The 70,057-nt window shown below is 50.2% G+C and overlaps 2 protein-coding genes across 6 annotated transcripts; both read right to left on the minus strand.

The window, feature by feature from the left end:
- Positions 1–6,719: 6,719 nt before the first annotated feature.
- On the minus strand, positions 6,720–16,493 carry LOC100480277 (RNA-binding protein 4B). The gene is given in 5 exon segments (XM_011235485.3): positions 6,720–8,227; positions 10,018–10,694; positions 15,644–15,734; positions 15,736–16,068; positions 16,474–16,493. Coding segments are annotated over 3 exon segments (1,080 nt in total). The 5' UTR covers positions 16,057–16,068; positions 16,474–16,493; the 3' UTR covers positions 6,720–8,227; positions 10,018–10,026.
- Positions 16,494–22,205: 5,712 nt separating this feature from the next.
- SPTBN2 (spectrin beta, non-erythrocytic 2) lies at positions 22,206–59,728 on the minus strand. 5 transcript variants are annotated; one of them, XM_034645432.1, is made up of 37 exons: positions 59,357–59,728; positions 52,863–53,041; positions 48,262–48,413; positions 47,635–47,808; positions 46,709–46,800; positions 46,470–46,550; positions 46,030–46,145; positions 43,859–43,971; positions 43,539–43,726; positions 42,229–42,346; positions 41,563–41,721; positions 40,936–41,238; positions 39,658–39,814; positions 38,595–39,465; positions 36,918–37,055; positions 35,793–36,549; positions 34,941–35,143; positions 34,473–34,563; positions 34,092–34,238; positions 31,672–31,935; positions 30,227–30,451; positions 29,820–29,909; positions 29,214–29,474; positions 28,998–29,128; positions 28,577–28,781; positions 27,687–28,061; positions 26,746–26,990; positions 26,512–26,650; positions 26,156–26,240; positions 25,680–25,876; positions 25,185–25,327; positions 25,024–25,099; positions 24,894–24,944; positions 24,453–24,673; positions 23,982–24,155; positions 23,397–23,439; positions 22,206–23,066 (listed from the first exon to the last, which is right to left on the minus strand). In XM_034645432.1, exons 2-37 carry the CDS (start codon positions 53,017–53,019, stop codon positions 22,833–22,835), a joined length of 7,176 nt encoding a protein of 2,391 aa, XP_034501323.1. In that variant the 5' UTR covers positions 53,020–53,041; positions 59,357–59,728; the 3' UTR covers positions 22,206–22,832. The 5 variants fall into 5 exon arrangements, with proteins under 5 accessions (XP_034501323.1, XP_034501324.1, XP_019664102.2 ...); XM_034645433.1 differs by lacking the exon at positions 59,357–59,728 and adding an exon at positions 58,888–58,926; XM_034645434.1 differs by lacking the exon at positions 59,357–59,728 and adding an exon at positions 58,888–58,926 and having other exon boundaries at positions 22,833–23,066; positions 39,658–39,811.
- Positions 59,729–70,057: the final 10,329 nt, after the last annotated feature.

Here is a 70,057-nt window from a genome sequence, read left to right on the forward strand (position 1 = left end):
ATATCTTTAAATAGTGTTTCCATCCCTGAAATTGCTCCAGGGAGATTTCTGATATTCATCCTCGATTCGTTTCTCATCAGTTCTTTTTTTTTTTTTTTTTAAGATTTTATTTATTTATTTGACAGAGAGACAGCCAGCGAGAGAGGGAATACAGGCAGGGGGAGTGGGAGAGGAAGAAGCAGGCTCCCAGCGGAGGAGCCTGATGTGGGGCTCGATCTCAGGACTCTGGGATCATGCCCTGAGCTGAAGGCAGACGCTTAAGGACTGAGCCACCCAGGAGCCCCTCTCATCAGTTCTTTAGCACATTTTATATCAAGTGTTGCCACTTGTGTCCATGTCTGTGCCACAGTAATAGTCAAGACCATATACTCCTCTCCCACCAGGACTACTACATACAGTAGCCTTCTCCTGGCCTGTCTTCTGTCTTCCTGTTTTCTTCTTCAATGTAATGTCCATTCAGTAGCTTGGATGATCTTGTTAAATATAAATCTGATTGTTACTCCATAACTTAGAACCTTTCAGCAATTCCCCCCCCCTTTTTTTTTTAGAACAGTGCCAGTCCTCTAGCCTAAAATGCTTTGAAATGTCTGACCTCAACCCCACTCCAATCTCAGGACCTTTCCCCCTCACCCATCTTTTTCTTTTTTTCTTTTCCTAAGATTTATTTTTAGAGAGAGTGTGCGGGGGGAGGGGGCGGGCAGCAGGGGAGAAAAATCTTGCTCAAGCAGACCCCCCACTGAGCATGGAGCCCAGAGAGGACGACAGCTTGATCCCAGGACCCCAAGATCATGACCTGAGCCAAAATCAGGAGCTGGCTGCTCAACTGCCTGAGCCATCCAGGCGCCCCCTTTTTCTAACTATAATGATCTTTCTTTCAGGACCTAGTTCACTAAACACTTTAACTCCCTCAGGGCTTGCTTTCTATCTGGAAGGATTTTCCCCTTGACCACTTTAGGGCTAATTTCTTATCCTTAAGATTTTAGCTTCAGGATCAAGCATCAGAGAGTCCTCCCTGTCTCTAAGTAGACGCTCCCTTCCATTTTCCCTACCATTGTGCCCAGTTTATGTATTTTGTACTTAGCCCACTTTCTTTGTATATTTATTGAACATTTTCCTCACAAAATTATAAGCTAGGGGAACAGGGAATTGCCCCTGTGCTAGGCAACAGTGCCTGATACATAATAGACATTTAATAATGAATGTATGTATGTAAGCTATCATTTGAATTATGTGCTCCTCTTGAGAACATAATACCTTCTGCCCTTGCCCCCATCCATGCCTTAGCAGTCATAATCATTCAAGAAACGAGTGCCAGCATAGAATCAGGCCCTGGGGTAGGTAGGACCAGAGGATTGGTTGGTGGATAGCCACTTTTAGGGCTGGAGTTGTGCCCTATCCCAAAAAAAGTTGTCAGTAAAAAGCAGAGAAGGTAGAACTGTTTGATAACCTAGGCGGGCCCTTTAGCTTTGAGATGTGATGATCCCTAAGGGCTGAACAAGTGAGTGTCTTTAGGTCTCATAGCTGGGTAAGAAATGGAAGGAGGGGGAGCTGGAATCCTTGAAGGACTAAAGAGAGTGTGATGTCACCTCTCCTTCCTCTACCTTTCTGCACGCATAGCCCTCTTGATAGTTGGTCATTATAGATTTTTATCTTTGAGAGTCCACCTACTCCATTAATTGGTGAGCTCCAGAAGGGGTGGAACCTTCTCTTTTACTTGCCCAAATCACAGTTCATTTGTGATAGGAATGGCCAATTGAGTGCTTTACATTTACTCCAAACAGCTTTTTTTTTTTTTTTAATATTTTATTTATTTGACAGAGTGCACAAGCAGAGGGAGTGCCGGGGAGAGGGAGAAGCAGGCTCCCCACTGAGCAGAGAGCTGGACTCCGGGCTCAATCCCAGGACTCCAGGATCATGACCTGAGCCGAAGGCAGACGCTTAACCAACTGAGCCACCCAGGCACCCCCTCCAAACCGCTCTTAACAGGAAGGTTATTATTCCCATTTTATGATGAAACAGGCAAAGAGGGGCACCTGGGTGGCTCAGTCCGTTGAGCATCTGCCTTGGGCTCAGGTCATGATCCCAGGGTCCTGATTGAGCCCCGTGTCAGGCTCCCTGCTCACTGGGGAGCCTGCTTCTCCCTCTCCTCCCCACTCTAGTGCTCTCTCTTGCTATCTCTGTCTCTCTCTCAAATAAAAATCTTTAAAAAAAACCCCAAAAAACAAAACCGGTTCGGAGAGGTTAAGAAACATGCCTAAGTCACAGAAAAGGGTTGTATTTCAGTTCTTGCACTCCAGTTCCAGAGCCTGAATTTCAGCCTTTAGTGAGTATGCTCGTGGCAGTGCAAGCTCTACTCTTGGGTGAGTGAGCTCTATTGTGAGTTGCACCCAGGGTTCTGGCTTCCTTGTGGGGCCCGGGGCTCTGTGCCTGTCTGATGCAAGCCTGGCTCGCCCAGCCCTCTCTAGTGCAGTGATTCCAGGTGGGGACGCATACCAGCACTAGTGTGGTCCCTGGAGTGTTGGCCAGTTGCCCAACTTGGATGATCTTGTCTAAAAGTCTTCATTGTGTCTGTGTGGAGAGGTGGAGTACAGATCACACAGCCACTGAAGCACGCCACACACCAAGATGGAGGGAATATAATGGTACCTTCAGTGGGGAGAACCCTTTCCCTAACCACTCATTTTCCTAATTCTCATAGCCCCTGCCCTGCTTGAGATACCAGAGCCAAGGGCAGTCCAGGGCCACCATCACAGGCAGTCTAGTTCACCTTGTCAAATGAAGAGGCTTAAAAACCTCCCATTGTATCTCCTCCATGTGGCTAGAGTCTACCCCTAAGACTGCTGGGTCCCTTTGTCAGCTGCTCCTCTCCAGTAGCTGCTTACTGTGGCTTTCTGCTAGAGAGCAAACACTAGGAACGAATCAGAAGTCTTTCCCTCAGCGTTGTGTTGGGGGAGGGGAACCAAGTCATTTAGCCTTTTAAACCTCTTGCTTTAATTACCAGGGCAGCAAAGGATGCTACCTCATTGTGTTTTTATGGACTAGCAGAGATGATGGGTAAGTCATCAAATCTGTAGGGCCATTGTGCAGTTTGAATTTGGCTGGGATCTTCAAAGGGCCTGAAAAACTAAGGCACTACTGATTGAAATCATCTCACCAGACCTTGATCTCTTCCCTTGTGGGTTCCTGGGGTTAATCTGTCATTTCTGGTACTTCATTTCTCCTCAGCAGAACATAGCCCAGATCTTAAAGCCCTGAGATGGGTTATTCTGATAAGTTGACAGCTTTTCCTAGGAATGCATTTTGATCTCTGCTTTCCTCCCAAATCTCCTATGGCAGGAGACTCTTCAGGGACCAGATTCGTGAGCCAAATCCTGACAAGCCATGAAGCCAATCTTGGGCAAGTTGCTTCTCTTTTCTGGGCTGTCCTGCAGCCTGCCAACCCTTTTTCCCCTTCAGACAGGCTCTGTGCAGTGCATTGAGTGCTGAGGGCCTGATACCTTTTTGTGCCACATTGTCTAGCTCTACAAGGCTGCTGCTGGCCTAAAAGGTAGAGCAAGGCTTGGGCTACAGTAGGACTTTTGCCAAGTAGAAGCTGTGGCAGGTCTCTCTCTCCCCTACCACCCCAGGGAAGGTGTTGCTGTAGAACTCAGGGAGTTCTCAGACACCACCTAGGGGAATCTGGATGCCTTTCTTCTGGGCAGCAATATTTAAATCAGGCTAGGATTGATTTTGCTTTGTACTTGACATGCCTTAGAGTGCTGCTTCTGTGGCTGGGCTTTGCATGGGTGGACGCTCAGAATCCCAGCTCAAATAGTGGACTGCTGAGGAAGAAATTAATGGAGATGGAAGACCTGGGATATTCTTCATTCCCATCCCCCACCCCCAAGTTGGGCCAGGGATATCCCCTTGGCCTTCATTATCCCTCCATTTTCACTGTCTCTGTAAACTGCTAAGTTTGTTTCGAAGAAGAGAGGTCTTAAGGCACAAAGAATAAGCAATAGAGTTCTGGTAGGATTGCAGAAATAATTGCCTTCTCTAAACTCCACACAATGCTTTTACATTTCTCCTAGCAATTAACATTTTCGTCATACCATTGAGACTTTATCTCATCTCTCCTGCCCCTCGGTGATGCCTTGTGCAAAGCCCTCAGGGCCTGGCCAACAACCAACAATAGGTGCTCAGCAAATGTTAGGGTGGGAGAGGCGCATGGCATTCTGTTATTTATGGGTTAACCTCAGGGATTTAAACCCTACCCATTTGAGTGCCCCTTGAATCATCTGTCCTTATGAATGGTCCTTTTCCTGTCTATAGGGTATTTTTTTTCCCTTTAAAATGTCACCTTTTTTTGGCTTCATGATTAGGGGAGAAACCTTTTATATATCACATAAATTTCACATTTACATTTATAATGCTATTCATTTTTTTTTCCTTTCCAGAGTGATCTTTTAAGAAAAATGAATCTGGTCCTGTTAACCCCCAATTTAAAACCCTTTAATGGCTTCCAGTTAATCTTTGAGGGTGAAGATGAAATTCCTAACAGCCTGTAAGGCTCTAATGAACTGTGCCTGTAACTTACCTTTTCAGATGCCTACTGTAGTTCCTTTTGCCAGAGCTCCCTTTCTGGTTCCTAATGGGTGCCACAGTACTTACCAGAGTTGTAATTAAGGTTTGCCTCTCTGCTAGGAACCACACAGGCCACCTTCATCACCCAAATCCTGACTCATAGTAGGAATTCAATCACTGATAAATGAATTCACAGGAGCTTTTAGTGTGAGAGGCCTCACAGGACTGTGAAATGGTCTATAATGAGAAACCTGGTCTTAGTGAATAAAAGGGATTTATGTCCACAACATGCAATTTCTCATGGTAATAACGGAGATTTAGAAATAAACACATTTGTTCCTACTCAACAATCCTCTTAAAATTGGCTAAAAACTAACAATCCCTTTCCCAGTGTTACCTGTTTTGGGGGGAGTTGAAAGGATTAAAAAAAAAAATACGCAGACAGAGAATGAGCAGGGGGGAGCAGCAAAGGGAGAGGGAGAAGCAGGCTCCTCGCTGAGCAGGGAGCTGGATGCGGGGCTTCATCCCAGGACCCTGGGATTGTGACCTGAGCTGAAGGCAGACGCTTATTAACCAACTGAGCCACCCAGGCATCCCATGAGAGGTTTTTTTTTTAAGGGAAAAATATTTTGTAGGATTCTATAAGGCCTTTTTTCCCCCCTCCTCATACAAGGAACTTATTTTACCATCTAAACTGCTGTCCAGTATAGTAGCCACTCGCCATGTGTGGCTAATTGTAACTAAAATAAAAAACTGAGTTTCTCATCTCCACTAGCCACATTCAAGTACTCAACAGCCACATGTAGCTAACGGCTATAAGTTGAGGATAGCACAAATTGAGAACACTTCCAACACTGCCAAGTTTTATCGGACAGAGGGCATGTAGAACTGTTTTGCAGACTCCGATTTTTTTGTCTTGCCAGCAAGACAGAAATCAAGATATGTTAAACTCTTACATTAAAAGTTAGCGCTCATGCACACATACATACAAAAACCACATAAGAGGTACCTGAGATTTTGATGAGGCCAGCAAAACCCATACACATTTCTCTTTGTTCCGCCTGGTGCCTTATACATCAGTTACAAGGGAATTCCAGTACCTCTGCCTTTTCTTCATGTAAAACAGCCCTGCTCTTTAGGGAATGAAGCTAACATGGACCTTGTGTACTTTTACCACTTGTTGCAATGGTGCATGGACAGGTTAGCCTCTTCAGACTGTTGTATCCTCCGCCCCCCCAAAAACCGGAAAATTTCGCTTCACCTATGTCAAGATTTTTTTTTAAGTAGGTTCCATGCCCAGCATGGAGCCCAGTGCGGGCTTGAACTCTTGACCCTGAGATCAAGACTTGAGCTGAGATCGAGAGTTGGATGCTTAACTGACTGAGCCACCCAGGTGCCTGTATGTCAGGATTATTTCAAGTACAAAATATGTGGGGGGAATGCTATAAAATTAGATTAAAATTCACAGGTAGTCAGAGTTTACACATTAGCACTTACATATAGGTTTCAAATAAATCTTAAGTAGGATCGAGTCCATCACTAAACTTGTTTTCATGGGGACCTAAGCAATGATATAATGTCCATAAAGCTTCAAAAAAATTCTATAGACACATTTAATTGCAGAATGTTGCCACTGCTAATCATTAATACCCTATTTTTCTGCTAAAAATATGTCCAGTTCTCTCTCTGATCTCTCGTAACAATTATTCATTTTAGCCATAGTCTAAACCTAGCAGAATATTACCACCACAGAAGACCTCTTTAAGTAGTTCATAAGTGAATTTAATTGAACATATACTATGAAGTCAAACTGAGCCAACCTGATAGGTCCTTGGCAATATTCTGGCTTAACTTTTTCCTGATAACAGGGGTTCTAACCTGGGTTGCTAGCCTGTAAAGTGGAAAAAGTAGCTCTGGTTATTTTATTTAGAAAGAGGGAACCCAACCACGAGCAGCAGCATACTTATCAATGTCAAAATGCTGGATAACTTTTCTCTACCCGTTATTGAGGTCTATTACTTAGACTGCACTAAATCAATCCTTCTACATCTAAATTTCCGGCACCGACTCATTCAAATTTTAGAGTTTCAGCACAACTAAGAACAAATCAGAAGTTACTAGTGGTAAATAACAGTCAACACAAACACAAAAAGGTACTTAAGTGTTAGAAACGTTTATTTGTCAAAATATTAAAAAAAAAAAAGTGGGAGGAGTGGAGTAAAACAAGGCTAAATTTCAGCTAATGCTGTACCACGATCACAGGTCAGACATAAAAAAACAAAACAAACAAACAAAACAACAACCCCCACCCCCCAAACCCCAATGGTCCTAGCAGTTTCAGAAGATTAGCTTCAATGTTAGAGTCCAGAGCTAACAAAGAAGAGTAAAAGGTTGCTTGCCACTACATGGTCATTTTAAAGGGAAAGGAGATGTTGCGGGTAGACAGGGAGAAGGGTTCAATTCCTAAGGAAAGCAAGATAAGAGGGGTTCCACTGTACAGGAAAAAGGGGATGCCAGCATAATCCTTACCTAGGGCTGCTCAGAGGCTGAGAATATAAGGAATAGAGTGAAAGGCTACAGAGACTAGTATCAGGAGGAAAGAAAAGTCAACTTAGAAGAATTAAATTAAGAAAGAAAACATAGTTGGTCACAAACTCCTTTGTTTACTGAAACATGAAGCAATGGAAACATCCCGGCAAAGGGGGACCGCGCGGAGCAAGTTCTCATATATGACCGCAGCCCGAGGGTTCAGTCCGCAATTATCCTACCTGAAAGAGAGCACAACACAAGAGGCTTACACAATGCCTGGAGAGCAGCTTGGCTCCGAGTACAAGGGCCCCGGTCCCGTCCTGTATTCCAGGGGGAAAAGAACAAAGAACAAAACAAAACCAAGTCAGACCGGATCAAACTTACATCCCGTGTAATTACCAAGGAATCTACTTATAGCTATTTATAGAGTAAGAAGCAATCTATCTGGAAGACTGCTGCGTTAGTGGTAAAATATATCTTTCTCATTTTCTAATCCGTCTTTTAGGCAAGACAACCTCTGTGATACAAGACTACTGTCACTGCAACAAAAAGGGCATCCACAGATACTACCAAAAACCGTAATTTAGTTTTTGTGTCCAGAAGCAGCAGATGATGCCAAGATCTCAAATATGGCCAACTGCACTACTCTAAATTTGTTTCATTTTATTCTTTCAGAGTAAACAAGTTTTCAGAAATGACAATCACAGAGGGTATCAAGGAAGAGTTCATTCACCCTCCAACACACCTACATGTCATAGTGTCACAGATTTAGAGCCATAACTCCAGTAGTTCCCCTACTTGGTCAGATCTCCCTTACCAAATCAAAAGAAGAAATCCTAAAATTCTCTAATTCTTCCATTGATGATGGGAACTCCAGACACCAATGGCTGGGGGAAAAAAGAAGTTAACTCACACCAAGTTCCTCTACTTATTACAGACAAAGGGCCAAATCTTGGTCTTGATCTGTACCAACCGACTTCAAAAGTTGTGACGTTCTTGAATCAGTTCTGCTAGGGTGAGACCCAAATTCAGATCCCCAACAGTTCTGGAGTATTTCATCCTGGCAGCCTCATTAACATCAGGCTCCTGGGACTGCAACCAACTCAGGGTTATTCAGTCCATTTGAGGTTCACACCTGGAAGGTAAGTTTCTTTAAAAGTCATCACTAAAAAGAGGTTAGTTGAACATCCACTGCTTGCAGTCAAAATTCACTTTAAAATACCTTAGCGATATCCTTTTAAAGACTACAATATATTAATTTATAAAACACATTCGAGAAAAACAGAAGTTATCTGATAGATGATACCACCTTTACAGAAATATCCCATTTCGTGGCAGATCCAGCTGCATTAAAAGTAAAAATTAAGGCAAACTACACAAGCTGTAAGATGAGGTACTTTATGCACTCAAAGACACTGCTACACAATGGTCTCAGGAGATCCCAGTCTTGTCATGGTCACACAGGATATAATTTATCAAAGGTTCAAACCACTATTTGCTTCTCACTACATAAAAGGGCAAATTCCTATTGCTTTATTTTCTTCTACACATAATATACCAACAGAATAAGTTAGGAACCCTGGAAATTCCATTTAACTTCTTGAGTAGGCTTCCTATTCAAGTGATGCTCGATTTCAAGGTACAAGGAAAACCAGGAGAACAGAAAGTTGTCACACTGCCATTTCCACTCAGATGAAATTTATCTAGATAATCCTACTAATTATTCTTGCCATTCCAACATCTTTGGTGTACCTTTTCTGAAGTATGAAAAATTAAATTTCTGAGGGTACCACCAGTGGGATTTTATACACATTCAGAAATTACCTGTTTTATCTAGACCCTTATGTGTTCCTCTTGAACAAAAACAAAATTGCTAGAAAAAAATGAGAAGTGTTGGGGCTCTAACTGAGAGAACCAGGCTATGCAGATATATGGCTTCAGGTGCTCATGCAGAATAAGGTTCTCCGGATTACTAATAAGGAAAGGACTCCATAGGACAGTGGCACCAAAACATTTTGCTTTCAAGGGTCTTAGAACTAAACACCTAAAGCTTATAGGACTTTATCTGGCTTACAGATCTAGGATATTAGAAGAGTTTCCTCTGCTAAAAACTAACGACCTAAGTAGTAGTTATATTAGCAAGTGAGAAGTCTAAAGTTGTAGTTAAAATTCTCACTGTGACATTATTAACTCCTGAACCTGTACTCCTCCGCTTACACCGCAGTGACGTTTCTAGTGGGGAGTGCAGTTTTGCAGTCCACCACGGCTAAGTCTGAATTCTGACTACCTCTCAATTATCAGATGACTTCAGGCAAAGTATTTAACCTCTTTGAGCCTTCGTTACCTTCTCTGTAAAAGAGAAAATATCTCAAAGGCTTTTTGTAAAGATTAAATGCTGTACTGTACAAAGAGCGCACTCAGCAAACGCTCTCAATTATGTTTCTGTAACCCAGACTGCTTATACTTGATTAAATACTATTCTCACAAACTGAGTTTGCTGTTGTTCTCTCCGAAGGAACAGCTGGTTGGAGTCATACACTAAAAATCTTCAGGGGCGCCTGGGTGGCATAGCGGTTAAGCGTCTGCCTTCAGCTCAGGGCGTGATCCAGGCGTTATGGGATCGAGCCCCACATCAGGCTCCTCCCCTATGAGCCTGCTTCTTCCTCTCCCACTCCCCCTGCTTGTGTTCCCTCTCTCGCTGGCTGTCTCTATCTCTGTCAAATAAATAAATAAAATCTTTAAAAAAAAAAAAAAATCTTCAACAGGCCAAGTGAACCTCTGGCCTAAGCTAGAGAAGTATTTAAGATTGATACTTGGATACTGTCCTAACAGCAAACCAACAGGTGGCGTTAGCCTCCTCTATGCAGCACAGATCTCTTTCAAGGAAACTATAGTGTCTCTTAACCACACCGACCCCACTCTCACCTCCAGTTTTTAAAAGGCTGAGTACCGCGCTCGGTCCACATACTGCTCCCGCTCATACCGGGCCATGTCATACAGAGAATTCCGTGCAGCTGCTGAAGCCTGAGACAGCTCACTCTCTGGCCCGTAACCGTAGCCCTCTCCAACTGTAGGGAGCACAGCTGCAGCACGACGCAGGGGGCTCCTGTCCCTTCCGTAATAGGAGGAAGTGTTGGCAGCGGCAGCAGCCATAGCAGCCGAAGTGGCAGCAGCACCTGAGTTCGGCAACAGGTGTCTGTCGTAGGGATCAACAGAAGTGGAGTTGAGGTGACTGGTCACAGCTGTGCTCTGGACCTGAGGCAGATGGGACATGGTCTGCTCCGCGTAGTTGTAGGCAGAGGCTGCCGCTGCCGCTGCCACGGCCTCGTAAGAGCGGACCCGGTAACGCTTATAGTAGTCGAGTGCTCCGTATGCGTCGTTGTAATACATGGATTCCCCGTAGCCCATGGTGTAAGGCGTGCGCACTGCTCCATACTGTTCATTATACTGCTCGGTAAAGTCCGCCACACGACCTGTACGATCTACTGGGCACTCTTTGGACCAGTGCCCCTCTTTCCCACACCGATAGCAGCCGCTCTGGTCTCCCATCCCAGGGGCAGTCCGAAGCCTGCTTGTGGACAACTGCACGTGCATTCTTTTGCCTTGAGAAAATAGATGTAAGAAGACTTTATTATAACTCACTGACATTCTTTAATCCTCCCCCAAATGCAAGTAAACTAGTTGGCGTAAGACACACATACATACACACGCTCCTGCAACCCTGTTTCAGCAATCCCCTCCAAAAGAAGTTGAAGTTTTAATACCGATGAGAGCTAGAAAATGTGAGTCCTCAGACACCAAGTCAATACTTTCTACTTATATCAGGTAGCTGGATACCCTACTTCTGTGTCCACAACTTTCCCTTCCTTTCCCCTGGCTCCCAACACAGAAACTGCTAAATTTTCCACTTACCACTGTTAGAACTGTAACGATTCAAGACCTGCCAATTCTTCCATATCAAATAACCAACAAAACCTCAGTTATGCCAGATCTGAAAAGCATCTTACCAACCTCTCACTGATTTACTCAGGGCAATATAAGGCCTCAGCATTTACTGTAGCTTAAAAACCATGGCAATCTTCTGTCCATCTTGTTTCCTCCAGCCATTTTTGCAGGTGTCACCAGAAGGCTATGTTGGATACACAAATCATACCTGCTTCACCTCAGTACCTCTAGGAGTTATGCAACCCTCCAGATTCCAACCCCAGCCCCATGTTTTTCGGCAAGGTAGAATCCATGCCTACTGTGGGAAAGAAAACTTGACCAAGGTGTCTCAACAGCAAGAATTAGATATTGAAGCAATACTGTTTTCTTAGGGACAGTGTGTTCCCATGCAATTCAGCATTTCATCCTGCCAGGTAGCTTACATTTCTTCATAGGGGATATCTACTTGTTAGAAAAATGCAGCATTTGCCTAAAAGCCTCTGGGCACCCATACAAACAAGCAACATCCATTCTTCCAGGAAATGGCCAGCACTACGAACAGCTGAGAGAAAAAACAATCTCTGCCCTGGGCTTGGGTACCACCAAGCCCAGGGACACTTACTGATGAAAGCATCCAAGGTCTTTAAAAGCAGTTTGAGGAAAGGGAAAGGAATATTCTTGGCAGTATTTAGTCCCAAACTGCCTAAGACTTTGGAGATCAAGTCAGTATTTGTCAAATTTAGCCAGAAGGCAGCCACTACAGATGCACAGAACAGGGGTTTCACGTCACTCTTAAGGGCTGCTCAGAACAAATCCCCCCTCCATGATCAGCAAGTCGCTCTCTCTTTAACAGACCTTGTTCTGGATGCAGCTATGCGATAGGAGGCCTCGTGCTCCACCATCCTGTTGGAAACAGCCCGATTCAGGACGGCAGCCAGAACAGCGCCATGCACTGACCCTGAGAGGGGAGCGGGTTAGTGCAGTAATATCACTTTAGTCAAACGCAGTTCTGCCCAATGTCTAAGATTCCTACCACCCCAGTTTCTAGTAGTTGCCACCTCCAACATAAAACCCCTTCTTCAGCAAAAACAAAAGTGCTCAGGTTTTTCCTTCCAGCTGCTAGCAGACAGGCAGCATCCACCATCACCACTGACAGTCAACAGATACCAAATGGCAGTAATTCTCTGTAGCATTTAGCCACCCATTGTTTTCAGAGATTTAAATACTCCCATTCTAATTCTTAGAAGTTATTAAGGGCCACAAGCTAACTATGCTTAGAACAGAAACACAGATTTTTCTACCCCAATTTATATCCCAAATGTAGAGTTCCCTATGATTTAGACTGGAAGACTAAAAGTTACTTAGTTTTCAAACATGCATGATGACATTAACCTGTGTGATAGACACAGACTGTTCCCATTCTGAAGTCAGATAACCATGCCAATAAAAAGCAACCAATTGAGAGACTTAGAAGTACATTAAAAAAAAAATTCAATTTAATTTGCTTTTTACTTTTATAGATTCTGGCCCGGTTTTTGTTTGGTGGTTTTTTTTGTTTTGTTTTGTTTTGAGAAATAAAACCCAGTGATTTTTCCTTGGTATTTGTAACTACATACAATCTTCGTTCCTGTTTTATTGAGAGAACTCATAAGTTTATAAACATCTATGTTTATAATCTACCTCTGTATGTAGCAGCTGTGAGAAGGATTTAGGAAAACAAAATTTTTTAACTAGAACTAAAAAATCGGTAATAGAAGTGGTAATTGTTCCCCCCCCAATCTTTCCAAAAGTTGTAACTAGGCTTTTAATTTAAATCCCCTAAAGTTCTTATAATTGAAAAATACTGTGCTTCTCTATTACCTTATGGATCCAGGGCAAAAAGAAAATTGAAAGATTAAATTCTGCCACTCTGCTGCACTTGGAGAGGCCAAAGGTTTAAAGATTTTCTGAGACCTCCAAAAGTTACTAAAATACGCTGCCAACATTTCCCAGAAAAGGAGCCTAACAGAAGTGTCTTCTTTTGAAAGCTGGCACAGAAAAGATTATTAAAATGCAGAGAGATGGGCAACCCGAGGTCCTAAGTGCTGAACTCCTATCATGTGCCAGGACCCAGAGAAGGCTGGGGGCATCGCTGATCCACAGTAGCACTCCAGTTTAGTGCTCGTTTACATTTGGGGAAAAACAAGACACCAGACCTCTTATACATCATTCCCAATTCAGTTGCTTGAATATTACTTGGGAACAGCTTTTTTAGGTAGGGTCTTCCAATGCAAACTCTGCCAACTCCACGGTGGCTCAGTTCACTGCTGCTTGCGGAGAGGTCTGGAAAGACCCAGGTTAACTCAGGTTCTGCTGCTTCCTTTTATAAGTCATAAATGCAGAAACCTAAACAGCAACTATTAACAAACGTTCAAAAGACGTTCAAAGTGGCATTCTTAAGAGGCCGCCTTCATTAGGAGCTGACCAAAAAGACTTTATAGACAAATGTGACAAACTGGTATCTAGATGATATCTGCTGTAAAACTGCAACATATTATCCCATGCTAAACTCTCTCTGGTCATCTGGAAGAAAACAGAGCTGGTTATAAAAATTTTTGTCTTTATGTAAAACTCCGAGTAGAGTGCTTTCTCCAGAGTGGACAGGCTAGAACATGAAAACCAAATGATTCTTCTTTTCCAGTGATAACATTTTAAAGAATTTCTTGGATCGCTGTTACTCAAACATCCACTTACTAGAGTAATTAAACTTGCTTTATTAAAACACACATCTTACCACGCCAACTCCCCACAATTAACTGACCTCTGTATGCATGCTTTTGCCCTTATCCTTTTATTCAATTGTATGTTAAAAAAGTAAAGACATGCAGTATGACATTACTAGGACATCTTTGCAGAGTTTGGACACGACTTTAATTGCATTCTTTTTACATTTTGTTACCTGTCAAGACAGAACCCCTATTTTCCCCTAACACTGTCCATTCATGATCCCGTTTCAATCAAGTGAAAAATAATTAAGAATATTCTTAAAGCTGTCTGAAGTGCAACAGTCTTCCAAAATAATAAAAGAAAAACAAAAATAAGATAGGTAAGTGAGGAACGCTAACTAACACATTTTAAATAAGCTTCTAACCGTAATGGAAACACACTCATTGCTGCAAACACCACTCACCTCTCATCATACAGTGCTTACTGTCAATACACTTTCACATCTATTACCTCATTCTAGCCTCACTACCATCCTGTGACGGAGGTACTGCAGGGATCATTAATTCTATTTTATAAGTGGGGGAAATGAAACACAGAGAGATTAAAACACTTGTCCAAAGTCACACAACTTGTTAATGGTAGCAAGTTATCTATGACTTTTGCCCTATGCTTTAGAAAGGAGCTAAAGGCCAGGACACCACTGGCGGAGACCAGAGAGATCTGACGCACCATTTGCAATCTACACTATTTGCAAACTTTCTCACCCTTTTCTGGTCAACTTTTCCTCTTCTGCCATTTCTTTTCTCACTATTTTCTAGGTTTAGCAGGACACTTAAGTACTTCTCAACAAACCTTTTAGTGGCACTCAGAAAAAATGGTGTTAACTTATGAACCTGAGAAGTGGCTGTAAATGTGTGGCTCAAGATGACACCGTCAACAAAAATCTTGTAGAACAGCGCTGTCCAACAGAACTTTCTATAATGATGGAAATGTTCTCTATTTACACTAATACGGTCACCAATAGCCTCATCTGTGTGCCTTCTGAGTGCTTTAAATGTGTGCAGAACTAAAGAAACTGAAATTTAAAATTTATTTAATAGCCACATGTGCCTAGGGGCTACCATATTAGACAGCACAGTGGAGAGTCTTCAGACAACCTTGAGGTATTAATGATAACCTATGTATCTTTATAATTTGTAAAATTATACAATATGTTTCATGACACCCTTCTGGAACCTTTCAGAAGCAGGACCATTATCTCATTCAACCTAGTATTTTTAAAATTTTTCTTTTTTTTCCCATTAGGATTAAACAATAGTAGGTGGAAGAGAATAGTCCAGTGGTATGGGTTTGGACCCTGCTTTTATAGTTCACAGACTGAACAAATTTGAGCACTCAAAAGGTACTTCCCCAAATCCAGGTTCACCATCCAGATTTATAATACAGGGGTCCCTCTAGATGTGTCTGTTCCTCTTTCCCACAACAACGTATCACCCCAGGCCGTAAAGAGTATAAATCCTAAGCATTTAAATTCTTAAACATAAGGCTTTCTCATCATAACAAAAGCAGCAGGTAATCCACAGACTTATCCTCCCTTCTCCCATGAGGCACTCATTTGCCCAGGAAGATTAAACTTCCAACAGCACTCAAATGAATGAAGGCTGTGGGACAAAGTAACCCAGTGTGGGACTCTACACAATTGTTGAGGAACATCCTAGCAAATAAATCTGAAAGGGGAGTGTTTGCTTCTCCAAGAGTAAACTGTAGTGAAGAGGGGTAAACGTGCAATCTTTCTAGTATATCCAGCTAAAACAGAATGGAAGACACCACCCTGCCAGCCGCCTGGTCCCATGTTCTTGTCTCTGTCTTGACCTAAGACCCCACTACTCAGTTCTGCCACCCAGACCCCAGAGCAGTTCACCTTGAAACTCTGTGTTGTCAAGGCCCCTGATGGCCTCCACTGCGTCCTCTGCCCGCTCCATGTGTACGAAGGCATAATCTTTCACGATGTCAACATTCGATGACTGGACCATACTCCTCAAACTTGGCCCGAAGCTCCTGGTTGGTACAAGTAGGACTGATGTTGCCCACATGTAACTTGGTTGAGGCTTTGCTCTTATTCTTGCTGGCTTCCACGTTGATGTTCACCCCGTGCAGCTTGTAGTGGTGCAGGTTGCGTATGGCATCCTCGGCCGCCGTCTTGTCCTCTATGTGCACAAAGCCGTAGTTCTTAATGATGTCACATTCCAGCACCTTCCCATACTGCTCAAAGAGTGAGCGGATCTCCTGCTCTGTGGCCTCCCGGGGCAGGTTTCCGATGAACAGCTTCACCATCCTGACAAGAGCCTGGGAGGGAAGAAATAAGATTCCCAAAAGTTAGGGGTGGAGTGGGAAATTTCAGTGCACTGCATTTTGGTTTAATCCTCCAAAGAAATTCTTGGTACCTTTAGATTCAAGACCCTCTCATAAATGTTCCTTATTTTTTTCTTAATGGAGAGGAAAGGTTTGTACTGAGTGTGAGATATGTGTGACACCCCAACAGGTCGGGGTTAGCATGCACTGCACCGTCTATCATCTCCGTGAAATGAGCATTTAAATAACAAGGCTGGCTGTTTTATGTCTCAAAATACTCTTTTTGGGGAGCAGGAGAGAGAAGAGCTCAAGAAGGGGGCAAGAGGGATATATCTCGAGTGTCCCTGTCAACGAGGTTTTGGAGGGAAATCGGTGTACCTCTCCTCCATGCGGTATTACCTTCAAAGATACTCTAAGAATAAAGAGGCTTCCTTGGCCCCAATCCGGGACCCCCAGCGACCCAACCTCCAGCTCTTTCGCCCCAACAAAGACTCGACCCGACCCCTGCCCCGCCCCCTCCGAAGACCCGGCCCCGCCTCCTCCCGTTGTCTTCCCCGGACCTCCCGCAGCAAGAGAAACCCAAACCGTGGGCTGGCACCGTCCACCAGAAGCCCAGCCCGGCCCGCCCTCGACCTCCCCACACACCCAGAAGACCCCCTCGCACCTCCGGGTGGCGGCAGCGGCGACGGCGGCTCCCGCGTCAGAGAGAACCCTACAAAATGGCGACGGCCGCTCGAGCCTCGGCGCGACCGGGCTCTTTCTCGCGCGCCAGCTCACGCACGCGCGAGTGCGCGCTGCCTCCGTCCCCTCCCCCTCGCGGGAGCCGGGCGACCAATCCCGCGGCCGCATACAAATGGTTGCCCCAGGCTAGGCTCCCAGCCGCCCCGACACGGGGGCGGGGCCAGCTGGTGACGACGCTGCGGAGCGGAGGTCAGCCCGCCCCTAGCCCCGGCTAGCCAATCAGCACTCTGGAAGCGGAGGGTTGGCGCTCAAGCGTCAGAAGGGCTCTGGACGCAACCACTACCTTGGTGTAATCAGAAGCCCGGGGAGTAGCTAACCATCACAATGGATCGTGCTATTGGGCCAGTTGGGGCGGGGGGGGGGAGGGTGGCTGATGACAAAGGGTTATACCACTGGGTCCTCTAAACGGGGGCTTTCTTAGCGGGCTCCCGGCCAGCCAGTTTGGTAGCTTGGGTCAACATTTTAGAGACGCAGAAGAGCCACATTTTAAGCAAACGTAGTCAATTTTTGTAGAGCTTTAAATATAACTTAATATTTTTCCTTGCAAGCATCTTATTCACTGGTGAGGAAACAAAACCAAAGATGGCAGAGCTGGGATAGCTCTAAGAGGCACTGTATCCAGGCTCCGTTTATCGGTCACATTTTGTTTGCTCCTGCATGTATGTGGGCTCTTTTTATCTAATTATAGTATTAGCTCTAATTGTGTGTCCTTCACAGTTCCTGGTTCGTGGTGAATACACCAAAGGAATACTTGGTGCAGAGGCCCGGAGAAGTTCCTTGTTTGGGACGGGTCGGAGGTCTGGGGTGAGAAAGCGTCTCCAAGTCCACACCAAGCTGCTGAAGGTCTAGGCAACTGGGACTCCCGGCACTTTCTAGCATTCAAAATTCAGTTGTGGTCAAAGGGCGCCTCCTAGTGGCAAAAGAGAAGCTATTAGGTGGATTGCTCACTGTCACCCTTGAACAAAGAATAGACGTTTATGGAGATTGATGGATCCAGCTTATCTCTGAGTGGAGCATGCCAGGGTGGTTGCAGTCACCATTCTTCACTGTGGTGCCTCCATAGAAGCTTTTCTGATACCATCAGGCACAAATTCCCCAGGTTTCTCTCCTCCTCCCCAGCTACTTTGGTATGTTTCTTTCACTGAATTCTTTTTCCCAGCCGTTTCAGAAGAGGCGCTGTCCTTCCAATTTTAATACAACTCATGATTTCTCCCACCTAATTCTATCTACCTCTCCCCTTCCCTCCTCCTCTTGGTCTTTTCCAGTTTCTCTCTACACTCAGACTTTTAAAACATGTAAAGGGGCCTCCTTACCCATTTCTGAAATAGCTTCCACTCATTTTCACTATGAATGTTTTCTATCTTGGGTTCCTTCCCTGTGTTCCAGACCAGACTGCTTTACAAATGGAGAGTCTGAACCTACTATTGCCCACCTTCATACACTGTGTTTTGGGTTCTGTCCACCTTTTCCAAGTCCCCAAATTTTCTGAGATCACCAAAACTAATGTCCTTTTAAGTTTTCACCCCTCTGAAGTTTTCATTTAGTTCACCATCCTTTTCTCCCCTGTGTTTTTATACTGTTCCTTCTCATAGCTCTGACTGCACCCTTCCACCTGCCTCTCCTCTTCTATTTCCCTACTCTTCTTTATTCCCTTTTATCTCACTTCCCCTTCCCTCATAGGCAACCATTCTAATGAGTTTAATGTGTATTATTTTGTGTTCTTGCCAGACATGTCTTTCCAGTGTGCATTTGCTTTATCCATGTTAAAAAATGTTTTATTGTGGAAATTTTCAAAAAGGCGCAGAGGATATTATAATGAACTCTTATGGGCCCTTTCTTGACCCAGCTTTGATAGTTATCAACATTCTGCCGACCTTATCTATCCCCTGTACTTTTTTTTTTTAAAGATTTTATTTATTTGTCAGAGAGAAAAAGAACACAAACAGGGGAAGCAGCAGGCACAGGGAGAAGCAGGCTCCCTGCTGAGCAAGGAGCCAATGTGGAACTCGATCCCAGGACCCTGAGATCATGACCTGAGCCAAAGGCAAACGCTTAACCGACTGAGCCACCCAAGCATCCCTGTACCTTTATTTTGTTCTGGAGTTTTTAAAAGCAAATCCCAGACATGTCATTTTGCCTATAAGGACTTCACTATCTACCTCTAATTAAAACATTAAGACTATGCTAATGTTATCTAATCTTTATATTAAAATTTCCCATAGGTTGTTGCAAATGTCTTTTTGCAGTTGGTTTCTTCTAACGTGGATCTTAACAAGGTCCATCGATTGTGCATTTGGGTAAATTATGTAAATGTTTATGTAAATTGTGTTGCATGGCTCATTGTTTTAGTTTTTTCACCAAGCACCTGCGTTGCCATGCACTGTCTAACCAGTGGGTAATACGCCATAGTGTGCAACCACCGTATTTTACCTATCTGTCTCTACGTGTAGGACATTCATGTTGCCTTCAACTCCCCACCATTATAAACAAGGTTACAATTAACATCATTATGGTAATTATGTGTGCCCTACTGGATCCCTGTGAGAATTTGGGGGGCTGTAAACCCAGGGTGGAATTGCTAGGTTGCTGGGTCATAGGGTATACGTGGTACTAACTTGTCTAAGTAGTGCCAGGTTGTTCTCTGGAGAAACCATACCAGTCTACCCTCCCACCTGCAGCATATGAGTGGCCCTGTATATCAATGACTGCAAAGGTCGGACATTGTCCAGTTTTCTAATTTCTGCTAGTCTAATAGAAATAAAGTGATATAGCACTGTTGTTTTAATTTGCATTTTTCTGATTACTAGTGATTTTAAGAAGCTCCTCTTATTAGTTTTTTTGGGTTTGTTCTTCTTTAAATTTCCTGTTCATATCTTTTACCCAACTTTCTTAGTGGTTGCAATCTCCTCTTTGTTGTTGATTTGCAGGATTTTCTCATACATTCTAGACATTGATCTCTTTATATATTTTCCGTTGTTCCACTAAATTATTAACTTTGCCCATAGTGCTCTTCATTGAACAGAAATTCTTAATTTTTTATGGAATCTAATTTTTGTTTTAAAGTTTGTGCTTTTGCAGTTTTGTATAAGCTGTCCTTTTCTACCCCCCTGAGTCACAAATATATTCTCCTACATTTTCCTCTATTAACAGTAATGTTTTTTACTATTCACATTTAGTTCTGTAGCCAGTTTAAAGCAGTGCCATATCCTGGGGCACCTGGCTGGCTCAGTAGGTGGAACGTGTGACTCTTGATCTCAGGGTCGTGAGTTCAAGCCCCACATTGGGTGTAGAGATGACTTAAAAATAAAATGTTAAAAGAAAAAAGCAGGGCTGTCCAAACAGAAATATAAGGTCAGCCATCTATGTAATTTAAAATTTTCCAGTAAAGACATTTAAAAAGTGAAATGAAACAGATGAAGTTCATTTTAATACTTTGGAAACCCAGTAAAGCTAAAATATTTCAACATATAATCAATATAAAATGTATTAATGAAATGTTTTAAATTCTTTTTTTCCTCTTCAGTTTTTGAAGTTGGCATTTTACACTGATAGCACATTTCACTTTGGACTAGCCACATTTCAAGTGGTCAGTTGCCACATGTGGCTCATGGCTACTGTCTTGGACAGTGTAGATCTAGAGTTCGCCCTCGGAGGCTGTGTTTGGTGAGAAGTCAAATTCATTTTTCTCCAAATAATCCATGTTTAGCTGTCCGTATTTCTTGTGACTTGTGTTGCCTGCACGTACTGTATTTTTGTGCTCTAATCTATCTCGTAGACCTCCTGGCTCCATTTCATTTGGTCTCTTTCTGGAACTTTCCTTTTCTTCCACTCATATCTGAAGGTCTCTCTCAAGACTTACTGCCTGACCTTTTATTTATCCTCTTCTATGTCCTGCCACCTAGATGATGCTCAGAGCACATCTTCATGACTTCTGCGTTCAGTGACCACATCCTGCAAGACTGCTGTACTTGGCTGCCCTATTTCCATTCACATTTGACATGCTAAAATGAGCATTTCTTCATTAATTTCTCACTCCCATGTACATTTCCTTCTAAAATTTTCCGTTATTGTGTCCCCTCCTAACTCCCAGGCTTGCCACATTGCAATGGAAATACCGTTTCCCTGAGCACTCTACAACGTATGACTTTTTCTTCCTTCGCACAGCTGTCCCTGAAGAGCAAGAGAAGGTTGGAGTGCTGACGTATTATTCCATTTAGTCCCACGACAATTGTTCCAGTTACATTTATCCAACATGTTGACTGAGGAATACTTCTGAATCTGCTTTTCTTAAGAGAAAGGGAGAATTATTTTGTGGGCTGTCTGGTCTACCAGATCTCATGTTCGGAGACCATTCTGGGGCTGTGTTGTGCGAGTCCTGGGCCTGCACATGCCTGACCCTTAGTCATGGCTGATGATGGTCAGGGCTCTACTCAGCCAAGGCCCTCGGCCAATTATGCTAAAGACAGGGCTGCTTAGGGGAGGGGGTGGGGGGTGAGTGAAATAGGTGATGGGGATTAAGGTGTGCATCTGTTGTGAGGAGCACTGGGTGATGATTGGAAGTGTTGAATCACTAGATTCTATGCCCAAAACTAATATAACACTGTGTTAACTATACTGGAATTTAAAATTAAAAAAAAAATTTTAGATAGGGCTGCTTGAGCCCCCAAAAGAAATGGTTGTGTGTTTATGGGAAACAATGAAAGAACAAAGCTTTTCCTGTAGGAGACCACCAAAGTAATACTGTTGCCCTGAAACTTCCAATTGCCAAGCCACAGACAAGGGAGAAAGCCACCTACTCCTTTTTTCTTATACTTCACCAGATGTAGAGTATATTCTGTTTGTGTGTTTACACACTTGGATGTACCTTGTGGCTTCCCAGAGTGATGTCATCCTATTGGTCAGAGGATTGGGAACTTCCCACTTTTCTGACCCCTGTCTGAGCTCCCTTGGTCCTCTCTATTGGGGAGGAGACAAAAGATGGGGTCAGTAACCACCCCCACGCGCTCCACTCTCTACTGTCGGGCTGAGCAGTGGCTGAGACTTACTTGGGCAATTCAGTCTTTCATTTTTGAAAACAGCTGAGAGAGTCATGAGTAAAGAAAGTTGTGTACCAGGGAAGGAGTTGTTCACTGCCTTTTAACATTAATAGTGCTTGTTAACATCACTCTGACCCACTGTGAACTTCTTTGGTCTAAAAAGAGGCTTGTCACTGGTCAGCCCAGCAAACAGGAGGTCATTATCATGGGGAAATGAGACCAGGGTAGGGAGGCTCTCAAAACTATGTGGTTCTTTGAGGGCTGGGAGGCTGGGGGCAGCGTGGAAACCTGACATACAGGGAACCAGAGGCAAAGGCAGGGAGGCTTGTGGTCAGGAAAGCAAAGACACCCAGAAGCAGTAAGAGAAGCTGAGCTGTTTAATCACCTCCTTGGCCAGACTCAAGGCTGTGGCTGCCCCGAACCACTCACACCTGGAAGCCACTGAGCGTCGCTGGAGATGGAGCGGCCGATCGAGTCAGAGGATGTTAGGATGGGAAAGGGGAGCTTCGCGTCTCTGACTCAGTCATCTGGCAATCTTGCCCCCAGGTCCTGCTTCAGCTCTGAGAGGTTCCTGGCTGGTCCCCAGGGGCAAGGAACTGAGGGGCATGTCCTAGCTGCGGTGGGAGAACGACCTGAGGCAGGGGCAGCCATTCCCACATGGCCTATGTGGAGGGAGCAGTGCTGTCTGCACCTGGGTCAGGGTTGGGGTGTAGGGCTGGGATAGAGGGAAGAAGTTGGGAGGTGGGAGTGGAATTGGGGGTCGCCCGGGTCCCACCACCAGTCTGGAATTAAATAGCAGAAGAGGAGCGTTGCCCTTGGGAACACTGACTTGTCCTCCGAGACAGTTCCTGGTGATGGGCTGACCTTGGCAACAGACCCTAGCAGCAGGCAGTTGTCCTGACAAGAGGGTGGTCCCTGTTGACAGTCCCTGGCAGTTTCCTGAACAGACGGAAGAAGCTGGCCTGGGAGTCTTGCCCCCCACTACTTGCTCTTCTTGAAGAAGCTGAAGCGTTTTTCTCTCTCTCGTTCTCTGCCGTCCTTGCTGCGAAGTACGACAGGCCCCTCGGCCCCGACTGGTGACACGGGGGGCATGGTCATGGCCCGGGTCATGCCCCGGGCGGCACTGGGCACCGCTGGCTCTTCAGGCTCTCCGGAGGCAGAGGACGCGGTGGCAATGGCGGCATTCACCACCCGCAGCCATGAGCTCATCTCTGCCTGCAGGGGGCACAGAGAGACAGGTGGTCAGCTACAGGGCCGCTGTGAAGCTGGGGCCCGCAGACAGCTGGGACGCCTCCGAGGAGCAGGCAGAAAAGCGACGGGACTATTCCATCTCACTGGAGAAAAAGACCCCTTTAAGACGGGGAACGGGTTTTTGGGCGCCTCTCACCAACATCCAGGTGGCACAGGGTGAGCTATCGATCACGAAGAACGAGACACTTACTCAAGGAAAAAGAGATGAGAGGGAAGAGAGGGGAATCTGCAACCGGAATGTTCTGAGAATGGCGCAGAGAGATGGGAGCGCGGGAGGAGCAGGGGCCAGCTCACCTCATCCTTAGCCTGGAATAAATATTCTTTTCCATCCTGTAAGCTGTTGGGAGAAAGAGAAATGTCAGGGCAGAGCTGAGAAGGTGGAATGGCCACCTGAGAGCTAGGGAGAGCTCTGTTGCCAGCCCGAGAGCGGCCTGGGGAACACGCGGCTACAGCCCTCGGCGCCAGACCGGACACGTTCTGCACATTCGTCAGATTCCCAGGACCGTGCAGAAGCAAACCCTTCCCATTTGGCTGCTGAGGCTCCCGGTGAGCTCACCTGCACCCCAGGCCAGGCCTCCTGCTCTGGCTGCTTGCTGGCAGGCAGGGGCAGGCCCCGGGAGGCCCCTGGTGCAGGTGAGTGCCAGCACCCTGCCTTCAGATTTCCCATCCTGGATTGTTTTTTTGTTTGCCATCGTCGGCAGTCAGGCCTGCATCTTGGGGCTCCTGTTCCCCTTAGTGTGGAATACAACCAGAACCCCCCTTTCCCTCATCTACATCGCTGGCCTCAAACACCGGGCCCTATAACTCTATTCCCTCTGCTCCTAGCTTGTGGCTCGCCCCCACCTCCCCGCCCATCCTGAGGGCACCTCCCACTCCTACCCCAGCTTGAAGACGTGTTTGCGCTTTCGGTAATCAAAGGCGACGCTGCCCTGGGCCCTGGCCAGGCTGACAGGCACTTCTCCGTGGTATGGCACTCCCGTGCTGGCTGCCTTTGCGTCCTTGTAAAAGCCGAGGCTCCCACGCCGCAGGACGCAGTACACATTTTGCCATGACCTGGGAGGGACCGTGGTGTAGGTGAGACGGGTGACCGGTCTCTGCGGGGCCTAGAACCCTGGGACTAGCTCGGGTGTCCGAGGACTGCCAGTGCCACTCCTGTCTTTGGGCTCCTTGTCTTTCCCCGCTCCTGCCCCTCCCCTGAGGCCCTACTCTTCTCTGGGTCTTCCCCTGTCCCAGAGGACCCTCCTCCTACAGGGCCCCTCTTCCTCGTCCTTCCAGGAGGGAATTGCAGGAAAGCCTCTTCAGAAGGCGGGAGCGGCAGAGGCCACCATGCTGGCCGTGCAGGCCCGGTACCTGTTGGCGGCCTTCTTGCCAAAGGCCTCCATCTCCTGTTTGCGACACAGCATCCCCTCCATCTGCTCCTGGGCAGAGAGCTCAGGGCCTCGAGGGGGCAGAGTGGCAACCCGGGCTGACTCGGATGACCTGCTCTGGGGCATCACAGGAGGGGCTGGGCCCCGCGTCCGGGGCTGCTTCTCTCCCCGTGGCCCATTGGCTTCGTCCCCAGTGCCGGACCCCTGTGGGGAAAATGGAAAACGATGTCAGCGTCAAAGGAGAAAATGGGAAATACCTCGCCTGAATGTCTTGAAGTCCAAGAGCTGGTCTTCCCGCCCCGTGTCCTTTGTCCTTTGGGCCCCCACCCCCTCCTATGCCCAGCATCACCACCACCTGACTCGCACCCCTCTGTACCCCTTCATCTCCCGGTTATTAACACCCACACCTGTGGGAGCAACTCACAGGTCCTTCTGGGAAGCTGCCCTGCTCAAGTCTCTGTTGTTCCAACAGGGGCTACAAGGACAAGAAGCTATAAGAAGATGTGCAAGGCGGGGGGGGGGGTGATGGGGGCGCACAGGGCAGCGGGGGTCACCTGCTGGGACTCTGCGTCTGTGCAGACTCCATTAACGCTGGCCTGCTGTGTGGATGCCGGTAGCCGGGGGTGGGTTCTGGAACAGCGGAAGGCAACAGAACAGTAAGCCTTCGGGTTGCTCAGACTCAGCCTCCTCTTTGCCCAAGTGTCCCAGCTCTCACCCGTCCCAGGCGGCGTCGGGAGCTGTCCGGCTGTCCGCCAGGTCTCCTTCAGGCCGACTGGCTGTGGGCTCTGGAGCAGGGGGCTGTTTCCTCCGTTCCTCCTCCTCCCTCTTTCTTTTCCGTTCCTTCTCCTGCTCCTCCAGCTGTCAAAACATTCTGGGATCAGAGCATAGAAGGTCTCATTTAAGAGGACCAGGGCACAAGGGAAAGCTGGCATGCCTCAGCTCTAGCCTGATGAAACAGAAAGGGTGGAAAATGTAATTCCAAGAGAAGGTGGGGATTAGAAGCCATGGAGGAGATGGTGTCTCAGTGTCACCCGGTGGGGGGGGTGGGACACTGATGGCTCCTAAAGCTGGGGTGACAACCAGCATTCTTGGCTCACATCTGGGAGAGGCTGGCGCAGTGGGAAGAGAAGACACGTCTTCTTCAAGCAGGAGAGCACAGGCCTGGGGCAGTGGGAGAGGGTGGGCATTCCTGGGGTCCCCCAGCCCTCACCGCGGTGAGCTTCTCCAGCGCGCTGAAACGCTCCTCCCAGGCCACCGCTGACTTCTGGAAGGCCTCGTGCCGCTTGATGAGGCTCTCAACTTCGTCAACTGTGCGACCCAGCTCAGCACTTCGCACCAATGGCTCTTGGCTACACAGCCAGGCCTCCGCCATACCCGCGTCTCTCCCAAATACGAGCACCTCCAGAACTGCAGGGGTTGGGAGGGGGTCACAGGGAGATGGCAGGTTAGAGCACCGGCAGGGCACTGTAGCCACAGCCCTTCGAGAACAGGGACACGGAGGAAGCTAGTGTCCCAGGGCAGGAGCACAGGGCAGAGCCAGGCAGTGCCAACGGTGGGCACCTTGAGTTCCAGGCCCAGGCCTCTTGGTCTCACATACGCTGGAAACTACAGGGTATGAGACCCCCAGCCCCTTCTCCTGAGGCCTGGGGCCCACAGCCAAGCTCCCTGGCCCCCATCGCAGCTCACCAAGCTGGAGCCAGTCCATCTTCTCCTGCCACTTGTCTGCTGTCTCCTGGCGCCGTGCCTGCAGCTGAGACAGCTTCTCTGAGATCTGGGGGGGCAGAGACGTGAGTTAGCCCCCAGTGGGACCTTTCCAGGGTCCCTGGAGGACTCACATAGGGAACTAGTAACTTCTGATGTCAGGAGGCAGACAGTTCTGGGAGAAAGTTGGAATGGGGAAGTCCCTGAACAGTACTGAGGGGAGAGAGAGAGATTTCTATGAAGGAAGAATGAAAGGAAGAAGGGAGACTCAGAGGAGAAATGAGCATTCAGGCCTCCCCGCCCCCGTGAGGACGGCCTGACGGCGCCCACCCCTCCCCCACCTCCTCGGCTGCACAGTGGCTCCTGGCAAGCAGCTCCTGCCCCGTGTCCACGCACGAGGAGAAGCGGTCGGCCCGGGCCTCAATTTCTGCCTTGATGCCCTGATGGTTCTTGATGACCAGGTCTGCGGAGGACACATCCCTGGGGGCAAAGAGACCATGTTACTGCTGTGCCCACGACCCTATCCGGCCACCAGTCCACAACCCTTGGAGGCCGCGGGGCCCCAGGGGCCTCACCGGGGCCGCTCCTGGGCATCCATCTGCAGGTTCACCCCATCCATCCACAGCATCAGCTCCCGGACGGCCTTGAAGAAGCGGAACTTGTCTGTAGTGTCCAGCAGCAGCTGGCGGCGGGCAGCAGAGCTTCCCTGAAGCTGGGTCCAGGCCTCGGCCACAGCCTGCATGTGGCGGCCGATCTCCTCGGCCTTGTCTCCGGCATAGGCCTTCTGGAGCCGGTGGCCATCGTCCTGTACCTGCTGGACCTGCAGGGCCCCGGCTCAGAGTGAGGCAGAGCTGGGGAGGACTCCGAGGAGCTGGGGTCTCCCAAGTCCTGGCCTCTGTCCTCCGCCTCCTGTCCATTTTACCAGCCCGAGAAGCAGGAGGCAGAGTGGGGGTGGCCGGCAGGGGGTGGGGGTTGCAGGGAAAAATGAAGGCTGGTGCCCAGCGTAAGCCTTGTCACACCCTGTCCTGCTGGGTCTCAACACAGGGCCTGGGGAGTGTGAGGGAGCAAGCCTTTAACAGGACCACTGGCCGGTTGAGCTTTTAGGGGCCTGGCCAGGACATGTAGGACCTCAAAGATTGCTAGAATGAGATCGTCAGCCAAGAAGGGACGTGGGTAGTGGCTGATTGGGTTTGAACGATTGGAGGAAGAAGCTCTGCTTATTTGGAGGTCCACAGCTCTAAGCTGGGTGGGACCAACAGGTGGATTTCAGTACAATATGAAGAATCTAGCCATTGGGACCATCTGAAAAGGTCATAGGCCCTCAAGAAGGCTTGTTTGTGGACGCCGTGGCTAGGTATCCCCTGACCAGAGAGGTTTTCCTGGAAGCGTTCTAACCTTGTCCGTAAGTGTCCCTCTAGAGGATACCATCCTCCTCACATTTCTGTGACCACCCCCCAACCGTTTCCCACCAAGTCTCCCCGGAGCCAGCCCCCAACTCGCCGCGCTGGGGGCGGACCTGGGCACTGAGGGCCTGGATGTCGTGCTCGAAGGCGCAGTGCCGGCGCTGCAGGGCCTCGGCCCCGTTGAGGTCGCGGCCGGTCCCATCGGGAAGCTGCTGCTGCTTGTGCTGCACCCGCGCCAGGGCCTGGCGGGCGCCATGCAGGAAGCGCTGCAGCTCGTGGGCTGCGGCCAGCACCTGACCCCGCGTGTCCAGCAGCTCGAGCAGGTCAGCCCAGGCCTCGTTGAGACTGTCTTTCCACTCGGCCACGGTAGCCCGGGCGGCATGGCCCCCAGCGATGAGCCCGTTGGCCAGTGTGTTGGCACCGTCCACACGCTCCTGCCCGATGGTACTCGTGTCCCGGGAAAACTCTCGGAATTTGTCCCGGAGCATCTGGAGGAGACACGGACAGTGCCGTCACGCTGGTGGACACAGTCCCCGCCTAACGGGTGAGTCTCCTCAGCCCAAACCGAGAACCCATTTCTCTCCCTACGTGACACGGGCCAAAACAGGTTTCTTCCACAGGGTGACTGGTTTCCATTTATCCCAGATGTGACTGATGCCCCCGGCCCTCAGCAAAAGCATTGGGGGTGCTTGGAACCTTTGGCCTTCAGACAAGGATATCCTAACTATGGTCCATATATCTGCCCTCATGAGGGTCCAAGCCCCCAAACTGCAGAGGAACCTCAAGTCCCCCATGCTATTGAGTTCTGTTGGGAAAGAATGATTGGAAATTTCCTTTTTGTCCACATCTACGTGCAGCCCCATGACCTCCATTCTGCACACTTCTTCAAATACCCAAGGACAGCTGCTCAGCCTGCTCTCGTGCACCCTGCCCCTGGACCCTCCTGGTGGGTTCTCTACTCCTCCCACGGCTCTTCTGCGGCTGGCGTCCACCCTGCACTCACAGTCACGTGCTCGTAGTCCTGGCCCAGCTCGTGGGAGGCTGCCACCACCTCGCGCTCCTGGATCCACTGCTCCAGGTCATCCAGCTCGCGGCGGAGCTGGCAAAGCCGCAGGTGCTCCTGCAGGCGCTCCCGCCGCTCTCCGGCCAGCTCCTTGAGGCTGGCATACAGCTTGTCCACCTGGGCTTGGCGAATCGATATCCGCGTGCTGCAGGAGCGGGGCAAGCACCGCGGGACTCAGGGCGCTGGGCTCTGATCCCTAGCCTGTCCCATAGAGTCCTGAGCCCTCTGGCCCCCCCAGCTACCTGCCAGGTCTCTGCTCGTCCAGCTCTCTAGACAGTTCTGTACGCGTGTAGTACCGAAGGCTCTGCACTCCCCGCACCACCCCGGAACCGGCTCCCGTCCCCGCAGGGACTGCGCTCACCTCTCTGGGTGGTCGTGGTCAATCATGTCTTGGCTGCTGGCTGCCAGCTGGTGGACGGTCTGAGCGTAGTCGGCCAGGGCTTGCTCCAGCCCCTGATGCTTCTTCACCTCTGCCTGGGCGCTGAGCTCGTCCTGGGGATGACAGCGGGCATCAGGGAGGAGGGTCTGTGGGGAGAGAGCGGCAGCCCCGCAGCCTGAGCTCTGCCCTGCCTCTCACCTTGGCTTTCTCCTGGCCCATCATGTGCAACTCCTGCTCCCCCATCCAGGCCTCCGCCTCGGCGGCATCACGGTAGAACTGCTGCGCGCACAGGGCCGCCTCCAGCCGCTTTCCTCGCAGCTGCAGCTCACGGCCGAGGCGTTTCCACATTTCCTGCAGCTCGGCCAGCTCAGGACCTGCCGCCACCGCGCCCAGAGCACGCTGCCGCTCCGTGAGGTCCGCGATCCGGGGCTCATGGCCCTGTATCTCCTTCTGCAGGGTCTGTCCACGGTGGCAGAAGAGGACACTTTGACGGGGACCCCTCATCCTCCCGTCCCCCTTACACCTGCTCCACGCCCTCACTCCCAGTGCTCTTTCTCCCTGCGTCCTCCTCACTTGCCCCCTTCTCTGGTCTCAGATTGTGTTGGTAGCACCCCTTCAATCCACCAGATCTGCTACGGAGGGAACCACCCTCCTGCGGTGAGGGAAGGCCCACCACTGAAGTGTAGGATTACACATAGCCTCAAGGGGAGCCAGAGAAACCCCAAGGTTTTTTTAAGAAAAGACAAACTTCTGAGTCTGGGAGGCTCTTGGGACCTTTTCTTTTGCCTGTAGACTTGGCCTCACCTGGTTTTTCTTCATGAGAAGCTGGACACTGGGCAGGTCCTTGCCATGTTCCATGGAGCTAGCCATGGGCAGCCGCTCTGTCACCCACAACTGCATGAGAAAGAGGGGGTCAGCGGAGGTCCAGAGGGCAAAGCAAGAGTAGGGGTTGGACAGTGGGGAGACCTGGGGGGAGGTTTTCTAGGGCTCCTGGTAAGTGTGTGCTGGGAACAGTCATCTCTAAGTCTGGGGTAAAGAGACCTAGGAGACAACCCAAGAGTCCCTGGAGGGTCTGTGTTCAATGGCAGAAGGAAGAGAAAACAGCACTGCTGGCATCTCCCCAGCATCCAGGAAGGAGACTAGAAAGCGAATGGCAGGGAGCAATTTGCCATGATGACAACTCTTATCCCATCCCAGACTCAGTGACTCACAATCTCGTCCTCCACGTCCCGGTGGAACTGGTGCTGCTCACGAGAGGCTTGCAGGCGCCGGCAGCGCTCCTTCATGGGCTGGCACAGGGCCCGGAACTTCTCCTCCACGGCCCTCGAGGTCCTCTCCACCTCCCCCGCGCCCTGGTCCTCCTGGGCCAGTGCCGTCGCCTGGGCCTGGATGGCTTCCACCTCCTTCTCTCGCACAGCCATCTCTCGTTCCAGCATCTGCAACCCAGGGAGGAGGGGAGGGTGTCAGCGCACGTCTGCCTCCAGACTCAGAGGAGATGCCAGTCTCTGTGTCGCCAATCAAGATTTCTTACCCCCGGGGTTCACCCTAGGGAGAGCGTCTCCTCATGGCCTAGCTTGGTGGATCTCAAGCTTTAATATATAAGAGTCCAGGGGGCGGGGCTGTGAGGACTGGGCCAATTATCAGCTTACTGCCTGTCAGGCCCAAATTCACCTCGGTTCCAGGTACATCTTACCCAGTTTTGAGACGTTGCCACTGAACCCTGTCAACATTTCCCATCGCCCGCTGGTGCAAAGCTCGGCCTTGTGAGGGGGCGCTAGAGGGACGCCACGAGGCGCAGGAGGGGAAGGTGCTATCACGGTTCCAGTGTGCCTTTCTTTCTGCTCCTGGGGCACAACTGCCCGTGGTGTGCAGGAAATCCAGGGCTCTCGCCCTCCAGCAAGTTCTGCTGGCATCCCAGGGGCAACTTCCTGCTGGCCAGTCTTGGCCTGCCAGCTTTAGACCTGCTTGGTCCCTTGATACCCTGGCAAAGTTCTACAACATCCCTCGGGCCTCGGCCCTCTCCACTGAGGTCTGAAACTCAGCTTTGGGGTGGTGGTGGCGGGGGGAGGGCATCTTGTTCCTCCTCGGGTACCCCTCCTCAGCCCTGGAAGCAGTAGCTGCTCCCTACCTCTGCTATTCTGTACTCTCTACAGCAGGGATCAACAAATCTGGCCCCCTGCCTGTTTTTGTAAATAAAGTTTTATTGGCACACAGCCACACCCATTACACATATAATTTTACATATTGCCTATGGTGGCTTTTGCCCTACAAGAACACAGTTCTTGTGACAGAGATTGTATGACCTACAAAGGCCAAAATGTTACTGTCTGGCCCTTTATAGAAAAATGTTTTCTGATTCCTGCTTTTGATTTCTCTTTACCCTTTTTGGTAGTTAAACACCTTTTACTAATTGATACTTCTTTTTAACCAAGTTTCCTTGTTCAAGTTAGAGTATGGGTTCTGTCTCCTGACTTTACTCTGACGGATACACGCTCCTAGAGATTCTCATACGGTGGCCCATGGACCTCGCTTTGAGAACTGCTGGGAAAGATGTTGCCTGTGAGGCCTGAGAATGGCCGCCTAAGTCTCAAGAGATACAGACTCCCTCCTCCTTTCTGCTGCGGTCCACCAATCCCATCACAGGCCTGCAGAGCACCTGCTGCTTCTTGAGCAGGATGTTGACGCTGGTGAGGTCCTTGCCATAGTCATCGGAGTGCAGCTGGGCCTGCAGGCTCTCCAGCCAGCTCTCCAGCGCAGAGCAGCTCTGGGCAAACAGCTCGGCTCGGTTGGCATCGAAGAGGCTGCGGGCCTTGGCCTGGGTGGTGCTCTCCAGCCTGTCCCAGCGCTTGTGCAGGTCCTCCAGCTTCTCGGACACCAAAGCTTTCAGCTCTGGCTTCTCGAGGGTCAGCTCCCGCCCTTCCTAGGAGGTGAGACACAGAAGGGGTCAGTGTCAGAATTAGATACCACTGAACTTCATGGGTCAGTAGCAGACCAGGGAGCTAAAGGGCAGTAGGAAACTGAGGTGTAGGCAGTAATTCCAAGTTCTTGGGTATTCTCCACAACACACTCATCTCAAAGGTTTCAAACCCCTACTAAACTGCAACCCACGCCCCCCCTCCGCCCCCCTCCGCCGGCACTACTGACCACGCCCTACTTGTTCAAGGTCCAGCTCAAACCTCATTTCAACGAAGAAACCACAGAGACCTTTCCTATGTTGAGCTCCCTCGTGCTTATGGCTTCTGGGGTTGGGCACACATGGTCTTGTGGATTTGCCATCCTCTCCTGTTTCTCAGCGAGTCACCCCTCACCTGAGTTATGTACACACGACCCCTCCCAGCCTTTCTGCTTGAGGACTTTGGTGGCTGGGGAGGTGAGGGAAGCATGGTCTCTTGACCTGCACGCGAGGCAGACCAGAAGTGCCTGAGAATTACTGCCCTAGGAAGCAGCCCTCCACCAGTGACAGACCGGGAGCTGGCGGACAAGTACTCAGCGTCCTCGTGCCTTGGCCTTGACCGGGGTAACGGTGACGCACGTTCTATGCTGTCTCCCCAGGTGCCTCATTTGGACTGAGTGCCAGTTGCCCACCGGGGTGACTGTCACGGCAGGGGACCCATTGTCGAATGCCTTTCCTTTTCCAGCCCAGCTCCCCACTCCCCTACTGGTGTTTTCTGTGCTCATCTCTCATATCAGTGGGCCGCACTAGAAGCCTGTTTCAGGGTCCGCTTCCAGGAGAACACAAACCACGGTGCTGCCTTGAGGCCATTTTATGCACGGCTGCCAGGATGAAGGGTCAGAGCCTAGCGGTGCTTTGCTAACTTCAGGGATCTTCAGCACAAGCCACATGTTGACAAGTGATCAAGGCTTTTCATGACCTGGCCGACCAGGCTTTTCCCAGCTTTTCTTCCAGGGGACCCCTTTCCACATTCTGTGTTCCTGCCAGACTGACTTACCCCTTGTTCCCCTACAGGCACCCCACTTCCATGCCTCGGGCTTCCTGTTTGCACTGTTTTCTCTACCTAAAAACATCCTTCCTCCGGTATCTCTGCTTGTCCAAATTCTACTCATCCTTCGGGGACTGCCCTGGAGGCTCCTGCCTCTAGGATTCCTGTACCTCCTCTCTCCTCGTAAACAAATATTTATTGGCACGTAGCTTTATGGGCACACACAGAGGGCCCAGGCTTTCTCAGGCCTTCTCTTACTGCGTTTGCCATATTTAACAGAGGTGTTTGTGGCTCTGTCTCATAACCTGGCTGTCGTGTCATTCCTCAAGGGTGGAGCCAGCAGCGGAATTGCCTTCCTTCCCCCTCTGAGTGCCCAATACGATGCTCTGCATATAGTAGCCCCAAGTAAATATTTGCTGAACAAACGGAAACACTGGATACACACTGGTCTCCTCCTCTCCCCAACCATCATGCCCTTGAGGGAAGGAAAGTGTCTTTTTATATACCTTGCAGGGCGCTAAGCTCACATAACGTCACCGGGGGAAACTTGCTGAGTTGAAATAGTTTGGCCTATGCTCAGCTCTAGAGGAAGTGGTGGGTTTGGAGACCAAGAACCAGGAACAATAAGACTCAAAAGCAAAAGCAAGGGCTGGCAAACTGTGCTCCGTGGGCCAAATGCGGCACCCACCTGTTTTTATAAATAAAGTTTTATTGGAACACAGCTACACTCAGTCACCATGTATTCTCTATGGCTGCTCTTGGGGAGAGTTGAGTAGTCATGGCAGAAACCGTGTGGCCCGCAAAGCCGAAAATATTTACCATCTGGCCCTTGGCAGAAGTCTGCTGACCCCCACTGAAGAGTGACAATACATTCTGCTCCCGGCCCAGGGGTAGTTACTCCATCGACCCAAAGTGGCAGTTTGGCTCCCTACGAATTTGTGCTTTCCCAAAGTTCTGGAGTCGCTGTCTCACAGACCTCAGACTTTTGTTCCCCAGACCACAGGTTTCCATCTTGGAGGTTTGGCACCAGAGACCCCATGACCTCTAACCCCGGAAGAACCACAGCCTGAAGCCAGGATCCTGTCCGAAGGCGGCCCCGGGGCTCTCTTCTTGCTGTTGCTGTCACACCACTCACCTTGTCGACCTTGTCCAGCCAGTCTTTGTTGGCAGCCAGCTCGGCCATGAACGCCTGGTGCTTCTGCCACTTGGTGTGCAGGTTGCGGGCCTCGTCATAGGACACGTCCTGGGCTGTCAGCATCTTCTCGTCAATCCACAGCTTCAGCTGGACCGAGCACAGAGCAGGGGTGAGGGAGGGCAGAGCGTATTTTAGAGGCAGTGAGGCACAGGGGGTGGAGGTGAGCTGGGAGAAGCGGTGTGTGTGGGGAGAAGCTGCGCACGGGTCCGCTTACGCAGGGATCCCGCGATGGATGTATTCTAGGCTCAGAAAGCCGGGGCATGTTAGCAAAGGGATGGCTGGGGAATGTCGGAGGGGACATGGGGGAACAGAGAGCCTCACCTCGTGACAGTCCTGTAGGAAGTGCTGCTGCTCTCGGTTGTCCCGAAGACGGCCCAAAAGCTGCTGCACCACTTCCTGATTCTTCTTGTGTCTGTAATGACAGTCCCTCGTGAGGCCCTCGAACTTGCTGTTAAAGGGTTATGACCCTCTACCTAACCTAGAAGCTTCCGGTCCTCTTGCTACAGGGCAATGCCTTCCGGGAGTGCTGCAAGACAAGCCGGGATTACTGATGTCCGGCCTCCAGCTAGGCCAGTGGACTTCATCTCCCCTGGTGCGGGAGAGCAGAGCTTTCCAGCTCGTGGCTTAGTCCCTCTCTGACCATTAAGTTCTTCCTCCCCTACTTTTCGTCAGCCCCCACCGCCATCTGTCTGCCTGTCTGCATTCTCCAGCTTCATCAGTGAAACAGGCCAGGCTGTTCTCGCTCACTTCCCCCCCGGGGCTCCCATTTACCCACCGTCTTCATCCTACCTCCTCTCGATGGAGTCGGCCTTCTCCTGGATCTTCTCCGCGTGGATGTTGCCTGCAGACACCAGCTGGCGCCCAGCCTCCAGCAGCCCGCGGATCCGCTCTCCGTTGGCATCCATGGTGCTCATGAAATCTTCCAGTTTTTTTATGGCAGCATCAGCAGCTTGGAGCGTCCCCGGCATCTCCGTGTGGGACAACACGTATTCCTGTGTGGGAGGAGAGGTACGCAGCTCACTTCTCAAAGGCACTTGTCGACCTTTTGGAAGGGACCTACCAAAAGGATGTGTCAGACATGGAGGCCAACTGGGGAAGGGAGGGTGGATGGTCTGGCTCTAAAGACAGTGCGGGGCGGGGGGGGGGGGTTNAAAGACAGTGCGGGGCGGGGGGGGGGGTTCCTGATTAGGCCATACGCTCACAGAGTGACAAGGGAGCTAGGCAGGGGGACCTTAACAGCCCAAATCCTGCTCCAAATTATTTCTGGCCACCGATTTGATTTCACAGTTACACAACTCAGGTTTTCTATTTCTTCTTAAGTCAGTTTGGTAAGTTATAGTTACATTTTTTTTTTAAATTGTAAATTTTTTTTTTTTTTTTTTAAGGTAAGCTGTACGCCCAATGTGGGCCTTGAACTCACGACCCTAAGATCAAGAGTCACACACTCTACTGACTGAGCCAGCCAGGCAACTACATTTTTTTTTTTTTACTCCTATATTTTTCTCGCATATTTTGTCTATCTTGGTTCCTCAATTACTCCACCCGCTGCCATTTCCTCCTCACCCACCTCTCTTGTCCACATTTCCCTGTCCCCGGTCCCCTCATCTTCCTGGGCGGGACTGTGTGTCCCCGGGCTCTCACCTGGCTGCTGAGCACACCCTCGGCCTGGCGAGCATCCCGCAGGAAGCCTTGGAAGCCATGGGCCTGGGCTAGGCGGCCTTGCCGGCTCTCCCACATGCGGCCCAGCTCCTCCCAGCCGGTGCCCAGGGCTTCCAGTCGCTGCCGTAGGAAGAGGCACTGCGGATCAGCCTGGTCCCGGGTCACCTCCTCACCCAGTGCCCGGAGCCGGCTGTATTCGCCGCGGGCCCGCTCCACCTCTCCCCGCAGGGCTGCATGTTGAGCCAGGAGGGCCTCTGCCTCAGGCAGGGTGGCTGGCCCTTCTTCAGAGGCCACCGAGGTCTGCGTGCGACCGAGCCACGCCTGGAAGTCATCTAAGCTGCGCAGGAAGTCCTGCAGCCGCCGTGCCTCACCCAGTGACTCTTCTCGGCGTCGCATGGTGGCCCTCAGGTCTTCCCAGCCAGCTTGGACCTCTCCAAGCCGGGCGTTGATGGCAGGGGCTTGGGCGGGGTGGCCAGCGGCCAGGGCATTTGCCTCTCGAGTCAGTTCGCCCACCCGGGCGGCGATGGCCTCCAGGTCCCGCTCGGTGCCGGCCAGCTTCCGCTGCAGTGCCAGCACCCCGGCCAGGTCATTGCCCAGACCCTGGGTGGACTCGATGACCTTGGTCTTTTCTCTCATCCAGGCCTGGGTCTCTGTGCACTCTAGGTGGTAGTTCTGAATGCTCAGGGCTGACGTCAGAGCTTCCTTCTTGCCGTCAGCCAGGGTCCGAAACTGCTGCCACCTGAGAGCGGAGGGAGGGTCTGCTGTCTGGAGCGGCTCCGCTTCCCTGGGCTGTCCGGGTATATCTGGAAGCTTCTTCCCTGCCTCCCTCTCCTTTGGGATATTCTACCACCTGCTTCTGCTGTGTTAAAGAGGCTGCTCCTGGCTCATCCTCCCTTGACTTCTTGATTGCTCCCTGTCCAGGCACAAGCCTTTTTGGACTATCTTCACCCCTTTCATTTCTTTCCTCATTTCCCACCTCTGCCCCACAACATATTCCAGATGGCCTTCCTTCCTCCTTTTTAGCCTCTGTACCATGCCCTATAGGACTCCCTTCTGGCTGCCATCCCCATCTGCCGGACCCTTCTTGGTTCCCCTCCCCAAGCCCACCTGTGGTTGAGCTGCTTCTGGGTATCGACAATGCTGTCCTTGCTTGGGGGTTTGGCCTTCAGCAACTGCTCTGCAATGTCATTCACGGCAGTAATCCGGGCTGCGAGGGCGTTCATCTCAGGCTCCAGGGTCTCAAACCTGAGCAGGTGGAAGAGGGTGGAAGAGGTGGCCACAGGTCATGGAAGCGGTGATGCACCAGCCCACCTCCCCTAAATGCCCAGGAAAATGCCTCTCTGTCAACGTGCTGCTGATTTATAGAGCCGCGGCAAATCTTAACCTATGAGGTCTGCAGTATCTGTGGGTCGAGTGGGGAGCCCCAAGTCTACTGGCCCAGACCAGGAGAAAAACAATCATCTCTAGAGTGACTCAATAAGATGGTGGAAGTTAATCATCAGGAACAGTTGCAAAAGCAAACTGACGCCTGGCCCGGCACCTCGTTCTTTATGAGAACTGCCCTATTCCTCTTGGGACTGACCCCTTAGCCGCCTACGTGGGTCCCATCCTACGACCAGGTGTTAAAAAACGAATTGATAACCAAAAATATTTGTTTGAGTGATAAGGATGTGAAGCATAACTTCTGTGATATTCTCACAGTCTGCAAACGGTTTCTGTAAAGGGCCAGATAGCAAATATTTCAGGCTGTGTGGGCCATAAGGTCTCTGTCATGAGTATTTAGCTCTGCTGTTGTAGTGCAAAAACACCAAGGATGGTATGGAAATGAATGAGCTTGGCTCTATTCCAATAAAGCTTTATTCAAAAAAAAAAAAAATAGGCAGCAGGCTGGATTCGGCCCCAGAATTATAGTATGCTGATCCCTATCGTAGGATATCTTGAAAACTTAAAAAAAAAAAATCTTTAAATACATTTTTAAAACCACCAGGAAATTTGACTATAGAATGAGTAATAGCTGATATCAAGGAACTGTTCATTTTGTTCTATGTGGTAATGGTATGGTGGTTCTATAAGAAAAATGTCCTTTCTGAATGATTTTAAGATGCATTATTCTGTAAATAAAGCCACTTGATGTGGTTAATCAGCATACCTGTCTAAAGGTTTGTAACATCAAAGCCTCAGCTATTTGAAGTCCACACATATAATTAAAAAATAATTTACTATATTTGAGAATACTTCTTCCTATTTCTTAGAGGACACATCGTGGGGAACACAGAAGTGAAATGATAATCTGGGGATTTGCTAATTTTTAAAATGAAAAAAAAATCAAATATAGTAAGATCCTGACAATTACTGAATTCGGGTGATGGGGATATAAGAGTTTGTGGCATGTTTTCTCCTTTTGAGGATATTTGACATTTTTCATGGAAACAAAACCCAGACAACCGTTAAGACTCGAAGAGTTGGGGGCACCTGGGTGGCTCAGTCGGTTAAGCGTCTGCCTTTGGCTCAGGTCATGATCCCAGAATCCTGGAATCAAGCCCCACATCAGGCTCCCTGCTCAGTGGGGAGCCTGCTTCTCCTTCTGCCTTTGCAGCTTCCCCTGCTTGTGCTCTCCCTCTCTCCCCTTTCTCTCAAATAAATAAATAAGTAAATAAAATCTTAAAAAAAAAAAAAGACTCAAAGGCTCATAGCAAGAGCAGGTGGTTTGCGGGGGGGGGGGCACTGCCCACACAGGCCGTCCCACTCACCAGCCCTCCTGCAGGGCGTCTGCAGGGGTCCTACCTTTGCTGCACCACCTCCAGGTCCTCCAGGCGCTCAGGCAGGGCCAGCCCATTGAGCCACTGCTCCTTCTCCTCCACCCACAAGCCGCAGGCCCCGGCCTCGCTGAGCATGGTGTAGAGCGCCAGGGCCGCTTCCAGGGCCCGCGCGCGTTCGCCTGCCCGGGCCTGCAGCTGCTCATAGTGCCGCTCCAGGCTAGGCACCCTGCCCTGCACCTCTGGTGTGCGGCTCAGTGCAGGGGGCAGGGCAGCGGCCTGTTCCCTCAGGGCATCCAGGGCTGGCCTGTGGCTCCGGATCTCCTCCTCCAGGGCCCGATGCTGTCGGGCCAGGGCCTGCGTGGAGAACTCGTCGTGCCCCAGTTCGGGGCTGGACACCAGGCGCAGCGCATCCACCAGCCAGGCCTCCATGTCGTTTGCGTCGGCCTGGAACTGGTAGAGGCTGGCGGCCTGGGCGAGCCGCTGGGCACGCTCCTCTGCCAGGGCCTCCAGCCGCTCCCACTGGGCCTGCAGTTCGGCGGTGCGGGCGGCAGCCTGGCCAGCCCCGGGGTGGCCCTCGGCGACTAACTGCTGGCCCTGTTCCAGCGTCAGCTTCAAGGGCCCCAGCCGGCCAGTCATCTCGCCCCGCAGGGCCGTGTGTTTGTTGAGCAGACGAAGGACGCCAGTCAGGTCCCGGCCAGTTTCTGCTGAGGCCAGTAGGTGCTGCTGCTCGCGAACCCAGGCCTCGGCCTCACCCACCTCCCAGAGGAAACGCCAGAGGCGCCGGGACTCCTCCAGCCGGGCCCTCCGGGCAGCTGCTAACTCGCACAGCGCCTCGTAGCTCCGCTCCAGGGAGGCCACCCGCTCCGACACCAGCTGGGGGTCGCATGGTTTGTACTCTGAAAGGTCGGGGCGGAGGGTTGAGGGCTGTAGCCCAGCCATCCTGCTGCCCCCCTACCAATCCCTGGTTCTGAATCTCCACCCTCTCCTTTGCTCCGTCACTGCCCATCCGCCCCTCATCCTTCCCGTCCTGGTTTTCCCAGATTGGCTGTTCTCCTTCCCGCCCCGCTCGGCTCCTTCCCAGGGTTCACCTTTGCCTGGGTCGCAGAAGCGCAGCGCCGAGGCGCTCACGGCGCGCACCCTCTCCGCCTGCACGGCGATGTCCGCTTCCACCAGCTCGTGCAGCTGCAGTAGGTCCTCCACTCCAGCCAGATGCTTGCCCAGGTCAGGAGACTGCAGCCGGCCCTGCTGGGACAGGTGGCGTGCCCGTGCCCATTCGGGGGCCCCCAGGTCCCCCACCCCCCCACCAGGCCTCTTTCAGGCCCACCGCACGCGGGGGCCAGCTTCACTCCCTTTCCCTGGATCCGCTGCACCTCGCAGCCTCCTTGGGTGGCTTCAGGGCTCACACCCCAATGAGCACAGCCGCTCCTGTCTGTCGGCCCCCACTCACACATGCAGTGACACCACAGTTCTGTGCCAGCACCCCAGCGATCTTGTACTCAACTCCCCTCCTGTGGAATGACTGACTTTCTTACTAAATCTTGCTTCCAAAATCTCCGTTCTGACTCATCTTCTCAGCCCCAGCATTATCACCACTCTCCTGCGGTCACAGCTCAGCCCCCAGCACCCTGGCAATTCCAGGGTCTCTCCAGGCCCACTCTCACCCCCATCCCTTGCCTAGATCACTGCACAGCTTCTAACTGGCCCATCGGCCCCCACCTGGGCTGTTCATGGCCTTCCTTCACATTGTGGTCAAAGTGACCTTTAAAAACATGAAGGCAGGAAAAAAAAAAAACATGAAGGCAGAATCATCTCTCTCCTTTCCAAAACCTCCTGCTCACTCTCAGTGCTCCACGTTACTCTGAACAAGACCCAAACCCCTGAGCAGGCCTGGCAGGCCCTAGGGGAGCTGGCTGCTCCCACCCTTACCTCATCCATCGCCCCTCCTGTGCTTGCAGTGCCCTGGCCCTCCTTCCTATGCTGAACACAGCACGCCTGTGCACGCCCAAGGCTGTCCCTTCTGCCTGCAACATTCCCTGCTCACATCTCCCCGGGCCGGCTCCTCGTGTTAGTCTGCGTTTCCTCAGAAGCCTTCCTGGACCACTTCGCCACGTGCCCTGCTCAGTTTCCTTAAAGGCTCTATGTCCGCCTGCTATTTTGCGTCATGATAGGCCCATGGGTTTCCTCATCGGCCTCCTCCCACTAGAACATGAGCCCTGCGAGGGCAGAGCCCTGTTTGCTCTGTGTACCGGCACCAGGGTCAGGGCCCCGCATGGAGACTTACTCCACCACTAAGGTGTGCCAAGGGCTCGGACCCCCAGTCGCACGGCTACAGCCCCACGCCCCTCGCCCCCTCGTCCCGCCGTTACCTTCATCTCTTCCATCCAGTCCATGAGGTAGAGCAGGTCCTGGAACACCTTCTGCAGCTCCAGGTTGAGCAGGAGCCGCTCCCGCCGCGCGGCCACCATCTGCCGCAGGAAGTCCCAGAGGCGTGCCACGTTGTGCTGCCGTGCGGCGATGCGCTTGATGTCATGGTAGCGCTCGGCGGCCAGCTCGGCGGCCACAGCATCCACAGCCTGCACCCGGCCGCTGTAGGCCACGATGTCCGTCTCGATGGCCTCGTGCTTCCGCACTGCCGCCTCGACGGCCGCCAGCTCCAGCCCAAAGTTGTCCTGGGGCAGATGGCAGGCGAGGGGAAGTGGGGGAGCTCGGGCACCCCATCTCTGCCCGCTCGCCCCTTCTGCTCTCCAGGGCGCTTCCGCCGCAAGATGCCAGCTTCACAAGGTGACTGTTTCCTCTCTATCCTGTCCCATCCTGTCTCCCTTTCTCCTGTTCAAGCCTCTGGCCCCTGGTTCTGGGGACTCTCGGTCTTCTTCTCTGTGTGATGGATTCCTTGTTTCTTTAGCTCCCCACATAACAGGCCTCCTAACCCACCACTCTCTCTCTCCCACTTCTCCTGCCCAGACTGCACAGGCCAAGAGCCCCCCCTGCTCTACCTGGGACACAAGGCGCTGGTTCTCGCTAAGCCAGGTCTCCCGCATGGCAGCTTTACGGTCAAAGCGGGCGGCCAGCTGCTCCAGCTTCTCCTGGCGGATCAGCTCAGTGCGCAGGGCCAGCTCGCGCTCGTGCTCCGCTTTCTCCAGCCGCTCCCAAGCCTGCGAGGTGGGGGACAGGATTGGTGCTGAAGGACCAGGGCTTAGGAAGTGAGGGTGGGGAGGGATCATTGGGACTGGGGGGGCACGTGACGAGTCCCAGGGAAATTCGGTCTAGTGGGTCTGCGGGATATGGTCAGTTAGACACTTATGCATGGAAGCATGAGAAACGGACAGCATGAGTGCCGTGGAGCACGTCTGCTGACAGATGAGGACTGGAGGGGGAAGGGAACAATGAAAACCACTGGATTTGTTTGTGGTGGCGGGACTGTGGGTGAACCCTATTACTTATATCCATCTTATGATATTGTCTGTGAAAAAATAAAACAAAAGTAGAGAGAGTGAATTGGGGGCATGCCAAGCAAGATAAAGGACTGGGGTCTGGTTTTATGATGGGCACTTGCATGGAGAGACAGAGGGAGGAGGAAGGGGAACAAGCGTTCCAGTCCGGGCAGTGGGGGCTGGTGTTGAGGACGGGACATCTGTGGGGCGGGGAGGGGGGCTGTGCACCTTGTTGATGTCAGAGATGAGCCGGCCCTCGCGTGGCGTGTACACCTTCTGATTGTTGGCCCGCAGCTTGCTCTGGATGGTGAAAAGCAGAACTTCCAAGTTCCCCTTCTCGGTGAACCTGATGCAGGAGGATGCGTTGGGGTCAGAGTCAAAGGCCATACAGGCCCCGGGACTCTACGTTTCAAAACGAGGTGTCCTGTGGTGCTTTTCTTCTCATCAAAGCATACATGGTCTCAGTGCAAAAGCCAGAAAATATGGGCAAAGCAAAAAGAACCTAATTTTACACAGATGGGATTATATCAGAACCACGGCTGACGTTTGCTGAGGACTCACCCACCGCGAGCCAGGCTCTGCTCACGTCTGGTTCTCACTGTTACCGTGTTCTCTTATCACCTTCATTTTCCAGATGTGAGAATGGAGGCACGGAGAGGCTGAATAAGCTGCCCAACGCTCACGACTGCTCGACTGCAGAGCCAGGATTTGAACTCAGGTACTTTGAACCTGAACATTTGCTCCCTGCCGTCTACAAATCAGCAGTTCTGTAAACTGCTTCTTCGTTTCCATTTCATGAACATCTTTTCATGTCAGTAAGCCCATTTCTTCAATGTTATTTTCAGCGGCTCTCCCATGACTTACTATTCTTTCACAAAGGTCAGGTGAGTGAACATCCTGGAAGCTCTATCTTTGTTTGGTGCCCAGAAGAGGGCTTTCTGGGTCAAAGGGCACACCTCAAATCATTCTTGGAATGTGTAAGAACAGATGTTTTCTGGATTAGTATTCGTTCTGGAGCTGAAGCACATTAACTCCAAAGGAGCTCAATAATAGGCAAACAGAACTTATAGCATGGACTGTACAGAGCAGCCTACTGGCGATCCCACACTTGAAAAAAGTCCATTTCTAAGGCAGGTAAACAGTCCGAACCTTTGCAGTAAGCACGGCACCAGCCACACTCCTGTGTGGCTGGTGATGACCTGCCCGTCAGATCCAATCTCCCCCGTCCCTAAGCTGGGATTGGGTTCTGGGACACCTGGCCAGTAATCTTATCTGAGTGGATTGCATGGACTCTACCTACCATAGTAAGTACTTCCGCAGCATAACCTTTTTTTTTTTTTTTTTAAATGGTATTATCATTTTAAAAATTTATCTTGGAACTGCTTCTGGCACTTTGAGCTGGGGGAAATGAGCCTTCACTGCATTTACGTCCTGCCAAATTTCCCTCCTGCCAAATTTCCCTCCCAAAAGGGCACCCTAATTTTGGTTGCTTCTGCCATGAACATGGAGTGCAGCAGGGGTGGCCCAGGGGCACCTACTTGGGTGGCTTCTCCACGGTGCGGTAGGAATTGAAGGACTGTAGCTGGTTCTGGACCCCACTCAGGGAGTTGGCCAGCTGCCGGTCATTGAGGGTCACAATTGTCTGCTCAATCCACTGCAGCAGCTCCGAGGCCAGGGACTCATACTTTTCCACTAGGCGCTCGGCCTCCATGGCATGGTCCAGCACCTGCGAGACAGCAACAAGGGGGTCCAGCCTACGGGGTCTCTGGCCCGGCCCTGCAGCTCCCCCATCTCTGCTTTTGGGGAGGGAGACCCCTAGGCCGGACCTCTGTTCCGACGGCCCCATGGCCGGGGGTACCTTGCCAATTCTTTTGCCTTCCACGGCCAGGGCCTTCATCTTGGAGAAGTAGTGATAGTAAGTAGCCACGTAAGTGATGATTGATTTCTCGTCTGGTTGGTCCACATTCACATCTGAGAGAAAGGACCACTCAGGTCAGGCATTGATGTTTAGAGATTAGAAACCTGCCTCCCAGAAGAACACCTACAACTTGGATCGCTGACCCCAATCCCAAGGCCCCCCACCTCAGCCCTCAGAAACCGACACCCTTCCAGTTCCTCTTAGGGCAAAATGACAAATCAATCATTTGGACCAAAAGGACATGAAAAAGCTAAGTTTTTTCCCCCCTCCTACAAACAAGCAGAGGACAAAATGCAGAAGCCCGAGGAGGCTTTTACCCAGTGTTTCCAATGGAGACCAAAATTAGCTGTTGAGGGCAGGAAAGGCAAGAAAAGAAACAGTATTTCCGTTTGGGGATGAATCTTGTACTTAGGGGCTGGAAAGATGTCTAAGAAATCAGTGGATCTGGCAGCAGCAAGATGGAAGATACAAACTAAGCTTCTGGAAGCTGGGCTGTTCGGAGGGATGGGCCCAGCGAGCACCAGCAGTTCTCAGGGCCATCCCGGGGCCCGGTCATGGCTGTTTCTGACCTCGATCCCAAAGTTCAGCTGTGAGTCCAAGGAGGTGAGCGTCCTTCAGGCAAATCAGCTTCTACCACAAAGGCCAAGGCTGGGACTTGAAATGCCTGGGTTCTACGCCCACATTCAATAGATTCTTTTTTTTTTTTTTTTTTAAGATTTTATTTATTTATTCAACAGAGATAGAGACAGCCAGAAAGAGAGGGAACACAAGCAGGGGGAGTGGGAGAGGAAGAAGCAGGCTCATAGTGGAAGAGCCTGATGTGGGGCTCGATCCCACAACGCCGGGATCACGCCCTGAGCAGAAGGCAGACGCTTAACCGCTGTGCCACCCAGGTGCCCCAGTAGATTCTATCCTACCTACAGGGAGGACTATATGGCTGGAAGCCCTTGTGACCCCCTCTGAAAGCCCACAGGCAAGAAGGATACACTGAAATCAGGTTATAAAATTACAGGAGACTTCGCGTTACTTAAACATTCTTTATCGTAACTCTGTCGTTCAAATGCTTTCCCAGGAACCTATGTTTGCCCGACTTCCACCACTAGTTAGCTGATGTGTCACTCTGGCCTGAGATGGGGCTATGGTGGGATGGAAAACTGGGAGAAAATAACCAAGACCCAAGTCTGCCCAGCGAGCTTAGGAAGGAGCGTTTCCAGCAGGGAAGCCCCTTGGCCTTCCTCTGCCTCCTTTTTCTTTCTTTCTTTTTTTTTTTTAAACTTTTTTTTTTTTTAAGATTTTATTTATTTATTTAAGATTTTTCCTTTTTCTGGCGGCACCAAGACTTCTCCCCCTGAGACATGGCTGAGAAAACAGGTCTGGAGTTTGGATCTCTGCTCCACCCACTGTATGACCTCGGGAAAGTCACTTAACACTGTGGGTAGGTCCCCATCTTCTCTTCCATAAACTGAGGACAATCATGGTCCTGATTTCCAGGGGGTGTTGACAGGATTGAGTTAATCAAAGCATGTTGAGTGCAGCGCCAGGTCCAAAATAAGAGCCCAGGGGCCGCTGCCAGTCTCACCAGCATTAAGATCAGAACCACAGGGGCCAGTCAGCAGGTCCCGCTGACCGTAAGGCCAGAGCTGGGTAAGATCTCAGGGTCATGCAGCTTAAAGTAGAACTATAGAATTTTGGAGTAAGAAGGGCCCTTAGAGACCACAGAGAACAATCTTCTCATTTTAGAGACGAGGAAAAGGAGCCACAGAAAGGCTAAGCAACCAGCTCTAAGTCACAGAGCTGCTCCTTGGTGGGGCTGGCAGAGAACCACATTCCAGGGCTCTTTCTGCCACAGGGCTGCCCCTCTTCCTACAGCTTTTTTTTGGGGGGATATAACCTTCATAAAATTCACCCTTTTACAGGAGACTTCACAAGGTACATTCACAAAGTTGGAAAGCCCTCACCACATCTATTCCAGAACATTTTCACCACCCACAAAGGAAACTCCGTGCCCATTAACAGTCAATCCCCCCAACTCCCCGCACTCAGCCCCGGCACCCACTCATCTGTCTTCTGTCTCTACCCCACAGCAACTTCTTCACATCACTCTGCCCCACCTTCGGGATCCAGCAGCTTCGTGAGCCCCAGCTCCTTCTCTGCCAGATTGAAAGCATTTTGAAGGTTGTAGTGTGCATTACACTTCTTCAGAGACTCAAAATCCAGCAGATCCGGCCTACAGGGGGAGGGAATATAGAAGGTATCAAGGGCATATGAGCTCCTAAAGTGGAAAAGAAAAGCCACCCCTGTCTTTATCCCTGTCACCAACTCCATTTTGTCCCGAACCAGACACCCTAAACCCACACCCATGGCTCCCACCCCCCTGGCTCCCATCACCACCCTCTGTGCAGCGTGGTGCCCCCACATCCCAGCTCTTCTCTGAATGTTCACCCCTCCTAACTGCCGTGTAGCCCATCTCTTGGTTCGTCGAGGCGTGTGTGCGCCCGGGGCCATGAGCCCATGCAGCAGCTCGGCGGGCTCGCCGACCCCGGCTCCTCACCTGTGCTTGTGCACGATGGCATTGAAGGCCAGTCCATCCCTCCAGCTGGTGGTGAAGTTGTGCACGTTGACGTTGGGATACCTATAACAGAGACCGGGAAGAACAGTGAGTACAGCCTAGCCCTGGTCTGTGACTCAAGGATGGATCCCCAGCTTGTGGTTCCGGGAGCCCATCCCTCCTTTACCGCACAGCCTCGGTGCATCCAACCCTCCAAGGCCACAGTCCCTGGGCAGCCTCACCCCGCGGTCTTCATCTGGCACCACAGCAGCAGCGCGTCCTTGGCCGACTTCTTCTCCTTGTTGTCTTCTGTTTCCACACTGATGTCTTGGATCTACGGAAAGAAGGGAGGTCCTCACTCCCTGAACAGGGGCTCCTGGAGTCATTGCAGATTCTCAGCAATACACAGCAAGAAACTGCTCTGTAGACACCTATAAGAAGGGTGCCGGGACAGAGCCAGGGCACCTTTCCTCCTGGGCTAGTGACCACAAAACATTGGTTCAAAAGGATCTGAGGCAGCAGAATGGGGAGGGAAGTCAGAAGAGTGGAAGTGTCTCAAAGAGAAGGATGCTGGCTCCTCCAGGTGGGGAACTGCGAGCGGATGGGTGAGCGTTGCCTGGGAACTGGGTTTCCAGGGGGCACTGACAGTGCTCTGCTCGGGGCTGGGAGGAGCAGAAGAGGTTATACCCGGGGACTAAGGGGACGACCGGGAGAGCTGTGATGGTATGAGGACATTGGGCTGCTTATGCTTGGAGCAGAAGCAGCAGTAGGGTGACTTTTCAGGGAGGCAAGCAGAGTTTGAGGCAGAGGAGTGGACTGACGACCAGGCCCCACGTGCAGTTCTCAGACACTCAGGGGCGAAGGTCGGTCCAGTTTGTAAAATCTCCAGTCCCTTGTGGACCAACATGTGGTCCTACCACATGGCCAGTAAACAGACCAGGCCACAGGGAACCTGCCACAGAAGCTGGACAACACCCACCCTGGTCTCTACCCTGCGTAAGGAGGAGAGTCTCCGGCTCGGGAGCCTGGGTACACAGCAACCGTAAAATGCTATAGGAGGTTCCAGACCCCCTGGGTTTTTATCGGTCATGCCGTGGACCAGCCATGCCCGTTCGCAGTACAGCACTGATGTGTGAGGCACACTCTGCGGGACACTGTGCTGGGGTACCTGGAACCGAAGGATAATGGTCCAGACCAGCCCAAGGGTCAGGCGGTGGTTTCCGTCCACGATGTCATGGGAGCCCATGTTTTCCAAGTGCACTTTCTGCTCCTTCAGAAACTGCAGCGCCTTGTCCACGTTCTCCAGGCAGTGGATCCGCATGCGGCCTTTCGTGGGCTTTGGCTGTTGAGGGATAGGTGACACAATGACATGGGACCATGGGCCGCCTCCTCCTCCTCCCGTCTTAGCCTTCCCAGAGCCCTGCTCCGCACACCTTCCCTGTGGCCCCCCTCAGGAATACACGCGCAGCCCTCAAGCCTGGGCCAAAGTTCATAGAGCCAAAGCCGAGGTTCCAGAGGAGGCTTGGGCAGATTAAGATTCCCAAAGGAATTAATTGCACCCAGAGTGGGTGGGAAAAGAAATGTTTTCAATGGGGCCACTGTTCCTGTCGCCGTGAAGCAATGCTCCTATTTAATCCAGGCAGCAGAGCCTCTCAAAATGAACCCATCCTCTGAGCAGAGGGCAGCCAACTGCTTCCTGCCCTGTGCCATCACTCTTCTCTCTAAGGGTGACTCCCAGCTTGTCCCCCGACTACTGTTTCTCGGGCTCCCCCCTCCCTCTGTGACCACGGCTCACCAGTGTCTCTCCCGAGAGCACCTCGAGGAGCCTCAGGAGGTTACGTCCATCCCGGAGGTCGCTATACAGGTCTCCCACCCGGCATGTCACCCGGGCCAGGTGCGAGTTCACCCATTTGGTGAAGGTTTTCTTCTGCACGGCTTCTCGCTCATCTGTGGTGGCAACATGGGGTCATTTCTGTCCCTCAAGCATAGTGCGCCTGCTTCTAAATACCAGTTGATGGGGTTGAGGGGTTGTTGGGGGGGGGTGCTTGGGAACCTGGAAATGAAGTCTGGGAAGGAGGAGGGGAAGGAAGATGCCCAGGACAAAAATCCCGAACTTAAAAAGCAGGGAATAAAGAAATTGGAATGAGCTCATTAGGTAAAAAAGAAAAATGAGCAAACAGGCTTTGAGAAGAAAGGATGAAAGAAATTAGAAGCAGTGAGATGTGCGGGGAAGGGTTGGGGTCTGGGCTCAGGTCTGTCCTGTAACAGTGGAGAGACACTGTTACTTCATCAGAGCCTTGCTGTCCTCATCTGTGAAACGGGCATACTACTTGACCCTGCTTCAAAGTGTGCCTGTTGATGAAACGAGACAAGTGCGTAAGCTGCCTGGCACACAATGGTGAGTGACTCCTTGATGAGTTACAGTTATCCAGGCGTGAGCTAACCCGAAGGAAAGACCCAGAGCTGCTCAGGAGCAGCAGGAGGCGTGCCTGTTCTCTCTGCTGACGGACAGGGCGTGGACTTAAATTACACCAGCAGCTCTTCCAAGTGGTCATTAGAAGGACACAACATTACAGAGGCTCTAAGCCTCCTGAGTCAGCTTGCTCTCCTGGGATAATTTAAAGAAAAGACGGGTTCCTCTACTTCTGGGGTGGGGTTCATTCAACTGGCTACAATGGGATCCAGTCCCAGGACACCCACATTCCAATGCTAAGAACGAGAACAATCCTGAAAGTTGGGAATAGGGAAAACACTGAGAAACGCAGAGGGGATAAAATAGGCAGAGTTAGGTGCGGATCTCAAAGACGGTGAGGAAATGCCTTGCTGCCTGGTCCACAGGAGATGCTGCTCAGGAGCGCATGCTTTTTAGGTTCCAAGGAAAAATTAACATTTTAGGCGTTATAAATGACAAAATGAGGGAAAAGGCCCAGACCATTGGAAGCTGCTCCAGCCACTCAGATTTCTGCCCGTTTTCCCCAGAGAAGCCCAGTGCGAGGACCCAATCCAGGAGAGGCTGAGGCCTGAAGAGTCACGTTTGTTTCCCTTCTCAGCACCAGCATCTCAGAAACCGAAAAGACTCATCCCTGATTTTCACATTCCTGTGCACCTCACCCATAAAACATAACGACACACCCACGTCTATTCCTGTCTCTCTTACCTCCAACCCCTGTACTTAGGCCAACCTCCCGGCCCTAACAACTGCACCGGCAGGCCCCTGCTCTGTGGGCCTCCTTTCAGGGTCTCCAGACCCTGTCTGAGCTGGGGATTGCCCAGAGCATTGGCCATTACTGAAGCCCTGAAGACTTCCCTGATGCCAGGAGCACTGGGGTGAGGCCATTTTGGCCCACAGGTAGAATACGAGAGGAAGACGGAATCGGTGGCAGCTAGGAGAAAACTGGGCAAAGTCAAGGACCAGAGATAAAGCATAACTTTACAAGGTGCCCACAACACCCACAGACACATCCCCCGCCCCAAACACAGTGGGTCCCAGAAATACACTGAAATATTGGTGCCAGGATGACCAGACTCTGCACCTGAGCCTGTCTGCACCAACTCCCTTGGACACACTTCCTGGTTTCCACGCACACACTGCTCCTCGCACACATTTAGACACCCACGCAGAAACACAGGGCAATAGGAACAAGCCCTGGGTGGCACGGCCTCCGGGTGTCCACCCTCTCTCCTCTAACAGCTATCCCTATCCCAGCAGGTGCTTCCACTCCAAACCCTGCACGCCTCCGTGCCTACCGGTGCGCTGACCCGGGCGCTGCCACCACGCTCTGTCCCTTCTTCCAGGGGGCCCAAGCCTTTCCCGACTCTGCCAGCACCCATGTGTTTCCCTGGCCACTTGTAATTATTCTGCGCGCTGGACACTGTCTCCCAACACAGACGGCAGAGCATGGCCGAGCACGGACCGCGTCCCGCTCCGCGTGCTCTCCTCGGATCCTCCGTCCCGGCGCCCCTCTGCCCGGCCGCTCACCTTGAAGCTGTTTGAAGCGGCCTTCCAGCACACTGGCGTACTGAGCGGGGTTGATGAAGGCGGCTGGAGACAGCAGGAGGCCCCCCGGGCTCTGAGCCCCTTCCACGGCCTCATAGTAAAAGTCGCCTGCGCCGTTGAGGCCGGGCCCGTGCGCCCGGCTCACCCCGTTCCCATTCATGCCGCCCGCTGCCTCTCACGCGGCCCGGGGCCAGCCGGCCATGCCCTGCCCGCGCCCCGCGCGTCACGGGTCCGCTCCCCCCCGGAGCCCTGGGTCCCGAGAGCCTGGGCTCCCGGCGGGGAGTCGGTTCAAAGGTGGGAACGTGTCGCGGAGCGGCGGGGAAACGGAGCGCCCGCCAGCAGAGCGCCTGAGCTCCGGGGCCAGTCGGCAGAGCACACCTGGCTGCGACGAGAGACGGAGGAGGTTCCCGACAAACAGGTCGGACCGTGCCGGGGGAGGGGCTGGAGGCGGAGCGCGGCCGGCGGCGGCGGGCCCGGCCCTGCGGGGCGAGCCGGGAACTGCCGGCGCCTTGCAGACCCGCCCCTTGGGCCCCCAGCAGCTCAGCGTGGGCCCCCAAAGCAAACGCCTGCTTCCCAAAGGTCTGCAGGTGTGACAAGGATGGCCCCTCTTGGGGTGACTGCGGGAGGTCCCCCCTTCAGGACCTGAGCTTTGATCCCCAGCTCCGAGGGCGGAGAAAGAGAAATCCTTTAAGAGGCGAAACCAGCTCAGTAGGTGGGGCACTCTGCTAGGCGGTTGCTTAAAGTTCTCTTATCTGTGAAATCCGTGTTCGAATCTTCCCCACTTGTTTGTCACCACCTCCAGTTCCGGCCCCTTTCCTGCCACTAGGCTTACCAGGCCCTCCTCAGCCAGGCCATCCTGGGCCCCCAGTGCAACCCACTGCTGGGACATCTGCCAGATTCTCTTCCGGCCTCTCTCTGGGCTTCGGCTCATGCCCCTTACAGCCTACTCTTGCCTCTCTCCGGTCTTCATTCATGATTTACCTGGCACCTACTGAGCCAGGTGCAGCGCTAGGTTAAGCCCACACAGAGATGGCTCTTCAGCAGAGCCCAGTTTGGTGGTGGAGAAATGACAGCTCAAGGTGGCATGTGTGCACAGACATGGGGACAGTCCTGGCTGGCATGTGACATGTGCACAGACATCATGACAGTTCTAGGGGCAACATGCATCCAAAACCGGGCCACCAGCGAAACTTCTCCTCCAAGAGGTGACATTGTCCACAACCCACTATTCTGTCTGCTCTCATCCAGAGAAACACTGATCTGAGTATTTCACAAGCCAGCCTGAAGACTCAGTCAGAAGGGCAGAGAGGTCCAGGAGAAAGTACACGCCGAGGGGTTCCCAGAGCTAAGGCCACCACACAAGGCTCTTTGGATGCTGTGCTGCCTGAGAAGAATTACCTGGAGAGCTTTTTAAAAATCCCAATCTCTGGGCCATATATGGGTCCAAAAATCCTAATTCAATGTGTCTAGGAGGGGTCTTGGGAACCTGTATTTGTAAAAATGTCCCTGGGTGATCCTGTAAGAAGTGCTGCCCTGTTTGGGAACCACCCCCTTCTTCCAGGAGGCCACCCACTCATGATGGGGGCCCTGCCTCGGACGGGGTAGTAGTTGTGGCGTCTCCCACTGCACGGGGCTGGGAGGCCAGCAGGTGGGTGGACGAGTTGAGGGTGGGATGGAGGAGGGAAGCCAGACAGGGTGGGTGGCCTTAGGGTGTGTGGGTGACTCAGCCCCACGCCAGCCAGCCGCTGGTGGTGTCAGGTGGCAGCTGCACTCTTGTTGCCATGACAACTCCTCCCCGGAACGCAGGGAGCCCGTCAGACGGGTTTGTGCTCAGAGGAGCTGAGGGAAGAGCCCAGGCCTTAGGGGAGGGCAGAGGCCGAGTTGGGTTGAGAGCAAACCCGGGAGAATGGGCGGCTGCAGAAACCAGCGGCGGGTGGAGGGAACCTGCTTCAGGGAACAGGTAGATTAAATAATGGGAGGAACAGGCGGCAGGTGGAAAGAACAGGTGGGGAGGGAGCGGGGAGGATAATGCACTGGGAGGGAGAACAGGTGTGAGAGGTGACAGAAAACCAAGGAAGACCCAACAAGGGGATGAAAGGGAAGGGAGAGATGGGTGGAGATGGCAGGACTAAATGCAAAAGAGTTAAGGACCATGACTCAGGGACAGAGGGGTACAGAGCTGAGTCCTGTGCTTGGGGGAAGGGAAGCTGGGGAACATTGTGGATTGTATGAAGTTTGTTCTTGGCGCTGCAGTTGGGGACCAGGGGCTTGACGGGGTAATCTGGATTAGCTGGCAGCTGAGAAGAAAATTGGGCTTCCCACGAAGTTGGAGGACTCTCCCTGACAAGCTTCTCTCCCCAGCCTCCTCAGCATCTCCCCCGGCCCTCCCCTGACCTCACCTGCCAGGGCCTTAATGCGAGACCTCTCAAAGAGGCGGGCTGAACTGCTGTCATTGTCCCAGTCTGAGTCAGGCAGGTCCCAGCGGTTGTTGATGTCACTGTACTGACCCTGGATCTCCAAGCTGTCGAAGTCTGTGGGCGACAGGGTGCTGCTCATGGTGGTAGGTGGCCTCCTGCTCCTGCAAGGGGGAACGTGGCTGGTGAGGGGCATCTCAGGACCACTGAGCCCACTACTCACCATGTCCTTCTCTCCTCTCGGCCTAGATCTGCTCCGCTCTCCTCAGGGCCAAAGGCTGTGGTTGGTTTCTCTGTCAATGGAGATCAGCCCCTAGTGGGAGAGGGGAAGCCGTGGTGGAGAAGCAGAGAGACAGGAACCCAAGAGATGAACATGGAGTGAGACAGGAAGGCAGGAGTGTCTCAGGGTGCTGTGGCAGAGAGGAAGGGCTCCAGGGAAGGACAATGGGCAAAGCTGGGGGCTGAAAATGGCAATCGCTGACAGCATGGCTCGGGGCGGCAATGCACAAACCAGGGTACCGCAGGAAGCCGACGAGGGACCCCATGGGCAATAATGAGTATAAACTGGAGTTCGTTTCCTGGTTCCACAAACTGCTCTGAGCTCCCGCTCCACACAAGACGACCTCCTACACCCAGTAGGTGATCTGAGATGAAAAGACCCTAATCCTGCTCTCCAGCTGAGATGCATTTTTGATATACCAGGAAGCCTGCGATGCATTCTTAGGTAAGTATAGACAAAGTGCCCAGGAGTTCAGAGGAGGACACAGTATGGCTCTCTCCCCCTTTGTTTCCTTTTGTTTGCTACAGGGAACACCTAGTAGGTGCTGGATAAATGTCAGCTGTGATATGTAGCCCTGCTATGTTCATGCATCACTCATCACAGCCCCTATGGGCAAGGGTTCCTTGTCATCCCCATTCATAGAGGAGGAAGCTGCCCCATGAAAGTTAAGTCATGGTTCAAGGTCATGCAGCTGGAAGGAGCAGAGCTGAGTTTTAAAGAAAGGTTCTTTTTGACTTTGGGGAACAAGCGCTTAATTACAACATTTACATGTTCCTTGAACATCCTAGAGCCCTTCAGAGCTCCTTGGGAGAGATTAGCATCCGTGGCTCCCTTCTAGGGCCCCAGCTAGGGAAATTAGAACCAAATATGCTTGCCAGCACTACTCACAACTCTACGTTATGCAAACTCTGTCCTTCTCAAAACTAACAAATGAGCTTTAGATTAGCTGCTAGGGATTTAAAAAAAAAAACCCTCTACTGTCCAATTTCTTCTGTAATTCAGCATTCAGCAGCCATTCAAGGGAATGCAGGGGGCTGGGTCTGCAACTTCATTAGGACCCCAATTCTGCATTTTTCATTTTTCTAGTACTTCTCAAACACAAAGACATTTTAATCCTTAGCACTGCTTCCTAGGGTGGAGGCTATGATCTTGGCAGTCTCTGGTTCTGGAAAGGTGGACGGGAGAACCTCGTGTATGGCTTGGGGAAAGAAGAGGGATGGGTGGTGAGTTGTGGGTGGGTAGGGAGGTGTGTTCCCCTGGGCACACAAAAGCAGAATTTGGCTTCTGTCATTAACTGGTTCCATGAAGCTGAACCTGAACCTGACCCACAGGAAGCCAGGATTGTCTGCCCCTCCACTTTCTCTCAGAGAGAAATCAGGCACACAGATTTCCCTGGGAGTAGCATTAATGAGGTATGAGGGAGCTAAGGTCTAATGTTCCTAGATTGGGTTTTGCATTCCCTATAACAGGAAAGAGAGCTTAATTTCCACTGGCCTGGGACACCTTTCTCATTTAAAATCCATCATTTATCTTAATCCCCAAAGGATTATTTGAATTTGCTCTGTAAATATTTATATAAAAATAAATTCTAGGGCAGAATTGAGTCACCCTGAGCACAGAGTGCTGTGGGCAAGGTGTGACCTGAACTAGAGTCACCTAATACTGGCAGGCACTGAACAGGGAAGCAGCCCAAGCCCCAGGACTGGTACCAATTCCGTTTCTCTCCGCCCATCAGATCCAGGCTTCCTCGCCAGTGGCCATGCTCAGCTTCCTCGCCAGTGGCCATGCTCACGCTGAGCTCTGGGATTGACATTTCCTGCACTCACACTATCTCTACATAGACATCCCCACAAAAACACCTACATACAGTGCCCTCCAGTCTTCTGTTTCCATAACCCTTTTTCCTCTTATCAGGAGTCACAGGCCTACTAAAGCCAGCCCCAGGCCTATGGCCAATACACTGTTTAAAAATAACTGATTTTAGGGGTGCGTGCCTGGCTCAGTCGGAAGACCATGTGACTCTTGATCTCGGAGTTGTGAGTTTGAGCTCCACGTTGGGTATACAGATGACTTCAACAAATAAAACTAAAAGAAAATGAAAACAAAAGAACCCAACTGGTTTGGGATTCCTTTAGGTGGGCATGCAGTGCCCAGTTCTTTCAGACCCCATTATTCCCTTTTGTCTCCTTCCCAGCCATGTCACATATTTATGTCACCTGCTGGGCCCTGAAGGCCTCTGAGGTTTTAAAATTCTCCTTTATATCTTAGTACTCCACAAACAGCAGACACTTAAAGAGGCAGACTCTCTGACTCTGTCTCCAAACCACTGTGTGTCCCTGGGGCCCCATAAACTGCACAAAACCTAAACATGTATTACTCTGGCTTCCTTTTGGTGATCCAACCTGGTCCTCCCCTACTGGGACCCAGGCATGTGATCCAGACCTCTCAGTGAAGTCTGGCTGTTAGAACCTCTCCATGGAATCCTATCGTTTAGGGGAGGGGGAAAGTATGGAGTTGGAATCTCCCCTCCTCCCAAATAAAAATTCAGCCACTTAAATGCTCCTTTGGCCCAATCAAATTTTGACACTCATGCTTTGTGTCCCGAGTTCCCAGGGATGCCATCATATAGATAAGGAACCAAGATGGCACGGGTGTCCTTAGATCATGGATCTCTGCAGGGCCACGTGTTGGGACTCCAAGGAGTTTGTTCCCATGGACTTGCACGTGAATGGTGCTCTCTGGTGTTGTTCAGTGTCGTGGTCCTGAGGGCCTCTCAGTTTTGGTTTTCAAGCATTTGGGCTCTGCAGTCCCCTGGCCTTTCGGACCATACTCTGTGTTCTCTGTTCCCTGCTGCCATCTCTAGATTCCTATAGTTCTCTATGGAGTTTCTTTACATAGATCCTGCTCTGGGTTCTTCACTGAGTATATCATTCCTCACCTATGATCTGGGTCTCCATACTCACATATCCTTAGTCTGCCTGTCCAGCAGCCTCATGAACCCCTGTTTCCCTATACGCCAGAGGATCCTCAACCTTATTCTCCCCATGGATTCCCAAACTCTGACAATAGGACGGCACAGCAGCTAATCCAGATTACAGTTTCACCTGTGCCTTATTCTTAGCCACTGACCTCGAGGCCAGGCCCAAGTAGCTTACATTGTTCACACAGAATAAAGCCAGCTCCCACCAGCTGCATGCCTGGGGGTCCTGCTAGGTTCTCCACCCGCTGCTGGATGCAGACTCTGTTCAGCCGTGGGCGGATCCTCCAGGGCAGCTGCCCCACTTCCCCTTTCCTCCCATCTTAGCTGGCATCCAGGCTAGAAATCCTATTCCTAGAGCCTCTCTTGTACCCTAATTCCTCCTCTGGCCACATCCTACTCCTGATTAATTCTTTACCTCCCTCAGAGAGAGTTGATGGTTCCCTCCTCCGCGCTCCCACAACACTTGGGAGAGCAGCTATTATAACCCCCATCACATTGTATTACACTTAGTTGTTTATGTGTCTCTCGGCTTGCTCCACTTTTAACCCATTGAGGACAAGGGGTGTGTCTTACTCATGTTTGTCTTTTCCAAGCCCAGTACAATAGGTATTCAGTAAAGAAATAGTAATTCTTTCTTGTTTCTTTTTTTGCCAGCAAATGAATGTCTTTCTTAGAGCTGGAGAAAAACGCAAGGAAAGAGTAAAAATGGGATTGGAGAAGACCCTCTGTTAGAGTACTCTCAGGGTTAAACTCTACATTTCAGGATCGGGGATTCTCAAACTTGCATGAATTACAATGACCTGGAGGGCTATTAAAACACGGACCACTGGGCCCTGCCCACCCCAACCCCCGAAATTTGCATTTCTAACTTGTTCCCAAAGGATACTAAAGTACTGGTTTGGGGATGACACTTTGAGGGCACTGCTGTCCAAAGTGGTAGAATTGGTTAGAGGAGCTATGAGGACTTAAAAGACACAAAGTTTCGAAGTTTCAGGGGTGACTGTGACCGAGGTTAGCTTCCGGGTGGGTTCAGGCTCTATCCAATGCTAAACTCAAAATATAACTTCTCTGAGAAACCCCAAGACCCACAAACAGCCAGAAGCCTCCGGCGATGAGAGAGGAAATGAAGATGGAGTGGACGCTAGATCTAATGAGACAAATAGAGCTGATGCCCTCACACAGGCAAATGACAGATGTGCGGAAGAAGGACGATATGGCTGGAAATGCTATGGGGGGGGGTAGAGTTGAACAAATGACAGCAGGATGAATAATAGATGAGAAAAAATGGGGACCTTGGCCAAGTAAAAATCTTATTTGACTCAAAGTATGAGTGGACCAGCAGAGACATAAAAGGAAAAAGGGATCAAAAATAAACTCCGGGCTCCTAGGAAGGCAAAAGAAAGATACAGACTCAGGGCAATCAGACTCTTGTGGAGAAACAAAACCCTAACCCATTTCTCTCAAGTCTGTACTCCTGGTGAAATGCAGGGACTCTCCTCTTCCCTGCATGGAACTTAAGGACTGGGCTGAAGAGTGGCACTGAATTTTTGTTTGATCTTCTGTGGAGTCCTCCACTCAGGGCAGAATTATTCAGACTAATTTTCACTCCCTCGCTATGCCCCTCCCCAAAGCCTGCAACGGCTGGGTTACATCAGTTTCTCCAAGGGACAAATCTAAGATCCATATTAACTTTTTCCTCTCTAAACCTTTCCTCTTCTGAATTGGCCAAGAGGTTGGTCCAGCACCCGAAGTCAAGGCACATATTTGGAACTCACTCTGGCCCTTTCACCTTCAAGGAAAACTGGTTTGTGGATACCCTGCCCATGCCTGCCTGAACCGACCGGCTCTCCAGCGCTAGAATTGTGGCAGCTCGAGGGAGAGGAGGAGGGCGGCTGAGAAACAACCCACGGAGACAACACGCAGCAGGTTAGGAAAGGGACAAGCCCGCCGCGCAGCCGAGCATGCAACGCCATGGGGTGAATGGGGTAAAGTCCCGCGCCAGAGTGGACAGTAGATGCCCACCGTGGTGCTGGAGTTGGAACACCCAGCGAGGAGGCCTTGCCCTGTAGTCCTGTGCAGGACGGACTCTAAGCAGGCTGGATGTCCCGGCGGCAGAAACACCTTACGCCGCTCCTTCCCCACCGCCCGAAGGGGCTTCATTTTCCCTCTGCCAGTGTGCTGGTCACCACATCCAGCCGCGTCCCCTCTCACACACACCGTGAGGAAGCATAAAGGAGAGCATGGAGCTAGCTACCAAAGAAGCGAGGAGGAGCCCCTTTGGCTCCAGAGGGAAGCCCCCAACAAGCTCCCGAGAGGGAGCCGGGTGCTCGCACACGCCGGGCACAGACGGCAGAGCGAGTCTGCAGCACCTGGATCAGCGCGGGCGGGTCGGCGGAGGAGCCGGCGCGACCGGAACAGCCAGCGCTGTCAGACACGCTCGGAGCACAGCCGACCCGATCCCTCAACGCATTTGTCAGCCCCAACTCTTGCAAGACTCTTCTCTCCGCTCCGGAAAGGCCCGAGTTCCCCACGCCTCGATCCTCACCCCCGGTACCTGGCACATGACTGTCCATCCTGTCCCCGGGACCGGGCGGGAGCGAGGGCCAGGCGCCGCATCCTCCCTCCCGGGCTGCCTCCGCCGGCCCCGGCCCCGATCCCGACCCCGACCCCAACCCCGCCGCCCGCACGCGGCAGCACAAAGCGCGCCGCCCCGCCGCCGGGACAAAGCGGGCCCGGGTGCCGGCACCTACCTCGGTGCGGAGCGCCGGCCGGGCAGCCGGGGCGGGACTGCGGCGCCGCGGAAGGAGGACAATAGCCTCCCCCTGCCGCAGGCCGCCGGCTCCCGCGGGAGGCCCGGGACCATCTGGAGCCGGCTGCCCCGCGGGGCTCGGGGCGGGGCCCGAATCACCCCCTCCCCGCCCGGCGCCATGGCAACCGTGGCCCCTCTTAGTTCTCGGCACAGCTCCCCGGCCCGGGGTCGCTGACCTTCCCCCGGGCGAACGCGGCGGCAGCTCTGTGGCCGGCTCCCGACCCCCGCCACTTTCCGCGTGGGTGCCCCCCATCATGCTGCCTCCGGTCAACCCTGGGCCATCGGGTACCCCCCACAGCTTGCGGGGCTCGGGCTCCGCAGCTTGAGGACACCCCCCTTTGTCCCTACTCCTCCTTTCCTCCGAATTCTGTATCCCCGAGACGCGCAATCCTTCCTTTAATGGCACTCACCGCCCAGGTTTCCCAAAATTCAGCCTCTGTTTTCCTTTTCAAATTTTCCTCTTTGGTCACATCCAGTTCATCTCCCTTTAAGCAATTCTCTCATCCATCCTCTGTCTCGAGCATCCTTCCTCAGGCAGGTAGGCCAGCTCTCTTTCCCAAAGCGTCTCCATGGCGTACCAGCGGAGACTTGCCTGCTTGCAGATCAGATTCTCGGAAAAGCCATCACTGCAGCTTCTCTCTGCTCCTTCTCAGTTCCTCTCATTTATCAACCAGGAGAATTCCGGCCTACTCACTGTCTTAAAAGGGAGTGGGGGTGGGGATGGACATTTCTAGGCCTGGCACAGCTGGGTTTCTCCTTGGTTTAGTAGCATCTGAGTGGTCGAAGGTCTTAGGTCTTTAAGCAAAGTGAACTGCTATCTGCTTGAGAGAGAAAAGAATTATATTCAAATAATAATAAAGTTATAAAGTGCCAGCTGGGTATTCAAGGTGCATTATCCCATGTGACCCCCCACCCCCCACTCCAGCTCTAAGAGGTAAGTACTGTTCTCCCAGACTAGAAGACTAAGCTCAGAGATGAACTAGTAATAATAGATTAGGCTTTGTACAGAGCAATCAGAATTTAACCATTAGATTATTCTGTCCCTGATGATGTGGGCCTGTTTCCACCTGGGGAAATGCCTGAGATGGGCAAATAAGGACAATGTGAACAATGGGCTTTGCGTGAATTATTGGGTTTAAGGTTTTATTTATGTATGGGTAATGGAATTGTAGGATTTTGCTGCTTTCTGAAAAGGTACACCTACTGAAACAAATTTGTAAGTGACTGAAGTACTTTCCAGTTGTGATTTTGGCAAGGTGAAATAATTTGTTTAAACTTACTTGAAAACATTTTCAAGGGAAAAAAAATTTAAAAAGCCCTGCTACCAATCCTATCTGGTTGTATCATCTCACCTACCTGGCCTTAGTTTTCCTAGTCTATAAAATGGGTTGGGAGGGGTATCAGGGAGTTTCAGGCTCCGCACTCCACAAGATGACCTTGCAGCTCTCTTCTAGTTCTGATGGTCTGATTTCACCACGGAACCAGGACTTGATCTTCTGGGGTGTACCTCACCTGTAGCTACAATTTGGGCTATTTATTACTCATTTTTTAACAGTCACTCCTTCCGGCAATGGAATCAAAGAAGTGAGGGCATAAGCTGCAACTGTCCCCAAGGGTAGGAGTGAGTGTGTTCAGGGAGAAGGGGAGAATGAGGTGTGTTTTTGGTCATCCAAGAGACTTGGTCAGGGATGTTAAAGCTGTTGGAATGAGAATCAGCTGATCCGCCAAAGGAGCTAGAACACCCAACCAGCTGCTGCTGTACTTGTATGGGAACCAAGGGTCTCAACAGCAGCTATTGGATTGTGACCCAATTGGAAGACAAGGGTATTAGGTCTTATGGGCAGCATACTAATAAGATCTTTTATATAGTATTTCCCATTTCATAATGCTTTAAGAAGCTTTGTAGGGTAAACATTATCATTCTCGTTTTCTTGATGAGCAAACTGATGTTCAGACACCTAAGTAAATGCCCAAGTTCAGAGTTAGTTCATGGTGGAGATGTCAGGTCTTCCAATTCCTAATATGTTCTTTCCCTTCTGCTAGAGAAAGTATAGCAGAGCGGTTAAAGATATCAGTTTTGGAGTCAGACTCTTGGGATTTAAAAAGTGGTTTTGCCACCTGCTTGCTGTTGACCTGCGGCAAGTTACTTAACCTCTCTGGGATTCAGTTTCCTTAAATGCAAAATGGTATCATAAGGTGGGGATCAGATGAGTTATTGCAGGTAAAGTCCTAGAACAGTGTCAGCCATTATTATTTTACCACAGTATCATTTTACCATACTATTTCCCAATTTGGGAAGGAAGCATGCTCGATAAAGAGAACGCTGAGATTGCTGGTTTCAGTTGCTTTGGAGACTTGTTATTTTGCTCTGTGGTCTATCAGTGTAGTCAACGATGAAGAAAACAATGTCCTTTTTACGTGAGTTGCAAAAGTGAATGGAATGAAATCCACCAAGTACGCTGAGCTGCTGGAGAATCCAGATTTGCTACTTATGTTACCAAGATTTGTGGAAAGGTCTTGGTAGCACTTCCTGCCACCAAACCTACAGATCTAGCCGAATGTTCAACTCTCTTTCCTGTACCGTGGAAGAGGTGTCTCTCTGGAGACTGATTCTTCTGGCTTCTGCACAAAGTGCCATCCCCTCCAGCAGTCTCATGGCTCCCAGTCATTCTGGTGAGTTCCCGCTCTTCTGGCTCCTTCCCATCAGCATTTGAGCATGCTCAAATATCGGCCAGCTTAAAAAACAAGCAAGAGACCATTATCCTCCTCCATGTCTTGCCCTTACTCTTTGTGATCATGATCTTCTTGAGTGATTTGAACTCATTGGCTCCACTACCTTGCCTGCCCTTTAACCAAACGTTCATTTAAAAAGTATTTGGTCTAGGGGCGCCTGGATGGTGCAGTCGGTGGAGGGTCCAACTCTTGGTTTTGGCTCAGGTCATGATCTCTGGGTCCTAAGATAGAGCCCCATTTCAGGCTCCACACTCCACAGAGTCTGCTTGAGATTCTTTCTCTCCCTATCCCTCTGCCCCTTCTGTGTGTGCACACACTTTCTCAAATAAATAAATAAATAAATAAATAAATAAATAAATCTTAAAAAACAAAAAACAAACAAAAACTGCCTGGCTCGTGTCAGGCACTGCACTGGGATCTGGGGATCTAATGATGAGTAACACGGACAGTCTCTATCTTCTTGGAGTTTATATTCTGGTAGGGTTGACAGACATTAACAAAATAACCCCTTAGATATATAATCACAAAGTATAATGAATGAAAGTTTGAGGATGCTAGGTGAGAATCTAATAGAGTCATAATCTGGTTGGGGTTTGTCAAGGGAGACCTCCCTCAGATCATTTGAGCTGAGATCTGAAATATGAGAAGTGTTAACTAGTCTGAGAATGGGGGATAATAGTAGTGGTAACTAACACTAATTGGGGACTATATTTTTAACACTTTACACATATTGTTTCATTTCATTTTTCTAAAAACTCTGACAGGTAAGTATTAGCCTCATGTCACAGAAGAAAAAATGGAGGCATAGAGAGATGAAATGTCTTGCCCAGGGTCATTTAATCAGGTTGGGGTAGAGCTGGGATTTTAATCCAGACGTCAGACACTTGAACCATGTTCTTAGCTACAGAGACACAGAGCGTGTGGATACCAGGCCCGAAGCAGCAGGACTCATGGTGCATGTAGTAAATGGAGAGAAGTGCAGAGGGCAAGAGCGAATGTGTGGTAAATTCTGGCTGGGAAAATTGGCAAGGGCTAGATCATGCAGGGCTTTCCAAGTCATTTAAAGAATTTTGGTTTTCACTTTTGGAGCCCTGGAAAACTATTGAAGGATTTGAAGCAAAGAAGTGAAGTGATCAACTATGTATTTTAAAAAGGTGACTCCAGCTGCTGTGTGGGGAATGGAGGGGTGTGCCCACTGACATGAGAAACCAGTGAGGAGGCTACCACTGTGGTTTAGATGAGAGGGAAAATGGTAGCTTGAATGTGAATGTTGGCAGTGGAAATAGAGGAACACATAGGTAGAAAGAATCAACCAGATGTGATGATGGCTTAGATACAGGGTGGGGAAAGGGTGGTCATGAATGGATTGTGCAGCTGGAAGACTGGAAGGATCATTTGCTGAGAAGACCAGGTTTGGGTGGGGAGAGTGTAGTAGGTGTTGGAACCTGCTGGGTTTGAGATACCTTTAAACCAATCAAGTGGACATTCTGAGAGGTCAATTGTATCTGGGTGTGCAGCTCAAAGTGGAGACCTGGACTTACCATACGCATCTGGAAGACATCAGTGCAGAGCCAGATGGTGAGTGAAGGAGACGGATGAGCACTGATGCAATTGATTTAGTCCAATGCAATATAACTTCTATGCCTCTGCAGCTGCTTTCAACAAAGTCATCATTAATCCTCTTGCTAAATCCAGTGTTAATTTCCAATTACTGTTCCTCTTGGAAATGGTTGACTTTAATTATGCCTGCTTCTTGAAATTTTCTGCCTTTGGCTTAGGGTTGCCACACTCCTGGTTTTCCTTCAATCCCTGTGGTCCCTCCTTTGTTCCTTTTGTGAGTTCCTTTCTGCTTGTCACTTAATTGTGTTGTTGCCATTGATGGTGGTGGTTCGTTCTAGGCCCTTTCCTCATTTTGTGCATTCTTCCTGGGCCCCCTTATCCACCATTCTGCAGCCAGAGCATCTTTTTAATACAACATTCTGATACATCTCCTCTGCTGAAACCCCTTCAGTGGCTCCCCAGCGCCTTTGGGATAAAGTCCAGAGTTCTTAACAGAGCTGACATGCTGCTTACCTCTCCAGCCTCGTTGCTCACCGCTCCCCATTTGACACTCTATGTCCTAGGCATAAGCAATCTGTTGGGAGTTTTTCAAATGTTTGTGGGATTTTGAACATGGTATTCCCTTTAGAAACTCTTCCTTTTCCATTCACTAGGATTTACTCATCTGTTAGGTCTAAATTTAGGTGTCACTTCTGGACTCCAAGTCTGGGACAGGGGCCTTCTGACGGTACTCCATGAGATTGGCACTGCCCATTGTGTTCCCTCTTAGATCATGAACTCTGTAAGAGAAGGGAGCATATCCATTTCTCAATTGTGTCCCCAGTAAAGCAGATATATAGATATCTGTGCAATATATTAATGAATGACATAAAAGACTTTGGGAGAGAAGGGATTCCCTGTTGTAAAAAGATAAAACTAGATGTTTTCACATCAAACAATGTGTTTTCTGTTTCTTTTATCCTGAATCTATCCCCCATCATTAAGCAGCAGCAAGTGCTTTCTAAATGCAGTATCCTCTGCACAGGGATGATACAGAAAGATCAGGGTCAAAATCTTGGGCTTTTGAATTCTTAACTAGACCTTTTAAAAGCGATTGCAGAGGAAATGTTCTTTTTTTTCCCTCCAAGTTTTTATTTAAATTCCAGTTAGTTAACACATAGTGTAGTATCCATTTCAGGTATAGAATTTAGTGATTTAACACTTCCATACCACGCCCAGTGCTCATCACAAGTTAATCCCCATCACTCATTTAACCCATGCTCCCCACCCACCTCCCCACCAGTAACCATCAGTTTGTTCTCCAGCTAAGAATGTTTCTTGGTTTGCCTCTCTTTTATTTCTCCCTACGTTCGTTTATTTCTTAAATTCCACCTATGAGTGAAGTCATTTCCATAATTTGGCTATAGTAGATAATGCTGCTATAAATATTGGAGTGCCTGTATCCCTTTGAATCAGTATTTTTGTATCCTTTGGGTAAATACCTTGTAGTGCAAATGTTGGATCGTAGGTAGTTCTATTTTCAACTTTTTGAGGAATCTGCATACTGTTCCCCTTTCTCCTCATCCTCGCCAACACCAGTTGTTTTCTGTGTTGCAGAGATGTTCTTGAAAGCTCCAGTTTAAATTGTTCTTGAGAGGAATTTTTTAAAAAAGATTTCATTTATTTGAGAGACAGAGAGAGAGAGTGTGTGCAGAAGCGTGGGGGAGGGGCAGAGGGAGAGGGCAAAGCAGGCTCCCTGTTGAGCGGGGATGCCAATGTGGGCCTCAATCCCAGAACCCTGGGATCATGACCTGAGCTGAATGCAGATGCTTAACTGAGTGAGGCACCCAGATGCCTCTAGAGGGATTTTTTTTTCCTTCAGAAGTTTCTCTTTAGGGGCGCCTGGGTGGCACAGCGGTTAAGCATCTGCCTTCAGCTCAAGGCGTGATCCCGGTGTTATGGGATCGAGCCCCACATCAGGCTCCTCCGCTATGAGCCTGCTTCTTCCTCTCCTACTCCCCCTGCTTGTGTTCTTTCTCTCACTGGCTGTCTCTATCTCTGTCGAATAAATAAATAAAATCTTTAAAAAAAATGTCTTTTAAATAAAAAAGAAATAAAAAAAAGAAGTTTCTCTTTAAATATCAAGAGATAGAACCTGATAAACCTAAAGCTTAGAATTTATGCCATTAACTGGTGAAATGGGAAGGACATGTGAGTTTCCCCTCCACACAGAAATATAATCCTTTTTGAGCCCGCAGCAGAATTGGGAAAGATTCAAAAAAAAGGGAAAGAGAGTTTAGATGCACCTTTGTGCTCTGTTTTCTGTGCTCATCACAAACAAGGGTAGACAGAAGAGGCTTATGCTCCATTCCATTCCTATAACTGAAAAAGACAAAGCATTTCAAAGTACCCCGTGCTAACAAGGGACAGCTGCCACAGAGTAGAAGTGGCATTGTCACCTGTGTAGGCCAAGCAGGTCTGAGATAAATTGCATTTCCTCACTACCCGCAGCCTTTTCACTCCCTAAACCTGAGTCTACTTGGCTTCTTGACATTTGGGGGAAATTTGAAAAGTTCCTTGGTGCCCAGCGCCTGAGAGGGGTGTGAGGGTGAGCTGAGAGCCAGGTGCCTGTGGGGATTGCTCCGGAGTGGGGCATGAACCCTCCAGTTGAGGCTGAGGGCTGCATGACCCAAGCCAGGGGCCAGATGGAGACTCAGTAGTACCAGGAAGAGTTGCGATGGGAGCCACTGAGCTCCTCATGAGGCAGTCATTGTACCTTTCTAATCCACCCACCAGGGAACGCTGTAGCAGGTGCAGTGGCAATGGAGTCCAATGGCCAAGATCAAGTGAGGCAAGAGAAACAGAAGATGGCACTTGACCTTGGTGCCCTTCCCTGATGTTGCAATGATACGTGAACCCCCAAGTAGAATACTATGGGGAGAAGGAAAGAGAATCCTAAGAGACCGAGTTTAAAACTTGGAAAGATTGAGTCGTCTGGAATTAGCAAAATTCATTATTTTTCTGCCATTAGTAGAAATGCGGGTGGAAGAGCTAGGTTAAGAAATACAGAAAATTGGGCTCCTGCGTGGCTCAGTCAGTTAAACACCTGCCTTCAGCTCAGATCATGATCCCAGGGTCCTGGGATCAAGTCCTGAATCAGGCTCCCTGCTCAGCAGGGAGTCTGCTTCTCCTCTATTCTTCCCCCTTGCTTGTGATCTCTCTCTGCCTCTCTCACTCTCTCTCTAATAAATAAAATCTTAAAAAAAAAAAAGAAATATGGAAAATTGCATATGTCCTCACCTGGGTCTATGACTCGCGGTTATAAACAAGCCTGGTGTACAAAGTAAAGGTCAGAAAGGTGGACTTGTAAAGGAGAGTTCTGATGCTTCACAAGGACTGACCTAATTTCCTGATGACGGTGGACCAGGAGGCTTGTGTAACACCAGCTGGGAACAAGATTTGCAAAGAATCATCATGTATTTGAAAGCAAAAGTCTGCAGATGAGCCAAGATAAAGTCTGACGTCAAACGGGGCATTCTGATGCTGGGGTGGGTGGAGGAGGGACACAGAGGACAGAAGGATGCCACCTGGAGCTCCCTTATATAGTGTAGAAAAGTCTGAGGTTCTAGGAGCCTTGAGGGGCGTGTTCTGAGCTGAGCAATGTTATGTGTGCATGCTGTAGGTGAATAAACTGGAGACGCTGGAACTGATTTGAGGACATAGAAGTATTACATCCATTTGTCTTTGTCCGGTTTGAATTCAAAAAAGCACTTTATCTATGGATCATCCCTCCCCAACTATTTTTAACTCGCAACCCTAAACACCATTAAAAACCGGACCTAAAAACACATTTGAATGATTTCAACCCGAGTAGGAGCACACTGGGATCAACCATGATGCCGCTACTTTTGATTTCACCTGTCAATAACGAACCACTTCTTTCTCCCAAGAAGCTTCTGTCACAAAGCCCTGAGAATACACAAATCCTTTGAAAAAGTGTCTGATCACACCCATTTGCCTGAAATAAATTTTGGCAGCATCTGCTTCATACTAACAGCTGAAGGGAAGTCTTTGGAGTTCCTTGATCAAATTGCACTGAGAAATGTGAGTTGTGTGGGAAACCTACAAAGAGTAGATTTTTGGGTGCCAGAACCCAAAATGAGTAGATTTAGTGTACATCTTTGAAGCTGTAAACATTTTAGGTCAGTTTTCTGTATTGTAGCCTAATTTACTTGTGCAATAAACAGCTAGGTGGGTACATAGCTAAGTAGCCAGTCATTTCAATTATTATTGGCATCTGAAACTTCCTGGTGGTTAAGACACAAGACTCTGGAGTCTTATGGCTTTGTTGGAATCTGGGTCCATCATTTTCTAATTCTGTGACCTTGGATAAGTTATGTAACTTCTCTAAGTCTCGGTTTCCTCATCTGTAAATAGGGGAAAATTTTAAAGGAGTTGTGGTGAGAAATTAACTAATGAATGTCAGGTGCAGATTAGCACTCAACAAATTTTAGCTATCGCTATTATCATTATTTTACTTGTTTTGTATGCAGGCAAATCTTGCCTTAAGTAAAATATAACATATGAAAATCTAGATTTGCATAAAAGTTTAATGGGGGAGATCTCTGCATTACAACAAAATTCTTCAGTCTATGAAAGAACAGATAACAGGGTTTCTTTTAGATAGTCAGCTTCTCAGTGTGTCTAAAACAATTTGATTCACACACAACTAAGTTTTCACAATGCATTAGGGCCCTAGCTAGTGTACAAAGCACAGGACATCTGTAATACAATCATTCAGGCCAGGTCTGAACCACTGTGACAAGTTAACAATAACAATCCTGCGTATTCCCCTCTGCCCTTTATAAAGGGATTAGATGACTTCTCTGTGGTTTCAAAGAGCAGAGCTGGGACCAATGGGTGGAAGATCCAGTGGGGGAGTTTCAGCTCAATATAATGAAAAACTCCCTACCAAACCACTGCTGTCCAAAACTGGAATGGGTCACCTCTGAGGCGGTAAATTTCCCAACATGAGATATTCAAGTAAAAGTGAGATATCAACTTGTCAGGACTGTTGGAATGACTATTATATAAAATAGGGAGGTGAATTAGGGCAGTGTTTCACAACCCTAAGCACACAAAATACATTGTGCAAACTAGATCAGTTCTCTACCTTGGATACCAGGAAGGGGTTGAGGGAGGAGGTAGAGAGAGGCTGTCAAGAGGAGGGTTGGGGATAAAGGAAATGAATTGGAAAAAAAAAATTGATCCTCAGGTTGGGAAATACTAGATTAAATGACGTCTAAGATTTCCTCTAAGTTAAAGATTCTAGAGGCACCTGGCTGGGTTAGTTGGTAGAGCACGCAACTCTTGATCTTGGGGTCGTAAGTTCAGAGCCCCACATTGGGTGGAGACATTACTTAAAGATAAAAATAAAAAACTTAAAAAAATAAAGATTCTAAGACTCTCAAATTGTTTCACAGACGTTATTTTAACTATATTCCTGGGATAATTTTCCTATTTTAGTTGAGGAACACTGGAACATAACACCGAAAGTGAGTGGTAAAATAGGAAAAGAATTCAGACATGCTCACCCTTTTAGACTTTTGATCCCACAGCCTCTTTTCAGCTGGTGAGAAGGGAAGTTGAAGAAACAGAAGATAAGAGTGGCCTTAAAGCTAGAATGGATGAAATGAAGTCAAATTCAGAGATCAGGAGAAAATCAGCCCCACCACGGCTCCCTATTACCAGCTGTAAAGACTCCACAGCATGCCTGGTAAAGTCCTTAGAGTACTGTAATCAGACAAAGACGGAACCAAGACTAAACATGTGGAGCCAATTTCCTCTTGAATGTGGCTTCTAGAAGAATCTTTTTCCCAGTTAGCCTACATGTCTTTCAAATAAAGTTGATCATCCGGCCTTTGGATCGATGGATTCACTCAGCCATATGCGACCAGATTACACTGCTGTTTCCATTCCTAAGGCTTCTATGCCACAAAGAACACCTCCCATCCAGGACATCACCTAGCGGGACAAATCCAACCCTGCCTAGAGAGAAAGTTAAAAGCCAGTTAGAGAGCAGAACAAGCTCTGTGATATAGATTTTATTGGTTATCAAGGAAGAGTAGAAATTAGTCATTAACAGGGAAGGAATGAAATCTCCCGGGCTGGCCCAGGAACCTATTACTTTTTTTTTTTTTTTAAAGATTTTATTTATTTATTTATTTGACAGAGAGAGAGACAGCCAGCGAGAGAGGGAACACAAGCAGGGGGAGTGGGAGAGGAAGAAGCAGGCTCATAGCAGAGGAGCCTGATGTGGGGCTCGATCCCAGAACGCTGGGATCATGCCCTGAGCCGAAGGCAGACACTTAACAACTGCGCCACCCAGGCACCCCCAGGAACCTATTACTGATGGATGAGGAATCAGACTCTGCATATAGGGAGAGTGTTAGCCAGGAAAACCAGGAAGCTGTCTGGTATCACAGTCAGTCATTCTAAGAAGTAGAGGAAGAAAACGGGGAAAAGGGTGAAGAAAATAATACTCTAGCTATACAAACTCTAGTATTGTCTTGGGGGAGAGTCGTTCCTTTGCCCATAAGTCTTAGGATGAGGAAGGACAAATGGTGTAGTCCAAGAATTGGCACAAAAGTCAGCACCACTATGGCCACCAGTGCTCCCACAATCTAACATACCTCTGTAAGAACATCCCTGTCTGACCCCGGGTAGGAAAGCAGAGGGAGGTGAGTAGAGAAGCTGCCCCAGATTCTGTGCTCCAGGTGGAGAAGGCCTCAAGAAGGTGAAGGGATGAGCTAATCTGAGCTTCCTGGCCCCATTTCCAA

Source organism: Ailuropoda melanoleuca, chromosome 16, assembly GCF_002007445.2.
Source record: "Ailuropoda melanoleuca isolate Jingjing chromosome 16, ASM200744v2, whole genome shotgun sequence".
Classification (NCBI taxonomy): Eukaryota; Metazoa; Chordata; class Mammalia; order Carnivora; family Ursidae; genus Ailuropoda; species Ailuropoda melanoleuca.

Bases quoted from the DNA above. Each gene is read 5' to 3' on its own strand.
- SPTBN2 (XM_034645430.1), bottom strand. From the start codon at position 50,623: ATGAATGGGAACGGGGTGAGCCGGGCGCACGGGCCCGGCCTCAACGGC. The intron at 29,475-29,819 runs GTGAGGCCAAGT...CACCGTGGACAG, and splicing joins TTCTCATGAAGAAAAACCAG to ACCCTGCAGAAGGAGATACA. The intron at 29,129-29,213 runs GTGAGAGGCAGG...TGTCATCCCCAG, and splicing joins TGGGCCAGGAGAAAGCCAAG to GACGAGCTCAGCGCCCAGGC.